Consider the following 72,089-nt stretch of genomic DNA (forward strand, 5'->3'; position numbering starts at 1 on the left):
CGCCACAGCGCCGGTCCCATAAACACATTTTTTTTAAGCTGAAAGTTTCATGGAGAAATAGAATGCAAAGGTAATGTGAGGATGAACATTCGATGCAATGGTTAACTTGCTGCTTGGGACACCCACATCCTGTATCTGAATCCATGGGATCCTGTCCTGGCTTTACTCTGGTTCCAGCCACCTGCTAATGCACACCCTGGGAGTCACCAAGTGATGGCCCCAGCATGATGAGTCTCTGCCAGTTGCATGGGAAATGCAGACTGAGTTCCAGTATCCTCACTTTGGCCTGGCCAACCCAGGATGTTATGGGTATTTGGGGAATGAACTACTGTATGGAAGATCTGTCTGTCTTTCAAATCAAATGAAAAGAAATAAATAAAAGTTAAAAGTATATATAATATGCATTCCCATGAACACTTTGAAGCTCTTTTGCATGTAAATTGGGAGAAATAAAAAAAAAATCAAAATGGATAAAATGGTATAACCTTAGCAAGTCTTGAAATGAAAAAGGAGTAAGAATTGAAATAATTTGTCTTATATAGAGGAATACTGCTATCATTTGTCAAAATACTCAAAATAGTTGTCACATTTTAAGTATTCATTTTTACTTTAATACAAATTAAAGTCATCTACTTTGCAATCTTTTTTGTGATAAGTACTGGCAGGAGTGTGATACCTAGCAAACAGTTTTGGAAAAATGAATACCTACAAGGTAAAAGTGATGTTTACACAATGAATAATAATAATAAAAAGGAACATTTCTGAAAGTAACACTTGTCATAAGGTTTGCAAATGGGTTGTCAGAAATGTTACCGTTTATTATCTTGTGTTTTTGTTATGGAGTGATAAATTTGTCACTTATGAATTCTTTCATATCTAAATACTTTTAAAACTTAGAGCTTTCTAACCCCTTCAAGGGACCGGCATTGTGGCGCAGCAGGTTAAGCCGCTGCCTGCAACGCCGGCATCCCATATGAGTACTGGTTCAAGTCCAGCCTACTCCACATCCTGTCCAGCTCCCTATTAATGCACCAGGAAAGCAGCAGAATATGGCCCTAGGAACTGGGCCCCTGCCACCCACATAGGGGACCCAGATGAACTTCCTGGCTACTGATTTTGGCCTGGTTCAGCCCTGGCTGTTGTGGCCACTTGGGAAGTGAACCAGCAGGTAGAAGATCTCTTTCTCTCTCTCTCTCTTTTAGTAAATAATTTTAAGAAAAAAAATCTTAAAATGAATAATTTCCATTTATTTTGAAAGCAATTGTTATATACCAACTTCTAACTAGTTTACCTAAACTGTTTTGATACCAGAGCAAATTTCAACAAAATATTTAAGTAATTAGTAAATATTTAAGTAATTAATGGGATCGGTTCTACATAATCTCTTCCAAAAAATATAAAATGGAAAAATATTTCCCAGCTCACTATTATCCTGTTGTGTGTGTGTGTTTTTTGTTTTTTTGTTTTTTGTTTTTTTTTTTTTTTACAGGCAGAGTTGACAGTGAGAGAGAGAGAGACAGAGAGAAAGGTCTTGCCATTTGCCATTGGTTCACCCTCCAATGGCTGCAGCAGCTGGTGTACCGCGCTGATCCGAAGCCAGGAGCCAGGTGCTTCTCCTGGTCTCCCATGTGGGTGCAGGGCCCAAGGACTTGGGCCATCCTCCACTGCATTCCCGGGCCACAGAAGAGAGCTGGCCTGGAAGAGGAGCAACCAGGACAGAATCCGGCGCCCCGACCGGGACTAGAACCTGGTGTGCCGGCGCCACAGGCGGAGGATTAGCCTATTGTGCCGCTGCACCGGACTACCCTGTTGTTAAGACCAGAAAAACATATTACAAAAAGAAAGAAAAGTGTACCAATATCTCTCATGCACAGAAATATATATAAAAGAACTTAAATAAAATATTAAGGAAATCCAACAATATATTTAAAATTATAAAATTTGCATTTATTCCATGGATGATCAACCTAACCTACCTTATTAACATGCTAAAAAAGTAGAATGTTATGATTCTATTCACTGATGCAGAAAAAGGATTTTCCAAAACCCAACACCCATTCGTGATTATAGACAAAGTACAAAACCTCCTAGCAACTTAGAAATAGAATTTTCTTCAACTTATAAAGAATACCCACAAAAAACTTATAGTTAACTTGATATTTAACCATGGAAGACTGAATGCTTTTCCCCTAATATTGTGAATAAGGTAAGCATATTCAAATCTTAAAATTCTTCATTAATACAGCACTGAACAGCCTAGCATTCAGTATTATCAGGCAAGAAAAGGAAATAAAAGTCATACAGATTGGAAAGGAAGAAATAAAACTATGCAGATAACATGATAAGGTATGTAGAAACTCCCTAAAATCATCTACCATTTCCCCCCTGGAACTGTTGACTTCAGTAAATTTACAAGATACAAGATCAACACACAAAGTAAGCCTATTCTATTTCAGCATCCTAGGAAAGAACAAGTGGCAGGTAATATGAAGAACACATTAATGGCCGGCGCCGTGGCTCAACAGGCTAATCCTCCACCTAGCGGCGCCAGCACACTGGGTTCTAGTCCCAGTCGGGGTGCCAGATTCTGTCCCAGTTGCCCCTCTTCCAGTCCAGCTCTCTGCTGTGGCCCGGGAGTGCAGTGGAGGATGGCCCAAGTGCTTGGGCCCTGCACCCCATGGGAGACCAGGAGAAGCACCTGGCTCCTGCCTTCGGATCAGAGCAGTGCGCTGGCCGCGGCGGCCATTGGAGGGTGAACCAACGGCAAAAGGAAGACCTTTCTCTCTCTCTCTCTCACTGTCCACTCTGCCTGTCAAAAAAAAAAAAAAAAAAAAAAAAAAAAAAAAAGAACACATTACTGTTTGTAATCACTAAAACCAAAATGTTATTTTGGCATCAGTCTAGTCAAACATGTATAGAACCTGTATACTAAAAAACCAAAATACTGATGAAAGCAACCAAACGTCTGAATAAATGGAGAGAGAGAGAGATGAAGGGAGGGAGGGAGAGAATGTACCATGTTCATAGTTTGGAAGGGGAATATCAATTCTCTTCAAGTTAGTCATGATCTTGGGGCAGATGTGGCGTAGTGGGTAAATCTGCTGTCTGTGATGCTGGCATCCCATAGGGGTGCCAGTTTGTATCCTGGCTGCTCTACTTCCAACCCAGCTCCAGCTCCCTGTTAGTGTTCTGGGCAAAACAGTGGAAGATATCCCAAATACTTGGGCCTCTGCCACCCACATGGGAGACTAAGATGAAGCTCTCGGCTTTGGCCTGGCCCAGCCCTGGCCATTGAGGCCATCTGGGGAGCGAACCATCAGATGGAACATCTCTCTCTGTGTCTCTCCTTCTCTATAATTGACTTTCAAATAAATAAATAAATATTTAAAAAATTAGTCACAATCTCAATATATTTCTTAACAATTCACGTAAACTTTATTTTTGTAGAGATATACAAGTTTATTACAAAATGTCCATGAAAGGGCAAAAGAATTAGAACACCAAAAATAATTCTGAAAAAGAATGAAATAGAGGAATCACTCTTACCTGATTTTCAGGTTGATAGTAACCATGGCAATGTGATATTGACAGAGGGACAGGAAAACTATATCAATGGAACAGAAGTCCCAGATACAGAGTGGGCATTTAGCCTATCAGTTAAGACACTCAATGTCCCGCATCAGAGTCTTCTTGCTAATACAGACCATGGAGGCAGCAGGATGGATGGCTCAAGTACTTAGACTACTGCTACCCTCTTGGAAGATCCCAGTTTGGTCATAGCCTTGTCTTGATGACTGTGGGAACTTGGAGAGTCACCCAGGAGACCGAAGATCTCTCTCTGCCTCCAAAATTAGTAAAATTTTGCTGTTGTTGTTGTTGCTGTTGCTTAAAGAAAACAAGCCCCAGAAATAGACCCATGAAGAATGGGCAACTGGTTTGGTGGCAAAGGTATAGAAGTAACTCAACTAAGATGATACTTTGAACAAATGGTGCTGGGGAAATGGGCATCCATAGGCAAAAAACTAAAGCTCACCTTGAAATTCCTTTTACATAAGAATTATCTCAGAGGAAAATGTTTAAGATCTAGGCTAGAAAAAGAGTTCTTAGACATGACACCAAAAGCACAATTCAGTAAATTGGGCTTCATCAAAATTAAAAAAATTTGTTCTGCAAAGACACTGCTAAGAGTTAAAAAAGACAAGCTAATACACAGGAAGGAAAATATTTACAGCCCACATATTTAACAAAGAACTCGTAATATAAGCAATAAAAAAAAAAAAGGGCCAACCTGATAAAAGATGTGAACAGGTATCTCACAAAAAAAAGGATGTACAGACTGCAAATGAGCACATGAAGGCATATTCAACATGTTGGCCATGGGGAAATGCAAATTATAACCATGGACAATATCAAATGCTGGCAAGAATGTCGAGAACCCGGTCTCTCATGCTTACTGCTGTGAATCTAAGATTAACTGAGGGAACTTACAAAGTTTGAAAAAAAAAAGGAAATTAAAGTTCATTTTGATGCAGCAAAAAATTGAAATCCACACTTTTTTTTTTTTTTCATGTTTTCATGAACTTGTGAATCTCCTACTGGGGTGTCCATAGCCACTGGACATGGGGTCATCAAGAAGTTCATGGAAAATGTATATTATTAAAAAAAGAATGCATGGATTTAAAATTTTTCTTGCCTCAAAATTAACCTGCTTTTTAACATATTTTTTCCAGAAATTTCTTAAAGTACCTTTGCGTTTCCTAGGGCTGCCAAAACAAAATACCAGACAGCATAAAACAAATTTATTTCATTCTACCTGAAATGAGCGGAGGCTGAAGTCCAAGATCAAGGTGCTGGCAGGTTTGGTCCTGAGGCCTCTCCTCGTGGCTTGCAGATGGCTGCTCTCTCACTGCCCCTTCACAAGGTCACCCTTGATGCAAGTGCAGCCCTGGTAGTCTGGCCTATGAGGACACCAGTCATATTGCAGTAGTTCCTACCTTCATGGATGTATTTTAACATATTCACACCCTAAAAGATCCTATCTCTAAAAAGGAGGGTACTTAACAAGCATAAGGAAAATTGAATTAAGTGGTGTTTATTTTGTTGCAAAAAATCTGAATCATGCATGAAGCAGCTTTAAAAAGTTCATAAAAACGCATAGTGAAGAAATTATGCATGTATTTCAAATTATTTACAGCAAAATAAATTTATCTTTCAATTCCTTTTTCCCACACTTTTTAGTCCCCTCCTATGGTTGTTACACTCAGACACTAGGAGTTACGACTTCAACATCAGTTTTGGGAGAACACAATTCAGTCCCTCAACAGTCACTTCAGATAATAGTTCAGCAATTTTTTGAGAGCAATAAAAACACTCACACACACACATACAAATGATTTCTAACACTTTTATTTTCCAGGAGTTTGTGTTCTCAGCTGATGAGAGGGCCTTTTTATCAGGGGTGCTGTGACTGTGTGCGAGGCACAGGAGCTGCCTGGAAGCCTTCACAAGTGACACGAGGAGACCACGGAGTGAAAGGATGACATCGTGCTAACAACAGCGTGGAGACTTCCAGTCTTCTGTATCACGTGCTTGCCTCCATTCTGCTCCACTTTCATTAGAACGCTGTAGCCCAGAGATGCAGGCAGGGACCTGCTAGCTCAGCTCCCTGCACCGTGTGACTGGCATGCACCACAGGCCCATTACCGCTTCCCACCCCTCCTCTGAGCATCTGGGTGATTCCGGAGCTGGCTCATCAGATGGGACGAAATGCTCTCATGTTACATTCTGGAAAAAAGTCAGTCACCAAGCTGGTACATTCTTACCACTGCTATGATACATTCTTACCACTGCTACTGACAATCACCTAAGTTTCAGAGGTTTTTATCAGCACCTGTCCCCTTTCTAGACTTTTTCTTCTAAACCATTTTATGCCATACTATAAAAAATTATTTTCAGTGAAAAAGTCTGTTGATGACTCCTTCTTTTCCACTGAAATCAGGTGCTAAGTACCAGAAGCTTCAAACTAAGATTGAAAGAACTACTAGTTAAAAATTTCAAAAACAAAACATTAGTCTTTTTAGATATATCCCTCCACTTTCAACAATTCTATCTCTGAAATAAACTCAAGAGCCTCTGGAAAGCATTACAAATGGGGCACCTGGAATAACCAAGAACCCAGCATCTCTTGGCAAGTGGTAGATACTCTGCTTTGAGTTGTGTGGTGCTACTTTCAATAGGTGCTGTGCCATCAAATAAGCATAACTCCTGGGCTTCAAAGCAACACTAAGCACAGGTAAGTGGTGGTCGTGGTACAGCAGCCTGGTAGCTAATCTCTAGTCAAGCTTCCACCAGGCAATCCCTACAACTGACCCTCCATATTCATGGGTTCTGCACTTGTGGATGCAACCAACTGCAGATCAAAAAAAAAAAAAAATTCCATCTGTACTGAACATGTATAGACCTTTATGGTTTTGTTCATTATTCCCTAAACAAAACAGTGTAAACTATACACACAATTACATTGTATTAGATAGTATACTTAATCTAGAGATGACCAGGGGGACATGCAAAGGTTATATGAAAATTCTAGGCTTCTTTATAAAAGGGCTTGAGCACTGTGGCAGGTCAAAGCCAGGAACTTCATCCAGGTCTCCCATGTGGGTAGCACGGGCCCAAATACCTGGGACATTTCCTGCTGCTTTTCCTAGGCCATTGGAACGGAGCTGGATTGGAAGTGGAGCAGCCAGGTCACGAATTGACGCAGATAGGGAATGCTGGTGTTGCAGGCTGTGGCTTTACCTGCTACACAACAGGGACTCCCCCCTCCCCCTTAACTCTGCATTCGCTTTCCATTTTTTGTTAACTTCTAGGAATAAAATAGCTATAACTCTGAAACAGATGTACGGAATTGAAAGCAAGCAAAGTGAACGAGTGAGTGAGCAAGCGAGCATGGGAGCTCCTGCACTACCGGTTTACTCACTAAATGCTGGTAATGGCCAGGGCTGAGCTAGAATGAATGGTCTCCCCTCTGGGTGGCAGGGACCCACCTGAGTTGCCTCCCAGTGTATGCATTAACAGGAAGCTGGAATTGGGAGCAGAGCTGGGACTTGAAGCTAGGCACTCTGATATGAGGGCATCCCAGTGATGGCTTAACCATTATGCCCAATGTCTGTACCTTAAAACACTCTGAAATAGGTTTGAAACACTCCATACTAAAATGTGCAGCAACAGAGAAGAAAGTGTTAGAAAAGGTAAAACTGGCTGGACGGCACAGCAGAATTTTAAAAACAGTGTATCAAATTTGTGTTTCTAAGTCATTAATAATTTAAACTCGTTCCCCTTTACCTAAATTTGATTAGTTTACAAATAATGCACATACATGTTAGTTCCCCTTTACCTAATTTGTTTGCAAATAATGCACATATCTCAACTGGATATAATATAAAAGTATCCTAATTATGCTAATTTCTGTTTACTTATTTTTATTTAAAGATTTATTTATTTGGAAGGCAGAATTACAGACAGAGGGAGAGGCAAAGAGAGAGATGTTTCATATGCTGGTTCACTCCCCAAATGGAAATGACGGTTGGGGCTGGGCCAGCTAGAAGCCAGGAGCCAGGGACGCCACCTGGGTATCCCACTTAAGTGGCAGTGGTTCAAGTATGTAGGCCATCTTCTTCAGCCTTCCCAGGCACATTAGCAGGGAGCTGGATTGGGAAGTAGAACAGCCAGGACTTGAATTGGCGTTCTGTTATGGGGAGTCAGCATTGCAGATGTCAACTTAACCTGCTGCACAGTGCTGGCCCCTAAACATTTTGTCTTTGATGGCTCCTATTACCACCTCACATTAAATTCCGTATTTATTTTCTGTAACATCTGCTCTTTGAACAAGTTCCTTCCTAGCCTCTACAATAGTGCATAGCACTCTATTTAAGGAACAAACCATCTGGGAAGTGCGGCAGGTCTGAGAAGCAAATGTATACAGCACTGACACATGAAGGTACTTAAAAGGCTTTTGGAAAATGGAATTGAAAGATATGTTTATGTTGGTATACAAAAATTTTGAAACCCATGGGGGCCAGGGCCGTGGCTCACTTGGTTAATCCTCCGCCTGCAGCACCGGCATCCCATATGGGCGCCGGTTCTAGTCCCGGTTGCTTTTCTTCCAGTCCAGCTCTCTGCTGTGGTCTGGGAGGGCAGTGAAGGATGGCCCAAGTACTTGGGCCCCTGCACCCACATGGGAGACCAGGAAGAAGCACCTGGCTCCTGGCTTCAGATCAGCACAGCACCGGCTGTAGCGGCCATTTGGGGAGTGAACCAATGGAAGGAAGACCTTTCTCTCTGTCTCTCTCTCACTGTCTATAACTCTACCTGTCAAATAAACCCTTGCATATAAAGGGTCCTCAAGAAGTTAATGAAAAATGTGTATTATGAAAAAAACTATGCACAGACTCCAAAAAAATTCTGCAAAAAAAAAAAAAAAAAAAAAGCCTTTCTTTTAGTTCCATTTTCCATGAGTTTTTGTGAAGCTGCCTCATGTATTTCTCAACTCCAGGGCACTTTAGGGGTGAAAGGAATTGTACTGCAGTTGGATCCAGCCCCTATTTGTTCTCTAAAAAATGTACACACAACACAGGAAATGCTTAGAAATCTTAGATTGGGGGACTGGCATTGAGGCGAGCAGGTTAAGCTGCCACCTACAAGGCCAGCATCCCATATGAGCGCTGGTTCCAGCCCCAGTTGCTCCACTCCCAATCCAGCTCCCTGCTAATGCACCTGGGAAAGCAGCAGATGGTGGTCCAAGTCCTTGGGCCCCTGCAGCCACAAGGGAGACTCAGAAGAAGCTCCTGGTTCCTTGCCATTGTGGCCATCTGGGGAGTCAATCAGAGGATGGAAGACCTCTTTCACTCTCTCTGTCCCTCTCTTTGTAACTCTGCCTTTCAAATAAATTAAAAAAAAAAAAAAAATCCCTTAGGTTTGAAGTTCAAGGATGCTAAAATCACTCCTAACTTCTTCATTAATCTTAAGGAAATTAGTAACACTGGGGCTGGTGCTGTGGTGCAGTGAATTAAGCTGCAGCTTATGAAGCCAGCATCTCATATGGGCGCCGGCTCATGTGCTGGCCGCTCCGCTCCACTGGGAAAGCGGCAGAAGATGGCCCAAATGCTTCTGCCCCTGTCACCCACTTTGAGAGACCCAGATGAGTGCTAGGCTTTGGCCTCAGTCTGGCCCAGCCCTGGCTGTCACAGCCATGTGGGAAGTACACCAGAGGATGGAAGATCTCTCTCTATATATATAATTCTGCCTTCCAAATTAATAAATCTTTTTTTTAAAAAAACAAAAACAAAAACACTGAATCTGAACTTTCAACCTAAATAGGCCATCAAGTCTACTCAACTCACACCTACTACCCAACACAGATACGAACTTGTTAATTCTTAGTTGTATACTTTTCCAAACACAGTTTTCTATTATCTCAAACTCACATATTCACATTTATTAAAAGGAATTCACCTTTAAATGTGGCTTTGAATACACCATTCAACAAGGTAAGTGAATGAAGTGGGGGAGAAAAGATAAAGTATGGTAGGATACAAAAATATGCTCTGGTTACACATTTTTTCCTTTGAAGGGTAAAAATTTTATTTTTGAGGAACATCTTACTGCACGTTTTTAAAAGAGTCACATAAGAAAGCAAAAATGTTATCCTCCCCTCATCCTAGAAATAAATAAGGGCATAAAATTTCTTTTTAAATCACGACACGTGGAAGATTAGCACCAGCATCCAAAATGAACAAAAAAGGAAAAAAAAGCATTTACTATATATTTCAGATTTCTTTGGTTGGGGGTTCTCCCCATGTGGTATATTTCTTCTTTCAATTCATATTACCAAAACAGTAAAAACCAGGAACAAAATAGAAACCTAGTGGTTGCTGAAACTGGGGAGGTTGCTCTCTTATCTGTTGTGCAGGTATTCCCAGGGTCTCAGCTTGCTGGGAACACTGGCTGACATCTTCCATCTGCAGTTGTTAGTTTCTTAAAAGAGTAAAATTGTAAACATTCAAATGTCCAAATCTTGGTTAGTTGTCCACTTTATTGCTTAGATGTTTCTTTGGTGTTGGTTTAAGGTCATGGTTTGCTTTTTGCTTCATTTTATTTTTAAATGGTCATTAATTCTTTAGGTCACCTGGAAAAAATTAAAATCAAACTTTTTCAATGACAAAGAGTTAAAAAATAGGAAATCAAGTTATCTGTTGTGCATGTAATACAATAATCAAAATTTCAAAAGCTTTAAGCAAAATGCATATACCTTGTACAGATCTGTAAACTATTTATTAGTGTAATGGTAACTGCTAAATTTTCAATAATGTTTACAAATCAGAAAAGCTGGTATATAAGAGCAAAAACTATAAAATTATATAAGAGGAAATTACCATAATGAGGCTTTGTCAAATATATACCACTGTAACATCAATAACTCTTCCTAATCAAATATTTTAATGGCTACAACATAAACCACAATTATTTAACTACTTCCCCAACACCAGACAGATTATATATAGGAGAAATTATTTTTCCCTTAAATTTTCATTTTTTTAGAAATAGTACCTAGAAATAATATTTAGAAATAACTGATTCAGATAATGACCATGGGAAGTTCAAGCTACTCAGTAAAAGGCTAGAACCACTTTTAAATGGTGTGACATATACCTCTAAGTCAGCTCCTACAAACTTGAATAGGGAGTTTATTTCTAGGATAAATTGTCCCTGCTTGTTACTCAACGATAAAATAAAATGTCATCAGCATAGCAAATGTCTAGGAAGTGAAAAGTTGATTTAAATGCCAAATCATTACAAACAAAAGCAAATGACATTAAAATGTATAATAATAATAATTGCAAAGCTTTATTTATGAAATTTTCACTTTTTTTTTTTTTTGAAAAATATCACAGAGATTACACAACCAACTATGGCATGAAAATACTCTACGACTTGGTGCATAACTGGGTTGGTCTTTCGAGATATATTTTGACCCACATAAATTAAATTTCCAAGATTTTAACAAGGCAGAAAATAGGGAGGAAGAAACAACAATGACAGAAACAGCAAGCGACCTCTATTCCCAAGGTTATCCTTTACCATGTCCTGTGCTAAGGACTTCCGACCTGCTACTTCACCAGATGCTTGCAACAACCCCAAGGTTAAGTGCAGTCAGCAATCCCACTACACCAGTAGCAGACACTGCTGAGGCAGTGGATAACCCAGAAAGGGAGAACATGTAATAGAGCCTGGCTCTTACACATTATATTGCCCATCTGCCACAGGATTAACCTAGGTTCTCACAGGAAAAACAAGCAGCACTCCACTGTATTTTTGAGATAAAAGTCTCCTCTGGGTTAACACCAGGGGCTACGGAAGTTTATCAAAGTAAGGTCAATCCCAGAGACATTTACCCAGCAAAACTGCTTTCCCCCCAGCATCTCAACGGATACAAGGGGTCAGCACAGAGATGATTCGCAGAACTAGTTAGATTAGGCCGTACCGCTGGCAATTTCAAGAAACCATCACGTCAAGAGCAGCCTGCCCCAAGCTCTTACCCTGGTGATGGTGAAGGTGCCTGGGGAGCCTGGTGTCACTCAGCACTGCTCTGCTCGGTCACTGGAGCAGGGTTCTCAGTTGGTGCTTCACCTGCCTTGGTCTGAAACACAAAATCAAGCCCCAAGTCAGAAATCAATTGATTCAGATGACCATGGAAAGTTCATGACCAAAGGTCTTTTTTTTTTTTTTTTTTTTTTAAAGAGTTATTTTGGGGTCGGCGCTGTGGCACAGTGGGTTAAGTGCCGGTTCTAGTCCCGGATGCTCCTCTTCTGATCCAGCTCTCTGCTATGGCCTGGGAAAACAGTGGAAGATGGCCCAAGTCCTTGGACCCCTGCGCACATGTGGGAGACCCAGAGGAAGTTCCTGACTCCTGGCTTCAGATCGGCACAGCTCCAGCCATTGCAGCCATCTGGGGAGTGAACCAGCGGATGGAAGACCTCTCTCTCTCTCTGTCTCTACCTCTCTCTGTAACTATCTTTCAAGTAAATAAAATAACTCTTTTTTTAAAAAAAGTTATTTTATTTATTTGAAAGTCAGAGTTAGAGAAAGAGAGAGAGAGGAGAGACAGAAATCTTCTATCCACTGGTTCACTCCTCCAAATGGCCACAATAGCCAGGGGGAGGCCAGGCCAAAGCCAGTAGCTTCCTCCAGGTCTTCCACATGGGTGCAGGGGTCCAAGGAATTGGGCCATCTTCCGCCATCTTCCATTGCTTTCCCAGGTTCATTATCAGGGAGCTGAATCGGAAGGGAGCAGCCGGGACTCGAACGGGCGCCCATATGGGATGCCGGCATCACAGATGCTGGCTTTACCAGCTGTGCCACGGCACCAGCCTGACCAAAGTTCTTACACGTGTGAATTTTCCTAACCATGAAGGAAAAAAATCACCACGCAAAACTTCAACTACTTTATGTACAAGTCAAAAAATTAGTAGCCCTGAAGAATGGCTTCCAAGTGGCAAATACATACTGCTATTCTCCATAAAGTCTGCGAGATACAACTGCTATCTGCCCATGCTTCAAGACCACTTTCTGTCTTTAAATGCTGGCATTTTAGCTGGAGAGCCCTAAATGTTTTAGCTCCAAATCCCCTTTAGTAAGGGTAATTCGTCTAGAGAGTGTTAATTTGCAGAATTCAAATTTTTGCTCTAAACAAGGTTATTCCAAATAGTTTGTGGAGGGGTGGGTGCTTATAAGCTACAAGTCTTCTGCGTCCAAGATCAACACTGGCTTTGGCACTCATCGTAGCTCCTGACTTAAGCTTCTTGCTAATGCAGACCCTGGGAAGCAGTGGTGATGGTTCAAGTACCTGGGTTCTTGACACCCACGTGGGAGACCTGAATTGATTTAAGGGATCCTGGCTTTGGCCCCTGACTGGTTCCAGTTGTTGTGGCCATTTAAAGAGTAAGCCAACAGATGTGAGCTCTTTATCTCTTTCTCTCTCAACAACAACAGCAACAACAACAAAACTTTAAAATATTTAAAAAGAACTGTATAAAATAATATTCTTTCAAGTTCATGGCAAAATGCAATTAAAAGATAAATTTATTTTGGTGCAAAAATATATTTTAAATTTATACAGAGTTTTCCCACAAACTTTTTAAAGACCCCTCAGTCATGGATCTTGAGCAAAATGAGGTTATTTGTTGTGTCAGGTTATCATGGAACATAGAGCACTCGATCCATGTGATCAAGGATGATCTGATACCATCCTCTCCCCACCCTCCCGAATGGCCAGACCTACCTCTTTGCCATCTTGTGAAGGAGCATTGGGAGGACGGGGGCGTCGTCGGTAGTTGTATGGACGCCGGTACCCACGGCGAGCAGACGGCTGGTTTGGACCATTGGCTGCTTGTTGATTCTCTTTGTCTTCAGCCTCTCCGACAGCTGGGGCGGGTCGCGGGCGAGGCGGTCCCCTGAAGCAGAGGACAAGTGAGTAGGATGGGGCTTTCTCAAGGAAATAGAGCTTGGTCTATTTTAAAGTCTAATGATCAGTAAGTATTGCTAGATTTATTCAAAGACCAAGGCAGCAAATGGAACAAAGGTTTGGTTAAAAACAAAACAAAAACTTGTTTTTTCACCAGTTGGCCTTTTCATATGAGCACTACTTGTAGTGAACAAACATACACTGAACACACGCTGTTACTATCAGGCACTCTGACAGGCACCAAGGAAAAGAAAAGTGGTTTTGTATCTGCCCTCTGTGGCCACTCTAGGGAAGACTGGGTATTAAACATGAGAAAAAAATATTACTGTATGTCACAGTCTATTCACATTAAATTTTTAACTGCACTGTTAATTCTGTGAATTAGCATTATTGCAAAAAAAAATATACATATGGTAAGTATTTGATCAAACCATATGGCAGCAATGGTTTATAGTTCAAAATACGTCAACTATGATTTTCCAAGATCACATAGCTAAGAATTGACAGAGCTGGGATACACATATACACTACTACTATCTCCTTTTTTTCATTAGAACATTTCTATGAGGTCTCTTTTCTTTTCTTTTTTTTTTACAGGCAGAGTAGACAGTGAGAGAGAGAGAAAGGTCTTCCTTTACGGTTGGTTCACCCTCCAATGGCCGCTGCGGCCGGTGCACCGTGCTGATCCGAAGCCAGGAGCCAGGTGCTTCTCCTGGTCTCCCATGGGGTGCAGGGCCTAAGGACTTGGGCCATCCTCCACTGCACTCCCAGGCCACAGCAGAGAGCTGGACTGGAAGAGGGGCAACTGGGACAGAGTCTGGCACCCTGACCAGGTCTAGAACCCGGTGTGCCGGCGCCGCAGGCGGAGGATTAGCCTATTGAGCCGTGGCGCTGGCTACGAGGTCTCATTTACCTTATCTGTAGTAATCAATCATTAGAGATTACACCTAATAGCCTTTCCTAATTTAACCTGTTTATTCTCCTTTCATAAAGCCATATCCACAAATCTGAAGGCAGTATAAACGTCATCCCGAAGTTCTACTTTCTCCATTTATTTAAAGGATAAGGTAAAGAACAGTCAAGACTTATCATATACAAAGCTTCAAAAAGATCTTAGCAAGTCTACCTTAATTCAGTCATCACAAGGGATGAAGCACAAATGCATAGTGATGCTTCACTAATGTTAGCATCAACAGTAGTAACAATATCTACTACTTAGTGAGGCTCACTATAGCAGCTATCATTAGTCTTCCTAGATGCATTTAGTACATTTTACAACTATGGGCAGCTACAGTGTATTTCTTAAATGTGTCCAGTTGGCACATCTGGTGACTGCAGCTTAGCGAACCAGTAGTTATCCCAAGGACATATGAGAATACTTTAAAAAGAATATGGAAAAAGGGAATTACAAGATAAATTGATTGAAAACACTCATGTGGGATCTGTCCTTAATGTGTTATCTAATGTGCAGTGATGCTATAACTAGTACTGAAACAGTATTTTTACACTTTGTGTTTCTGCGTGGGTACAAACTGATGTGATCTTTACTAATTATATACTGAATCGATCTTCTGTATATAAAGATAATTGAAAATGAAAAAAAAAAAAAACAAAAAAACCCTGGTGTTAAATTGGAAATGGCATAGAAAATTAATTAATTAAAAAAAAATATTATGTAGGATCTCTGTCTTTAATGTGCTGTACACTCTTATTTAATGCTATAACTAGTACTCCAACAGTATTTTTTTTTTCACTATGTGTTGCTATATGGCGGCAAACTGTTGAAATCGTTACCTAATATATACTAAACTGATCTTTTGTATATAAAGAGAATTGAAAATGAATCATGATGTGATTGGAAGGGGAGAGGGAGCGGGAAAGGGGAGGGTTGCGGGTGGGAGGGAAGTTTTGGGAGGGGGAAGCCATTGTAACCCATAAGCTGTACTTTGGAAATTTATATTCATTAAATAAAAGTTTAATTTAAAAAAAAAAACTATGTATATAGTTTTTTCATAATATGTATTTTTCATGAAATTTTTGAAGACTTTTTGAAGACTCCTTGTACACCACTAAATTACAGAGTGGTGATTTAATTATGTGCAATTTGCTCTATAGCCTGGTTAAACTCCTGCGTTGGTCTGCCTCAGTTATGAAAATAGTCAGTATCCCAGTACCCTCTGACAATCCAATTTTTTCCTCCATTTGTACCATTACTACCATTGGAACGCCCATCAGCTACTTTCTACTTATCTCATGTAATAAAAATTCAGTATTAATTTAAATTGCATGAAAGTTAATAGAACTCAAACAGTTTGCTTTAGGGATACCTAAGCAGTCTGGTTGTTATTTAGGGGGCAATGTGACATACACTGAAGAGTGCTCCAAATCTCTGAAATCTCTGGCACGCAGTCAAAGCAGCCACATCTTAGGATGACTTTATAAATCCCCAGCAGACCCACTGTGCACTCCTCCACGCTAGCATCACTCACAAGTCTTGCACTGGTCCTCAGCGAGGGGAAATTGTGCCATACCTGCGGTATCTCGGGCGGTATGTGGGATTTCGATGAACCGGTCCTGGAAGTTGTGCTCCCTCCGGGATGCCATCCTTCATCTCTCCGATCTCACCAGCCTGCAGGGGGCAAGGAGGGCTGGAAGTAAGTGCCAGGCACAGGGTGTAGGAGATATCACATTTGAGCAATGAGACCTGGTCAGTCATTTCAAACCCAAACCCATTGAACCCTCCAAGAGGGATCCCTTCAATACCACTGCCAATTTCTACAAGGATTCTCTCACACCTCACAACGGCGTAGCATCCAAATCTTAACCGCATTGTCCCCTCTGACTTCTTCCCTTTAGTTTTCCCCTGTTATCTGCATATGTTAAGTATAATATTTCAAGAAAACAGAGTCTATCTTCTTGATGATAAATTTATTTTAAGCTATAAATTAACACTGTATGACTTCAAGGGAAAGAAAGAACAATTGAAAAACACTAAGAGTCAGAGTTTGGTATGGCAGTTAAAATGCCACTTGGGATGCCTGCACTCCGTATCACAGTGCCTAGGTTTGAGTTCCTGTTCTGTTTTTTGGGGTCCAGCTTCCTGCTAATGTGCACTTCGGGAGGCAGCTGGTGATGGCTCAAGTAGTTGGGTCTCTGCCACCCAAATGGGAGACCCAGACTGAGCTTCTGGCTCTTGGCTTCAGCCTGGCCAATCACTAGGTGCTGTTGACCATTTGGGAAGAGAACCATCAAGATGGGAGATATCTCTCTCTCTCTCTCTCTCTCTCTCTCTCTCTCTTAAATAATAATTTTAAAAACTCTATAATTCTTTACAGTCATATCTCAATTTTCTGTCCTTTTCCCAAAACCCAAATCCTTTCTTCCTCCTCAGAGCCAAATACTATCTTCTATATTTCACTAAAACAGAAACAAGTTGGGGCCAGTCTTGTGGCCCTAGCGGGTTAAGCCGCTTGCTGCCTGTGATGCCCACATTCCAGAGGGGCACTGGTTCGGGTCCTGGCTGTTCCATTTGTGAGCCAGCGCCCTGCTAATGGCTTGCAAAAGCAGTGGAGGATGACACAAGTGCTTAGGCTCCTGCTGGGCACATGGGAGACTCAGACAAAGCTCCTGGCTTTCGCCTGGCCCAGCCCAGGCCATTGTGGTCGTTTGGGGAGTGAATCAGCAGATGGAAGATCCAGCAGATGGAAGATCTCTTTCTCTCCCTCTCTTCCACTTTCTACAACTCTGCATTTCAGATAAATACATCTTAAAAAAATGCAAAAAAGGGCGCCGTGGCTCAACAGGCTAATCCCCTGCCTTGCGGTGCCGGCACACTGGGTTCTAATCCCGGTCGGGGCACCGGATTCTGTCCTGGTTGCCCCTCTTCCAGGCCAGCTCTCTGCTGTGGCCAGGGAGTGCAGTGGAGGATGGCCCAAGTCTTTGGGCCCTGCACCCCATGGGAGACCAGGAGAAGCACCTGGCTCCTGCCATCGGATCAGCGCGGTGCGCTGACCGCAGCACGCCAGCCGCGGCGGCCATTGGAGGGTGAACCAACGGCAAAGGAAGACCTTTCTCTCTGTCTCTCTCTCTCACTGTCCACTCTGCCTCTCCAAAAAAAAAAAAAAAAAAAAAAAGCACAAGAATTTCCATAATCCCTATCAACCTACCTGCAACTGCATTAATTTTTCTTCTTCCCCATTGCACTAGGTATGTGGTCCATGCTCATATCCAGAACCAGGGATTAATTCTCAGGACCTTTTCAGCACACTCAGTTCCCCCTCCCTTCTCTCCCTCAGTATAAATCTGTCGTTCCTCCTCTACTGCATCATTTCCATCCAAGCACATAAACATGCAGAAATGGCACCCATCTTTCTCAACTTCTCATTATGAAACAGGCACAGACTTACAGGAAAGTTGGAAGCACTGAATGCAATCCTCAGACCCCATTCAAGCTTCACCCTTCATCCCAGTAATATCCCTTAATGGCAAAAAGACTCATTGGGAGCATGCGTTGAATTTAGTAATACCTCTTGTGGTCTGGAACAGTTCTTCAGTCTTCACTTGGCTTTCGTGACCCTGACATGTAAGATTACAAGCCAGTAATTTGGCAAACTATCCTTCAATTTAGGCCCTTTGGTGCTTCCTGGTGATTATATTTGGTAGGGAAGTCACAGACGTGACCCTGCAGGCTTCTCAGTGCATCCTGTTAGGCGGGGCCATCACTACCGATATTCGCTTTGCTAAGAGGTTAAGGTGCCCTCTGCCAGGGTCCTCCACTTTAGCTCCTTTCCTTCTTTGTAACTGATGAGAACTTTGTGAGGAAGTTATTTTCAAGGTCTGTAAATTTCCTGTTCCTTGCTAAATTTTTTAGTATGTCCATTTATTTATTTATGTCTGTATGGGCTCATGGTTTTCTATTTTATTCAATGAGTTATAATCTGTTGCTATCATTACTGGCCAATGGGAACCTCTGTGAGCTGGCTCAGGTCCTTCTGACATGTCTCCAACATTCTTGGAGTACTTCCCTTGCCTTCTGGAACAATAAGATGTTCCAAACTTGTATTGTACTTTCTCTGTCCCCAGCTCTGAAATCAGCCATTTCTACACAGGAGCTTCTTTTATTTGGAAAATGGCATTTAGAAACAAAAAACTGGGGGCCAGGTACATTTCATACTATTAAGGTATGTGTATGTCTACACATGTATATAAATATGCTTGTATATACCTACCATTCCCTCCATTCAGTACAAAACTAATACATATGTATCTACATACGTGTGTGAGTATACATAGCAAAAATGATGTGTTTAGTCTGAGCAGAGCCACTCAGTGATTGTGGAGGTAACTGGTCAAGTAAGGGGTGAAGGAGGATGGGGGAGACTCACCACTGGGAAAAACAAACCAAACCCTTGCCCTGACTGCGCTCCTCCCTCCAGCTACTACCTGACTTCTTTGAGCTGCTTTCTGGATGCATATACCTCTCTTCCCTGCCAAGACCACTGCCAGATGCCTCCTGAAAGGATGCGTAAGATTGCCTCTTCCCTACCCTGCCATCCTCCACATTCATTCTAATCAAATTTTTGTCTTTATCATCACCAACCTCCAAGTCGCCAAGCCCGGTGATCAATGCTCAGCCTAACTCCCTCTATTCATCCAGAGTACTTAACATATTTCCTTCCCGTGATGCATTCTTCCTGGCTGCTCCTCCTCAATGCCCTTTGCCAGACAATCCACATCTTCCTAATCTTTCATTGTTGCAATGCCCAATCATAAGATCATAAGTTATTACACATAATTATTATTATTGGATTACTTTTTCACCCACATTCATCTTCTAGTTAATCCCACCTCCTGTTCTGACTTTAAATACGTTTTGGGACGCCCAAGTCACACCTCCAATCCACTTGTGCGTTCCACATCCTCCGCCATCCATGCCTTTTCCTGATACCTGCATGACTGGCCCCTCGACTTCATTTCGTTCTCAAAGATCACTTACGGAGCCTCAGAGACTTTGTCAACCCCCATATCTAAAACAAGCCACTCCCTACCTCGTATTCTTCTTTCTGCTTTATTTCAGTTTCTGCCTACTTGACAATGAATTTTCTATATGGGGAACAGACCTCCAGAAATTTTCATTTCTCTCTACAAACCCAATCTTTCTTCAATCTTCTCACATTTCTTTTTAAAAAGCAGAGCTACAATGTACTCCTCAGACCACACATTTGCTCCATTATCAACTGGTGTCATTTGGGTTTAAAACATCCCCTGAACCTCACCACTGAACTCTCACCATCCATCCACTGCTGGTACTCTATAATCTGTAATGATAGAGATTCTATGTATTATTATAACCTATAATCTAGCCCACCATCATCTATCCACTGAGAAACTATGGCGACTGTTGGCCCCCGTGGTCTAGTCCCCACAGGACAGTCAGGTCATTACTCTGCTACACGTCTCTCTTCAGATCCCTTTACCAGCCTATGTACTAGAATAGGGCAACAGTTCCTACCATGGTCTACCCAGCAGTCCTCACTTCCCCTAAGATCTCACCCTTGTCTTCCCTTCCTCCCTCCCCTTCTTTCAAACATGTGAGCTTCTCCTAGGTTTCCTGAACAAGCTAAACAGCTCTGTCCTCAGAAACTTTGATTCACAAAAAACGTCAGGCAGAAAGAGCAATTGCCTTCTGTAAAGGATGAGAGTCTACTAGAACAACAAAGGAGAAGTGAGTGGGCAGACACAAGGACTTTAAATCTTTTTCTAACACTTCCTACCCAAGCAGCCTTAGGTGAGAGTTGTTCATTATGAAAAACACTCCTATCTCTTGATGTGCAACAAAAACCACGGCCCATTTCCCAAGTCTGTGGGAAGGACTGAACAGGTGGATTTAAAACACCTGCCACTCAGTAGATGCCAAACACCCTTGCTCTCTTCTACCATAAAACTCTTTCTTCAAAGACTATAAATAGTTGGTGTTAGCTCAGTGACTGCTTCTATTTGACTTTCAAATATGAAAGAACTATTATCTTTAAAAACATTTCATCTGATAATCTTGAAATAGCTTAGTTACATGCAATGAAGTTTTAGGAATTTTTACATGCTGCTGTTGGTTTTCTAACACAGACTTCTGAGACACTGAACACCCAAATATTTATTATGGGATGCATTAAAAAGTTTCTGAAAAAAATTGATGAGGAGATCTGAGATGATTTTTACTTCAAATATGGAATGGGGAATGGGCAAAGAACTAGATGCAGTTGCCACTGAGAATATGCACACATGGTAAAAATCAGTTTTCAACTAATTCTGTAGCTGGTGCTCCACATGACACTAAAGAATCACTTTGCTCTGAACCTTCAACTCTGAAAGTCAAATAAAAGGTTTTTTTTTTTTTTTTTTTAAGTTACAAAAAAGTTGTACTCTCAGCAAATACAATACACACATACATGCACACACGATCTAAGAAGAATAATCGATTCAGGAAGGCACTACTAAAGCGCTAAAAATAAATGCATGTTACAATCTCCCTGACTTTTCCTGCCCTCATTTCCTAGAAGCTCAGGGTACTGCTTTAATGAAACCTACCGTGCCTCACGGACCCACTGTCTCCATATATGTATGCTTACTTGCTATTTTTAGCACATTTGTCAGGGGCAGCTGTTGAAGAGTAGAAGGGGGAAAAAAAAAAAACAGGAAGCAATGTAGAAAGAACACAGTCATGCAGGATGGGATATGAGAAGGCAGCAAAGCACAGACTGAACACGATGTTCAGGCAAAACATGTTGGGGCTGGGGGAGGGTGCGTGTGGGGAACCTGACCAAGGACAGCAAGGAGGAAAAGGCTGCAGCTGGCGATGACCTGGCCCTAGTTTCCAAGTTCCTTGGGAACTGCAAGGTTTGTGCAGAAGGCTCACGTGGCACACAATGAATCCACAGTAGCTCTACTGAGAAATGCTTCACAGTTAAAAAGGGAGAATCAACATTCTCCACTCTCTTTTAGGCTTTCTTAAAAAACTCTCACCTACATCCAGTCCTTCATAAATTTTACTCACGTTTCAGGCTTTATGCCAAATCCTTTGCATTGAAAAGTCATAACCCTAGGGAGCAGGCAAGTAATACCCCCATGGGATGGAGGAACAGCTCTCTCTAAAATTTGCTTTTTCACAACCTCACCGATAATAAATAGCAGAGGCAGATGGCTAATCCAGGCCTGGTCCCACTCGGCGTCCAAGCCTTCCCACGTGCTTATCTGTCTCCCTATCTTATTCTACTCTTCTGTAAACTTGAACGTTCGCCCTACCCGCTAGGGTCCCCTACTATCAGCCTGGCTCGCCTGCTTGTGCCTTTAGAAATGTTACAGGGGTGACTGCTCTGAAAAAGCAGATCGCAGGCCTGTCGGCTTGGCCACAAGCAAGGTTTTGTTTCCGGCAGCCGGTGTTGGAGAAGGAGGAGGAGGAAGAGGAGGCAGAGAAGGATGGAAGGGTGAGGACTGCCGAAGACAAGTCCCAGGTGCAATTTTACCTGCATTCTGTTGGGATGGGGAAAGACCCGTGAGCGGCGGTCAAAGGTCTGTCCCACGTGGTAAGGCGGGAACCGCCGCTGCCGGTACTGAGGGCGGTACTGGGGGCGGCGCAGCTGATTCCGGGCCCCAGAGAACTGCCCGTCAGTGGCAGGGGGCTCAAATCCTTCACTGCTGCCGCTCCCTTCCTCCTCCTCCTCCCCAGCGTACTAGCGAAGCAAAGAAACAGAGATTCAGAAGAGGTTGCGGCAGGCAAAAGAACCAAAGACTACCATTTAGGATGCGTGTCACCAAAAAAACAAAACAAAACAAAAACCTCCTCAAAGCAACAATCCTATGACACAGACAAAAATGCATTTAACCCAGGTTATCATTTGATTACCTGGGATAAACTACATTAAGACTCAAGTAGATTCGTGCAGATAAAATATCAAGAAGCAGAAAGGCAAGAGCAACCAAGCTATAATGAATTAAACAGTCTCCTAATGAGACTTGGTGAGTCTCAGTTGACTAACTACCCAAAGGATATGCACAAGGCTCGTAACATTTAACTCCTCCAAATGTGTGTCTACCAACATTTATTATCCACTGGGGCACAGGCAGGGCACTGCCAAAAAATAAAACATATATACATATGTGTTTTATGTTATCATCAAGTCAGCGAAGCCAGTATATTCTCATAATGCTAAGATGCTGCCTTGTCTCTGCTTGTTCCCTTATGAGCATATGGTAGAGGCTTTCAGGGGCCAGAGACTATGGTCTCCCAGTAGATGAATGCAGAAGCAGATAGGAGAACCCAGCTATCTGCTATCACACCATACAGCAAAGACATCTGCAAAAATGCAAACAGTGATACCACTCATCTCATTCAGCTTAGTTGTTTCATTAAAAACACTTTTTATGTTAACATATAAGGAGTTATTATAAATCAAATAATTTTAAAAACTAATTTTGGAAGCAATAAATACTGATACACACAAATAAAAACTTAAGACATTTCAATAAAATATAAGCATATCCATCAGTAAATAGGTCCAAAAACCAAAAAGTTTGGGAACCATGAACCTATGGCACGACTCTCCTTAAAGGTTCAGGAATTAAGTTTTGATTGTACTTTAATAAATAGTACAAAGTCTTAACAATGGCAGCATCTAAACCTTATCATCAAAGGAAATCACTGCCTCATTTTGCATTTTTTCCTGTATTTACACCTTTACAGCACATGTTACCATTTGATATTTTAAAAAGTTAACCAACCAAACGTCCCTCAGAGAATATGATTTCAAACTTCACTTTAAGGGGGAAATGCAAAACCAAAGACAGTCATTATGGGGAGTAACTGTTGTTGTCAAAGGCAAATTAAAAACAATCACAATAATACCCCTTTTCTTTGTGGGAGAGGAAGTTATTTAAACATTTTTCTCCAGAACAAGTCCCTATGCACAGCTCAGTTCAAAAACAGGAAAAACCTCAACTCTAACTACAGAAAAATCAAGCTGTTTTTTTCATAAAACCTTTATCAAGACATGATCATAATCACATAAATCTATTTGCATAGTAAAGGTTAACCAAAACATTAAGTGTGAGAGTAGATAAACTTCTATTTTGGGGTGTTTTTCTGTATCTCTGAAGGTTATACAGCCCTGTCTCTGATGAAGAATTGTATACAACGCTAGTCATGGTGCCAGCAGGGCAAAATATTTATTCAGAAGATACTCTCAATATGCTGTCAGAACCCAGATATTACTACAAAAAAAAAAAAAAAAAACAAAAAAAAACAAACAAACAAACAAAAAAAACAAACCTTCACTAACATATACCTGGCAAGTTTTGAAATTTTTACTTCTAAATATCTTTTATGGGCAGGACTTCAGAATTTTCAGCTTTCAAGGAAAAATTTCAACTTCCTGCATCAGTTTTATTTCTGAGTTTAGCTAGAGCTCTGTGAATCTGATGAACTCAAAAGAATTACCATGGGGGCCAGCAATTGAGGCGCAGAGGGTAAAGCCACTGCCTTCTGTGCTGGAATCCCATATAGACACCAGGTTCGAATCCCTGTTGCTCCACTTCCGATCCAGCTCCCTGCTAATGCGCCTGGAAAGTCAGCAGAAGATGGCACAAGTCCTTGGGCCCCTGTACCCATGTGGAAGAGCTAGATGGAGTTCCAGGCTCCTGGTGTTGGCCTGGCTCAGCTCTGGCCACTGTGGCCATTTGGGTAGTGGAAGAACTCCGTCTGCCTCTGCCTCTTCTTCTCTGTAACTCTGACTTTCAAATAAATAAATAAATCTTTTAAAAAGCATCACTAAATAAAACTACCATGGAGTGGACTGCAACAGCAGCTCACTCCTACCCCTACCCCTTCCACAGCTCACTATTACCCTGAGGAGTGTATCGCCAATTTGGGCAGGGTATGACTAAAATGGGATTAAGAGGAAAAGCATTCAAGTAAGCAGAAAAACAAAACAAAACAAAACAAAAAAAAACTATCAAAACTTAAAAAAAGGGTAAGTAATTCTCAGCCTGCAGGTAACTTTGCTCTGCTGAGATTTTCCAGAAGTTCTTCTTTGAAGGATCTGAGCACGACCCTGTGCTCATGAGTTTCACTGTATGGTGCAAATTCCTGGTTTTAATTCTAGAAATGTCAAATATTGATTCAAATCTAACAAGATCCTCATGAGCACGTGGACTGGGTTCAAATACTTCTTTAAACTGAGCCTCCCAAGAAAGGGCCAAACTTGCTTCTGAGCTTCTTCACCTGCAGTGGGACTGGACCAAGGTTCTGAAACTCCACAGAATCACTGTTTCTTCACTCTGAAATAAAGGGGAAATGCTACCCTACACAAAATACCTACCTAACTGAGGTAAGTCATTGAATACTTCTGCAGCCTGCAGTTTTGCTGCTGTTGTTTTTGACTATTCACAAGCTATTCATACTGTTTCCTGACAACCAAACATGGACTTTCTCACAGGTCAACAGTGTTGGTGCCAAGCAGTGGACGACACTTTTAAGTTGATGATGGTCACCCACTCCGCTCTGCCAGTCAGTGCCACATGACGACATTCTGGCCAAAAGGAGGATCCCAGTGCAGAGAGAGCCTCTATGGCAACGTTGGCTCTCTCTACATGAATCTTCCTGTTCCAACATAATTCAATGCCTCTAACTGGCAGTCAAATACACCATCACTGATACAACATCTGGATGGCAAATTTCCAATGAGACCAGTGTTTATGGATAAATTCTGGACATCAACAGTGTCTCTACTGAAAACTTTCCAGTCTCTAAGACAGGGCATTTATTTGCTCCAAACACATATGCTTAATTTTTAGACAGCAGACATTTTTCTATCACTGATGAGGAACAGGGACAACAACGTACACTCCGGGGCGGTCCACGGCGTCTGCCGTAGTAGCCACGTCTATACCGGCGCCGATCAGCTGCGTAACGACTCCCTTCTACAGGGACTCCATCTGGGCCGGTCACATTGGCTGCTTCTGCACCCTGGGAAAAAGAAACAAACACGGACGGCTTCAAAATTAAAAAGAAGCAAACACACACACACAGAGCTAGCCTTGGGCTAGAGCAGAAGACTGGCAGGACCTAGTACGGATTCCTGCTGTAATCTCAAAAACAGACCCGAGTTTTAACAAAGGGAAGATGCCTGCTGTTGTCCTGGTTTGAATGTATGTGGCTTGCTTGCTCACACAGCTTAAGCTTTGCTGTCTTGTCAGGATACGCCAAATTCAACAGCAGTAGGTATCTCTTTAAAGAAACAGTGGATCTAACACAATTGTAAAAATAGAAGTGATTTGAGATCAGTATTCCTCAATGAAAGCAAATCGAGACACTGTTATCTTCCTAGGATACTTTGAAACTTATGTAGCCCCGAGAGGTACAAGGTGCATCCCTATGCGTGGACCCACTCATGTCCAGCACTGAGTTTTTGGGAGTGACACTTCTGCTGTACTACTAGCAATAGAAAGATTCCTTGGTTTAGTGACACAGTCTTTATACCTCTGTAGATCTCCAATAATTTCCTTGAAACAGACTTAGGGTTCTTATTTTCATGTGGGTAAGTGGGTAGAATAATGCTTCAATATATACACATATCACAAATCAATCTGTAAAAGGCTCTCCCTCCAGGGAACAACACAGCTTCTGCTCACCTTCTCTCCTTCCACCACATCAAACTCCACGGTCTCGCCGTCACCTACACTGCGCAGGTACTTCCGTGGGTTGTTCTTCTTGATGGCAGTCTGTTGAGGACAGAAAATTGTACTTCATGCGTATTTCAATACATCACCCACAGACTTCATTCAAGTTATTAGAATGAGCTTGAAGAAACTGACCTACTGTTGCTTTTACAAATTATCATTCTCTCACTGACTTAGATCTCCCAAATGATAAAACAAACAGAAACGCTATAAAAATCACATTCCACATGACGTTTTTAAAGAGAGAGTGCCCATCTGCTGGTTCAGTCCCCAAATGGAGGCAATGGCCAAGGTGGGGCCAGGATCCAGAAACTCGATCTGAGCTTCCCACATGGGTGGCAGGAACCCAATCATCTGAGCCATCACTGCTGCCTCCCAGGGTCTGCATTAGCAGGGAGCTGGAGTCAGGAGAGGGATCTGGCCGTGGAACCCAGGCAGTCTGGTATGGGATGCAGGTGTCTTGATCATTAGAACAGTTGTCTGCCACACACATGTCTTCATTGATTCACGTTATTCTTCAAAACACATCCTGCTTGGTGCCAGTGCTGTGGCATAGCAGGTTAATGCCCTGGCCTGAAGTGCCGGCATTCCATATGGGCATCGGTTCTAGTCCCAACTGCTCTACTTCCAATCCAGCTCTCTGCTATGACCTGGGAAAGCAATAGAAGATGGCCCAAGTCCTTGGGCCCCTGCACCCACGTGGGAGACCTGGAAGAAGCTCCTGGCTCCTGGCTTCGGATCAGCGCAGCTCCAGCTGTTGAGCCAATTGGGGAGAGAACCATCGGATGGAAGACCTCTCTCTCTCTCTCTCTCTCTCTCTCTGCCTCTCCTCTGTCTATGTAGCTCCGACTTTCAAATAAATAAATAAATCTTAAAAAAAAAAAAAAAAAGACAACAAAACACATCCTACTAAGTGGATTACACAGAATCGTGGGTAGTTACCACACACTTCTGTTACATCTCGATCACTTCATAATGTCCTGGATTTATTAGATGCCTCAAATCTTTCTGCATTTCAGGCTCAGATTGTAGTTTCATCAGAAGGGAGAGAAATGCCGTCAGGAGATTTTTACACACGCACAACAAACATACATGTTAGGTTCAGAGGTTTGAGTGAACAAGAGAAACCGTCAGCTGCTAACTTCAAAAGACACTTTTTAAAAAGAAGCGTGATGATAAAGAATACAAAAACAGAATTAAAAAAAAAAAAAAAAAGCCAAGAGATGGGGCCGGCGCTGTGGCACAGTGGGTTAATGCCCTGGCCTGAAGTGTTGGCATCCCATATGGACACCGGTTCAAGAGCCGGCTGCTGTACTTCTGATCCATCTCTCTGCTATGGCCTGGGAAAGCAGTAGAAGATGGCCTATGTCCTTGAGTCCCTGCACCCATGTGGGAGACCCGGAAGAAGCTCCTGGCTCCTGGCTTTGGATCGGCACAACTCCAATTGTTGTGGTCATCTGGGAAGTGAACCATCGGGTGGAAGACTTCTCTCTCCTTCTGCCTATCCTCTCTCTGTGTAACTCTGACTTTCAAATAAATAAATAAATCTTTTTTTTTTTTTTTAAAGCCAAGGCAATAAATATTTCTGACAGAATGAGCAAAATTATCTTAGGAACCAAAACATGTTAGTGACAATCTGGCCTCTCCCTCTCATTCTCATTTAATGGATGAAAAAAACCACAAAGCTGACACTTAGGTGACTGCTCTGAGAGAACACAAAGAATCTGGGGATGAGGAGGGAGAAGAGGGGGATTTATATCCCTAGACTGGATGCATATATTTAGTCAACATTCCCCCTGCAAACCAGCCAGCTGTCAATGAATCCCTGCCTGTTTCCTTGCTAATGCTTCAACATCTGCTTATGAACGGGCCTCTCCCTTTTTCAATCGGTGGAAGAGAAAGAATAATTCTTGCAACAAGTTTCCATTTCTTTGGCTGGTACACTCCAAATGGCTAAAGGGGCTCTGAGTTTCTGTGGAACTAGGTCAACCTTATTTTATAAAGCGATTAGGCATGTGTAATCCAGCCCTTCCTCTACTCTGAGTAGGAGGGAGGAAGGAAAAAAAAAAAGAGAGAAACAACAAACAGTGAGCCAATGGAGCGGAGACCTCACCCAAGGAGGAAAAAAAAAGGCAGTTCAGGACAGGATATATGCGCACGCAGCTCCAACACTCAGCTATTCCAAAAACAGCCCCTCCCTGCCGGCTCCTTCTCTTTTTTCCTGTTAAACTGGGCAGGCCTCAACACATTGAGGTGACTCACCACTGGGCCTCATGGGGGCTGGAATCAGGTCATATATACACAGGCTAATCACAGCTCAGCCACCAGTACAGAAACTTGGGAGGTCCTTCACACTAGCAGCCCCTCAACACAGTCCTCACCCCAGGAGGTCTATTCACCTCCAGGTGTGAGAAGCAAGGCTTCCTTCCAGCGTGCTGGGACTTTCAAAGCTGCTGTATCTGAACAAAAGGATCTGCTCAAATTATGTAGGTACCACTGACTGAGGTCAGCCCAGCCCATCAGAAATAGAAAGGCTGTGGTTTCTACCACAACTGAAGAGTATCTTTTTAGATGTCACTATCTCCAGAACCCACACCCCAACCCAAGCCGACACACAGGAGCCTAAAGACAGGAAGTGAAACCACAGAAAACTTAGGTGCTTGACAGGGAACATGGCAGGCACACATGCTGGCATCAGGCTCTGCCGCTACACCTTCCTTGTTAGCTGCTGTGGTGTGATCACACACAGGGGGCACCTGGAATACCTGGTGGAAAATGGACTCTCATGTTTATTCTGGGGCTCCAAATTTTGAAATCTATGCACAAAGGGGTCTTCAGCAAGTGCATGGAAAAATGTGTTGTGAATGAATGATGCACGGATTTCAAAAGTTGGAGCACCAAGGTAAATTTATCTGTAATCACATCGTCCACAAACTTTTTTGAAGTACCCACCTATTTCAGATAATTCACTGAAAACCAAATATACAGAAAGAACAGAACTGACAGGCGTTCTTTCTCCTTAGCCTATTTTGTAAATCAAGCCCAGGATAAATAATAAAAGTGGCATCCTCAGCTGATAATGTTAACAAAGACTGAGGCACCTGCACAGAAAAACTCACGTTTTCCAAAAATGTATTTTCTTTATTTCCATTTTCTGTATTTTCTTCCAATCTAAGGGGATGTGGGTCTACCCGGGCATGTGCTAATCAGACCTCATTTTTACAGGAGTGAGGACTGTTCTGGCAGGCGGAAGTCTTCTCAACCCCTGGTTGCACACACCTGAACCACTATCTTCTCTTGTGCGTTAGAGCTGTTCTGACAGAGGGGTCATAACCAATACCCAGCCAGGCAAAAGACAGAGGAGGAACCGCACTGTCAGTAGAACAGGGTGCCAGCATGGAAACAGAATTTTCTTTCCTTTTTTCTTTCAGTTTTTTTGCTAAGGATTCAATGGCTGTAAAAAATTAGGAAGTGGTCAACCGAATATTACTTCATTCAACTGCAAAAATAAAACTGTCTGAGAACAGGTGACACAATGGACAGGAGAGTTTATGTGCCAACCTAAAAATATGGGATTGAGCTCACAACAAAACAAACCTCAGAAGCAGCTGACAGCACAGTAGCAACTGACAAGACTTACTTCTGGGAAAGGAACCACAGACTACAGACACCCCTCCTCACACAGGCCATGTCAACATTTACAGTCCCTCTTACCTGATGTACAAAAACATCTTCTTTGGTGTCATTTCTGTGGGGAGACAAAACACTCACAATTAAAGGTACCAGGTGTGTGGAGAGCCTGGGATAGGAATGTAGATGCCAAGATCCCAAAAGCACAACATAACATTTTTGTTTATCCTCTCAACTCAGTTCAGGCTCCTACAATGGATCCTTCCCAAGAAGGTCAAACTCCACCAGACACCCCCCTCCTTCCCCATTACCCCAGCGCTCAGATCCAAACACACAGACTGGACACACAGAAAACATCCCCTTCCTCTCCTCTCTTTCTAAGCCACGTGGTCTGTAATCAGAGCCCTACATTTTCCTCCCAGCAAAAGCAAAGCAAGACAGTGAAAAGGACAGGGCACAGCTGGGAGCTAGGCTCCCCTTACACTGAAACTTAAAACAGCTCCCTCCTGCCACCCCACCCTAACCCTCCCACCCCTACTCCACCAAAACAGATGAGGAAGGAGGGGAAGGGGGAGCAAAGCAAACAAGGCTACCATGTGAAAACATCCCCATCCGAGACACCTGGCAGCCTGCAGTTGCTGTGCTCATTCCTATAGGGCTCAAAGCAAACACTACAGTTTTCTACACAGGACTTGGACCAGACCCGCGTTACAGATCCAGCCCCATTACTCACTAAGTTGTGTGACCTCAGCAAAGTGGCTTAACCAGTCTAAGACTCCATTTCTCCAACTGCAAAGTCACTGACAGGGGCTCACTTAATCCTGAGCCTGTCCCACTCCTGATTCTCTCTCTCTCTCTTTCTTCCTTTGAATGACCAGATTTTATGAAACTGGTTAATAGCATTCTAGGAGTGCATTTTAATTAAACATTTAACAACCAGCAGCTGAGAAATGAGAATATTTACAGTGCTTAGAAATCTTAAAATTTATATAAGCCATTAATCAAGCACGTAAGAAATTTATGACTCCTGGCATTGCGACGTAAGTCTAAAGTTAAAACACACAGAGACACATACACACGTACCGATTTATAAATCCGTATCCATTCCTGACGTTGAACCATTTGACGGTGCCAAGGACTTTGGTGGCTAAAACAGGATTAAGCAGATAAATTAGTATCTGACCTACAAGGAGATAAAGCTCATTATCACTAAGGTCTTGATAACAACATTAAACAAAGCGGAGACTGTACCTAAGGAAACCACTGCAAGTTTAATCCCAAAATATATCAAGAAAAGAAAACAGAGCGAGATGTCATAAGGAAACGCTTTTCAGAAAACTTTATTCCTTCTTAAACTTTTAAGTCATAAGATAAGAAACAGTCATAAGTTTATACATTCTGTAGTAATTGAAAGGGGAAACCACTGCTGAATGCTCCCAGTGTCAACCCAGAAAAGTTTTATTAGTGTAAGAAGGGCCACAAGGAGAGAGTGTAGGTAGATGAAGGACTTTAACACATCACTTTCACACTTTGAAATATTAGGCAAACTTTAATGAGCAACACAGTAGCACCTTGTTAATAGGCAATCTACAAAGACAAAAAGTAACTTGTCTAGTTGCCAGATGGGGGCCTCAATCCAGTGGTGTATTTGCCACTCTGAGACATGATGTAACAGGTCTTGTCAAGCCACAGGGACGAACTGGGGCCTCTGCGTCACTGTTCACCCCACTCTGCAGTTGGTGGGAATCAAATTGAGCATTTTCCACACAGTCCTCCTCTTTAAATTTGGGTATTGGCTCCACTCTCTGACAGGAGCAGGGCCACGTCTTACAATGCCAGATTTCAAAAGAATTCCTTGGGGGAGGGGGAGGAGGGAATCTAAACACATTGTAACTTCCAAGTAAACTTCCAAGTAACCTGTACTTTGTAGATCTCTGTTTATATCAACTATTTCAAATACTAACCTTGGACTCAAACGTGAATTTCAAATTCAGTACCTTTAGGAACATACCTCTGTCTAAATTGGGCAAATTCATAAAGAAATTATTAAGACTCAATGAAACAGGAAATGTGACAACAGATTACCTTGGGGGGAAAGTTTAGCAGAGAACAGAAATGACAATTAACATTAATCTCTGCTGTCTCTCTATGAAATACACAGTTTATCATTTCCATAGCTTTGGTTTTCAAATTCAAAACTAAAATAGTAATTAGACTTGCTCTACTGTGGGCAGGGCTAGCCCTGACTTTTGCTAAACTGATAGACTTGGGAAGTATTTTACTTCTCTTCATTTAAAAACTTCTTTATGCCTTCAAGCACAGCCATTTGTCCACGTTGACCAAGCACTGTCTAATTCTTAATTCCAAACAAGATCTCTGCAGTGGAACTTTCAAACCACCCAGAGCCTTAAGTTAGAGGCCCTTCTGATCAGAGCCAGCAGGGCAGAGGAGGGAAAAGAAGGCTGATGTTTTAGATGCAAATGACAACAGACAAGGGGTACTTTTAAAAATAATTCACATGCTTTTAATGACCTAGAAACATATAAAAATAGAAACTGTTTTTAATGCGTAGCACTGTTTGGAAGAGCCACCTTGCCAGGAAAGGCAGCACTAGGAGCAGGGAGGAGGAGAGACCAGGAGTGATTCTCAAGTCCAGCTGCAATCCCAGCTGATGGCTAGCTTTATTCCCCACTGCACTTGAAGGAAAATTCCTAATTCCGCAAATACATCCAAGAAGTCCTGCGGCCAATGCATTCGCACTTGTTGCTTTAAAACCACAAACCCCTTTCCCATACACAAATGGGGAAAGTGGGGACAGAGGCAAACCACAAAGTTTCTATAATGTTCATCAGAAGTCAAGTTCTAGTTCCCTTAAGTATTTTCCTTGGCCTGTGTGCTACACGCTGACGCTCAGGCCTATCTGCAAGAAAAAAAAAAAAAAAAACACTGGAATGAGAGTCTCCCAGAGCAGATATCCATTTCAGCAGCACTGTGAGCACATTTTAGGCATCCATGTGGTCTGTCTGGCAAAGGGCAGGAGATGGCAGAACACACCGGCTGGAGATGAACCTCCTTGAGGTGTCATGTAGGAGGCTGCCCCTCCTTTTAGAGTTGGAGGCCGTGGTGGGAAGATGAAAGACATCCGACTCATCGCCAGAGACCTGGCAGAGGCTTAACAGCAGTTGGTGATTGAGCAAATTGACCTGCGCTTTGCTTTATCTGTTTCCTTCATCTCAAGATGATACCACCGGCTTTCCCTATCTCAGAAGGCTGCAAGGATCCAGTGGAAAACTTCAAAATGTTCCTTTGTTCAGAAATGAGGTGTCATTCAAAATGCACCCTGACACCGCTCTGGCTAACACAAGGTTACCTCTCAGACGGTTTGCACAGGAAGTGTTCCAAGAAACACTTGCTGGAAACAAGATCACAACACAATATTCGCTAGATTTAAGCGGCCGGTAGGCCTGCCAAGAAAGGGCTACCTTGCTTCTTAACAGACACAGGTTCCCGTTAGCAGCTTTGGCTGGGAGCGAGGCGAAGCCTTGGATAAACAAGAACAGGGCCTCTCAGTGGGGAATATTGGCTCGTTTCACGCTTTTTTTTTTTTTTCCACATCATTCCCTCAACTTTCTTGCTAACAGAGTAAGCAGGGCTCAGGGAGGTCAGACAAACACGTCTCCCACCCCCCCACCCCACCCCCCAGAAAACCACTGCAAACTTCTCAGACATATCCTGCATCCTGGTTCCCAAGAGTCAAGGATGCCAGCACACACCCTCGGGGACGCGCAAGCACGCACCACCCGCTGGCTTTGCACTTGCCTCTTCTGAGGCCTCCCCTCAACCACTGCCAGAGTAAGAGGAGCGCGCCCACGTCCAGGACAAAACCAACTGCCACCACGCAAACCCTCAACCGGCCCCGGCCCCCAAATCCTCATACCTCCTCTTCCCGCTGCCCTCCCGGAGCCACAAGGCCCAAGGCGGCCGCGTCTCCATCGGTACGTCCCAACTTCTGAGCAATTTTTTTTTTCCCAGCTGCTTCACCACGTGCGTCCCCAAGAGGGCACGGCCAGGCTCGGCGCAGCAGGGCGCACAGCGCGGGGGAGGCGGCCGCAGGGCCGGGACCAGAGCTTCCCGGGCGGGATTGCAACACGTCCACGCCGGCATGCGGCCGGCAGCAGCATGGCGCCTTTCCCAAGCCCAAGAGCAAGGGCGCCGGGGACGGACACCTGAGCCTGCTCGGCCAGAGGCCCGGCCACCTCTCCCTCCCAGTCTCCATCTCTCTCCTTACTCCTGGCATGGGGAATCCTTCCGCTCACCCAGATCCAAAGCCGGGACTCCAAAGTCCCGGGCCCACGTGTCCGTCTCTGCCCTACATCCACATCCATCCCTACCCCGCGCCCCCTCTCCCAAACCCTGGCACTCCCCCACCTACTTACGGCGCCTGCCTGGGTGGCACAAGTCACGACTCCAACTCGCCCGCCCCAGGACCAGCGGGGAGGCGCGCGGGGGGCCAGGGGCGCGCAGGGCGCAGCGCGCTCACCTGGCAGCGCCCCTCGGCGGGAGGCGGCGCGCCTGGCACTGGGGGATCCGAGCCCCTCCGGCTGGCGGGGCGGGGAGGAGAGCCCTGGGCCCCGTGGGAAATGCAGCCGAGCTGCCCACACGCGCCCGTCCGCCTCGCAGCAGCCCTTGCCACGCCGGGCCTGACTCACCGAGAACTTTTTTCTCCGCGTCCTCGCCGCCGGCGGTGGCTGAAGAGGCGGGGGCCGCGGTGCCCGTGGCTGCGGGGGCCGCGTCCCCGCCGGGGTTTCCTGCGACCAGGGCGGCGGGCGCTGGCGCCGCGGCCTGGGGCGCGCCGCTGCCCGCCGGGCTCTTGGGCGCGGGGTCCTGGGGGGCCGCGGCGGCCGCCTCCGCCGGAGCCTGCGGGAGGTTGGTGGTGGTGGTGGTAGTGGTGGTGGTGGTGGTGGTGGTGGTGGTGGCCTCGCCCGCCTCGCTCATGCCGCCTGCTCTGCTCTCTGCGGGCACCTCGGTGGCGGTTGGGCGGCGGTTAGCGCGGCTGGTGGTCGCGGCGGCCGGGCTCGCTCTGGGAGGCCGGTGCGGATCTCGTGGCGCGGCGGCGGCCGGGCTGGGGTCTCGCGGCGGAGGCGGCTCGAGCTCTCGGGCTGCGCGCTCGCTCTTGGGCTCCTCGCTCGATCTTACTGCCCCAAAAATGGCCCCGCACAAGTTTTTCTAGGCGGCGCACGGGCCGGCGAGGGAAGGGCGGGCCGGGCAGGAGGGTGGGGAACTTGGCTCGGGACTGGGGACCGGGCCTCATTAGCATTTAAAGGCGCCTGGCGCCCGGGCCGCTCCCCAGCCCGCTCGCGGCCGGAACGCGCGGCCCAGGCAGCCGCGGAGCGGAGCGCAGGGTGCGCTGGGGTCCCGGTCGCTTGGCGAGGAGCCGGCGACCGCGGTTCCTGCCTGGGAGCCGGGGCAGAGAGGCTTCCCCCGACCTCGACACATCTCGAGCCTGGAGATTGTGCACAGGCGATCCTGGGCGAGCGAATTACGCCGCGCTCTGCTCTCGAAAGCAATTGTTTTCCACTCCTTTACGTGGATTCCTTCGATGCCATTCGGCTCCAGAAATGATTCCTGGTCGAGCATTAAGAACGGAAATAGGGGCGGGCGTCTGGCCCAGCTGCGGTGGAGTCGCGGCTTGACGCCCCCGCATCCCACGTGGGAGTTCCCGGGTTCCAGTCCCAGCTCCGCTTTGCGCACCCTGAGCAGATGTTGGCTCAAGTGCTTGGGCCCCCGCCTCCCACTCTGACGGAGTTCCTGGCTCCTGGCTTCAGTCTGGCCCAGTCCTGGCTGCTGTGGGCATATGGAGAACCAGCAGATGGAAGATCTTTGTATGTGTTTCCTCCCTCTGCCTTTCAAATAAATAGATTTTAAAAAAAGAAAGAAAGAAAGAAAAGAACTATAATAAATCTTTAGACTGCGTGGCAATTTACTCCTGAAGGGCAACCTAGGGATAATTTCATCCACAATCCACAGGCGGAGTCGAAGTCCAAACCACAGAGAATTAAGCTAAATAAAGAATATACAGCAGTTTAATGAGCTAATATGTGTTTAATAATGCAGCGGAGAAAATTGCAACGAATCCGCCTCGTACCTTCCACTCCAGCGGCACCTGCCAGCTGGCGAAAGCTTAAGCGACAGCGACGGTAACTTTCAGGAGCAGAGTTTCAGGGCGGCAGATCCCCCGGTACCCGCGGTTCTCTGCGTGGAGGGCCCGCGTGGCTGCACAGCCGCCAAAGGCGCTGTGGTCCGCACCCAGGGCGGTGTGGAATACAAGACTCTTCTGCCGCTAGGGTCCAGACAGGCTAAGGATGAATTCTGGACCAGCTGTTCAGTGCCCCAGAGGGTTGATGGATGTTGCTCAAAGTGAAGCGAAAAGTAGATACGATTATCAAATTCAATCCAGTGTCTGATTCCACCCCCTCTTCCAATATTTATCGATTTGTTCCTGAGCATGACCTGTTATGCGACTGTTTGCTCCAGTTAAGTGGGTAGCCGTCCAGTGTATTTCATGGTTGTGTCCACTTGTCAGCACAATACCTAGCCTAGTGCTTGACCTCAGCCAATGTTTACAAAATGACAACAAACAGAAAAAGAACAAATTCTTCCAGACTCAAATACTTATCTATACATTCATTATCAGTTTATTGGGAAACTGTCCTGCCTTTTGCTTTCTTATTCCATCCCTGAAAAATATAAATTAAGAAAACAAATTCTTAGAATAAATAGCAAAATATGGAATTCGGGACTTTTCCATGTATTTTGTCTATATTTCTAAAATCACAAACTTCTAAATGGTAGATTCATATTTTAGACTGACTTCAGTGTGAACCATATTAGGTCCACATGACCGCATAAAAAATTCTGGGGGTCAGAGGCCAGTATTGTGGTGCAGCAGCTAGGCCAGCCTGCTTGTGACCCTGGCATCCCATGAGTGCCGATTCAGTCCCTGCAGTTCTGCTTCCCATCTGGCTCCCTGCTAATGACCTGGGAAAGCAGCAGAAGGTGGCCCAAGTGCTTGGGCCTCTGCACCCATGTGGGAGACCTTCATGGAGTTCCTGGCTCCTGGCTTTGGCCTGCGCAGACCTGACCATTTTGGCCATCTGAGGAATGAACTAGCACACAGAAGACCTTGTTCTCTGTCTTCCTTTCTCTCCATCACTCTGCTTTTCACTCTGCCTTAATTATTCAAAGGAATAATTAAAAAAAACCTGCTAGTTTAATTTTAAGCATGATTAATTTATTATTAAATTTTAAGGATTATAGTCTCAATGAAAATTCAGTGGTAAGAATGATTTATTCTGGTACACCCTGGCCATTGACTTTCTTATTTAACAAAATGATTATCATTTCTAGTCACCAGTCAGAATTGGATTGCAAGGAAAATAAATGAGAGGGGTTGAAATCTTCAAACTGGTTCAATAATCAAGTCTTTTTTTTTTTTTTAAACATATCCACTCTTGGAAATAATTCATAACTAACAGGTGTGGTCTCTGACCTCTGGAAGACCCAAAACTCATTACAGCTACACTCTGGGACTTCCTAGAATTTGTGCTGGACTGACTCCCAAAACTACTCGTCATTTTCATCCAGAAAAAAAAGCAGTAAACAACTGGGAATTCTTGGTATTATGCTAAATAAATCAAGACAGAATTAGAACAAACACAATCTATGTTATTTTAATAATCATAATTAGGACAGTATTTGAAAACAGATGGACATCCATTCATCCATTCATTTCAACCCACTGCTTCATGCACTCGCTCACATGTTTGCTAAGCACACATTATATGCTTCACTTGGTACCCAGTCTTGATCAATATGACACTTGATCTAATATAGCTTTTTTTAAATTTGTGGAAGTTTATTGTTTATTTATTTGAAAGGCAGGCAGGCAGAGATCTCCCACTTGCTGGTTCACTCTCCAAATGTCTGCAACAGCTAAGTTGAGTCCAGGCAGAAGCCAGGAGCCTGGGATTCAATCAGGTTCTTCCACATGGGGGCAGAGACCCAACTACCTGACCCTTCACTCCTGCCTCCCAGACTGCACATTATTAGGAGGCTGAAACAGGAACTGGTGCCCAGACTTGAACCTAGGCACTTTGATGTGAGTATCCCAAATGGCATTTTAACTACCACACCAAATGCCTGCCTCTGTAAGTTTTTTGATGTAATGTTAAATACTCTTTTTCACGATCATAATTTCTATTGTAAGAAATCAAGTGGAGCAAAAACACCAAGAATCATAATTAATTGCCGACAGCAATCATTTTTAAGCAGTGTCTGACTCATGAAAACAAAAGCCACTGTATTTTAGCATGAGGGAAGTAGAGCTGCAACTGTTGGAAGGGCAGTGTTGGGGAACGCCAAGAAGGCTCTGCTGAAGTTCTAATAGTCCAGCCCTCTGGTGTTCTGGAGAATCCTGAAGACAGCAGAATCGTCAGACCTCTGGGAAGCTCTCAGTCATGCAGGGCAAGATTCAGGTCATGTGATGCTTCATGCTAGCACAGTTTAGAGAGCCTTCTTAAAAATAAATCAATAAAATTATGAATACAAAATTGCAAAGGCCACTCCAGAGACTTAGAAAGAGTTTGTGCAAGATAGGAGCCCTGAATTTTAAACTTCGTTTCCCTGAACTTTAAACTTCATTTGCTTCACAGCCAGTCCACTCCTGCACCTGCTGTCTCAATGGCAACACAGATACAGGAACCCTTCTAGATGTTTATCTGGAAGCAGCTTTGAACCTCCATCTGCCCATACATCTTGCTGAAACTGACTCTGGAAAACAGCCTCCTACCTTTTCTGCTTTGTAAATCTTGAGCAAATGCCTCTCATTCATAGATTCCCAAACTGGAGAGGAGATTGGGGGAAATGTAGTTTCTGCCCTTGAAGAGGCTAAGATGGTGCTGAGTTGACAAGAGGCTATCCAGGGTATCACCCTAAGGAAGTAAATGCAATTAATTGAATAAGAAGATTAAGGAGACTTTAAGCCATTTGAGAGCTTAAAGTACAAAAGCATGGAAGCAAATCTGAAACTGGGAAGTTGTGAAGGGCTTATCTAAACTTGGTCGATGCTAACACAACACAGAAGGAAAATTGTCAATTTGGCATGAAAAAGTAGAATGAGAGCAGAGGTTGATTAAGATACCTCCAGTGGTGTCCTGCAGAGGGGGGTCCTTGCTTCTCAGTCAGTTTGTTATTCACTACTGATGCATTCAGCACTTTTAGTCATCATTCCCATTGGGTGCTGAGGAAGTCATGCAAAACAGGAATGGCCCCTCTATGCAAGGAACCTATGGTCTAGACCAGCACTGTGATAGTTGAAATTGTAATTTGAGCTCCAAATGTGAGCCACATATGGAATTAAAAATTTCTAGTAGCCACAGTAAAAAACTACAAAGAAACAGGTGGCAATTTTAATACTGTTAAGCTAACAATGTAGCCAAATAAATATGTATAATTTCCACATTTAATCAAGATAAATATTATCAGTGATATATTTTATTTTATTTAAAAATCTATTTATTTACTTGGAAGAGTTACACAGAGAGAGGAGAGGCAGAGAGAAAGAGGTCTTCCGTTCGCTGGTTCACTCCCCAATTGGCTGCAACGACTGGAGCTGTGCCGATCCAAAGCCAGAAGCCAGGAGCCTCTTCCAGGTCTAGCCAGCAGGTGCAGGGGCCCAAGGACTTGGGCCATCTTCTATTGCTTTCCCAGGCCATATCAGAGAGCTGGATCGGAAGTGGAGCAGCAGGGACTTGAACTGGTGCCCATATGGGATGCCGGCACTGGAGGCAGCAGCTTTACCTGCTACACCACAGCACTGGCCCCATCAGTGATATATTTTATAATCCTTTTTTTATGATGTCTTCAAACTCTGATATACATATATATATACATATACATATATATACATATATATGTATATATATACACACTTTATACTTATAGTACATTTAAATTTGGACTCAACACATTGAAAGTGCCCAATGTAGCTGATGGCTACCACACTAAGTAGCAAAAACCTTCCAGACAACTCTCAGAAGTTAGCACAGGTGCTTCTCAGGAACATTTGTGGAATGCTCTACAGAAAAGTCCTGGACTTGCAATCTGTACTATACAACAGTCTGTGGTGACCCAAAGACAGTTCTATCTGGGATGGGCATTTGGTGCAGTGGTTAAGATGCTGCTTGGGATACCTATATCCCATATAGGAGTGTTTGGGTTCATGACCTCACTCCACACCCAATTCCTGCTGTCTGATAATGCACACTCTGTATGACAGCAGATGGTGGCTCAAGGAGTTGGGTCCCTGCCACCCATTTGGGAGACTTGGATTGAGCTCCCTGCTCCTGGCTTTGACCTGGTCCAGCCCTAGCTGTTACAGACATTTGAGGAGTGAACCAGCAGATTAAAGATCTCTCTCTCTGTCTCTTTCTGCCTTTCAAATAAAGTAAATAAATACTTTTAAAATATTTATTTATTTATTTATTTACTTGAAAATCAGAGTTACACAGAGAGAGAAGGAGAGGCAGAGACAGAGAGGTTTTCCATCTGCTGGTTCACTCCCCAATTGGGTGCAATGGCTGGAGCTAAGCCTATCTGAAGCCAGGAGCCAGTAGCTTCTTCCAGGTCTCCCATGCAGGTGCAGGGGCCCAAGGACCTTGGCCATCTTCCACTGCTTTCCCAGGCCACAGCGGAGAGCCAGATCGGAACTGGAGCAGTTGGGAGTTGAACTGGTGCCCATATGGGATGCTAGCACTGCAGGTGGTGGCTCCACCCACTACACCACAGCGCCAGCCCCCAATAAATACATTTTAAGTTTCCTTTGTGACATAGAATATTAGAAGAATTTATATAAATCATAATTCCATAATTCTGAGTAATTGTATGATGATGTCACTGATGCTCTAGGGTATGAAAACAAAGTTAATTTTCAGTATTCAATTCATGTTATTATTCCTTTGCAGCATGCTCTCCCCTTTAATATTCATTGGCCCACCAAAGTACACACACACTATGGGCTTCTTCTCTTTCATTGAGGGTGAGGGTTGGCTGTGACTTAACTCTTCCCTATAGGAAGCTGGATCTAATGCTCAGAAAATATTATACCTTTTGCAGCCAGTGTTGTGGCACGGTGGGTTAGGCCACTGCCTGCAATGCCAGCATTCTGTATCAGAGTGTAGGTGCAAGTCCCACATGCTCTACTTCCCACACAGCTCTCAGTTAATGCACCTGGGAAAGCAGCAGGAGATGGCCCAAGTGCTTGGGCTCCTGCCACCTATGTGGAAGACCCAGATGGAGTTCTGGGCTCCTGGCTTTGGCCTGACCCAGCACTGGCTTTTGGAACCATTTGGGTATTGAATCAGTGGATGGAAGATCTTTCCTCATCTCTCTTTTTAGTTCTTTCAAATAAATACTTTTAATGAAGAGAAAATATATACCTCTAGACTTAAGATCACTAATAAAAAAAAAGTGTAAAAAGCAGGTGAAAAAAATCCTGATTATGGGGTAAATGTTGTGGCATAGAGATTAAGCCCCTACGTGGAATGCCTGCCTCCATATTTGAATACCAGGGTTTGAGTCTTGTCTGTGTTTCCAATCCACTTCCTGTTTATGTTCACCCCCAGAGGCAGTAGGTGAAGATTTAAGGCAACTGGAGACTTGACTGGAGCTCCTAACTCCTAACTTTGATCTGGCCCAGTGCTGACCACTGTGGCCATTTGGGGAGTGAACCAGCAGATGGAGGAACTTGCTCTGTCTCTGTCTCTTCCTTTTTCTCTAACTCTGCCTTCCAAATAAAGTAAATACATCTTAAAAATATATATTGTATATGCTGGCGCCGTGGCTTAACAGGCTAATCCTCCGCCTTGCGGCATCGGCACACTGGGTTCTAGTCCCTGTCGGGGCGCCGGATTCTATCCCGGTTGCCCCTCTTCCAGGCCAGCTCTCTGCTATGGCCCAGGAAGGCAGTGGAGGATGGCCCAAGTCCTTGGGCCCTGCACCCGCATGGGAGACCAGGAGAAGCACCTGGCTCCTGCCTTCGGATCAGCGCGATGCACCGGCCGCAGTGGCCATTGGAGGGTGAACCAACGGCAAAAAGGAAGACCTTTCTCTCTGTCTCTCTCTCTCACTATCCACTCTGCCTGTCAAAAAAAATATATATATGTATATGTATATATATATATTGTATAGAATTTGCTTCAGGCTATGCGTATAAGATACACCAATGAAGTATAAATGGATTTTGAATTTAGATCGGATCATGTCCCCAAAGAATCTATCTCATTATTTATGTGCAAGTGTTCCAAAAAATGTTCAAGAAAAATTCCGAAATTCAAAACATTTCTGGCCCCAAGCATTTCAGATAAGGGGCATTCAACTTGTGTTCTTGGTGGCAAAGCTAGAGCCACAGCCTGTTTCCTTACACTGAATCCAGTGCGCTTTCCATCTTATCACTGTGCTTGGAAAACATCCCCACACGCTAGCACTGAGCCTAGTGGTGTTTCGCATCTCCTGTTTGACTAAGTACTGAGTAATTGAGTCCTGGTAAAATGTTTGAGCCATACAGAGAAATCTGTAAACACTCTGAACTCACCTCAGAAACAGAGCAAGGCCTGCTGGCTGCTGAAGATGTGCAGATCTTTCCAATTAGGACCTCTGGAGAGGAAACCAAACAGCTGTGTGCAATTTTATTGAGAGCATTTTGGAACTCACTTTCTGAAACAATGAACAAAGCCATTCTCTTCTTCCTGGAAAAAAAAACAACACCACTTTCTTTTGCCTCTTTCTGCATATATTTTTATCCTGTTTCAATCTTCTTTCTTTATTGTTTTAATCTTCTATGTCACATCCTTTTATGTCCTGACTTGTTTAGTAATTAAATTTCATGTAATATCTAACCTAGATTCTTGCCTAAAAGGAACAGTGTCTTATACTTTTGGAAGATATGCTAATTCTGAGAAATTTACCTCTATCAAGGAACAGAGACAAAGAAAACATTCAATGTAGCTCTTCTTCAGTTTCTGAGCTTCAAAATTCTTTTCCTTCTTATTGCATCGAACTCTTCCTCCAATAAAATTTCCCATTTGGGGTCTATTGGTAGCCCTAATCGCTTACTGCAATAATCTCTTTAACATTCCATTTTTTTTTTCCAATGTGGGGGTAGTTATCTGTTTACTTGCATTTTGTTGATTCCCTAACATGGCAACTTTGGAGTAGAAATTGTGAATGAGAAAATTTGGCCAGTATTTGGGACCAGTGTTGTGATACATCAGGTTAAGCTGCACTTGGATGACTGCATCCTACGTTGAAGGGCCAGTTCCAGTCCTGGCTACTCTGTTACCAATCCTGTTTCCCACAAATGTGCCTGGGAAGGCAGTAGATGATGGCCCGAGTTCTTGAGTCCCTGCCACCCACATGGGTGACCTGGATGGAATTCCAGGCTCCTGGTTTCAGCCTGGCCTAGTCCTGGCTATTGTGGGCTTTTGGGGAGTGAACCAGCAGATGAAAATTCTCTCTTTCTGTCCCTCTCCCTCTTTCTCTCTCCTTGGCACTCTGCCTTTCAAATAAATAAATATATAAATCTTAAAAAAAAAAGAAAATTTGGGAGGGTAAGGAATAAACTGGCTCCTCATAAAACTAGGATTAGCCAAAACACCATCAAAGTTTGACTTCCATATGATCATGTTATAATGTTATACACACAGAGAAACAGACATACACACACAAATTACCACATAATAACAGTATTTGCTGGTGTGCAAATGAACATATATTTATTTGGATGTTATGGGCTATCTATAAGCAAGGAGAATAATGCCTGCCTCTTCCAAGGTTTTGTATTTCCAGAAATCATACTGTACTGTAAGCAATGCATTTCAAGTTCTCTTTTTTGTATTCTGCCTTTGCAGGGATCCCTGGTATCCATCTCCATTGGTGTTTTCATAAGTATAAGATTACTGGGAGCAGGTTTGAGAAGAAATAAGTATTATGATGGGACACCTGATTGTGTTAGTTTGTTCAGGCTGCTGTAACAAAAATGCCAGACTGGATAATTTACAAAGCACGGAAAAGTATTGCTCACAGCTCTGGAGTCTGGGAAGTCCAAGATCAAGGTGCAACATCTTACTCTCAAGCCAGTGTTTTCTCCTCTTCAGCCTTCTATGACATTTAGACTAAAAATAAATAAACAGTAAGAGTGATTTTGTTGATGCAGATGGAGCAATTTTAGAGTTGTTCAAGTTAAAAGCCAGCGTTTCAGAATTTAAAGCTATACTATTTGGGGCTGGTATTGTGGCACAAAGGGTTAAGCCACTGCCTGTGATGCCAGCAAGCCATAGGAATACCTGTTTATGTCCTAGCTGCTATGTTTCTGATCCAGTGCCCTGCTAATGAGCCTGGAAAGGTAGTGGAAGATGGCAAAAGTGCTTGGCTCCCTGCCACCCATGTGGGAGACCAGGGTGGAGTTCCTGGCTCCTGTTTTGAGCCTGGTTCAATCCTGGCTGTTGTGGCCATTTGGGGAGTGAACCAGCAGTTGGAAAATCCCTCTCTCTCTCTCTCTGTGTGTGTGTGTGTGTGTGTGTCCCACTCTATATATAACTTTGCCTTTCAAATAATAAATAAAAATTTTTAAAGATTTATCTATTATTTGAAAGACAGAGCTACAGAGAGAGAGAGAGAGAGAGAGAGAGAGAGCCAGAGAGAGCCAGAGAGTGAGCCTGAGAGAGCCAGAGATCTTTCATCCACTAGTTCACTTCTCAAATGACTGCAACAGCCAGGACTGGGCCGATCTGAAGCCAGGAGCCAGGAGCTTCTTCTGTGTTTCCCATATGTGCTTATTTTTGTGTACTTGGGCCAACTTCTTCTGCTTTCCCAGGTGCATTAGCAGGGAGCTGGATCAGAAGTGGAGCAGCCAGGACTTGAACTGCTGTCCATATGGGGTGCAGATGCCGCAAGCAGTAGCTTCACCTGCTACGCCACAGCCCTGGCCCCAATAAATAAACCTTTAGAATAAAATTTTAAAATATAAAAAGCCTAAAATGATGTGGGATAAATGTGCAGGAAGCTAGTTTAGGACAGCTGATCAGGAAGTCACAAGCTCCCATGTGTAATTTTATTCTACTACTTGTCAATCATAATGCCCCCTTTCCCAGGATGCACTGGCTTCATCCAGGTGCCGTGCAAATATGGAGACTGAGCTCTGCATGGAGCTAGTGAAGGTGCCATGTAACTCCCAGGTGGCCTCATGCCTGGAGAGGCAACACCTTGACCTCATAAAGGTGATGAACAATGGGGAGTGGGAATCTCTTTGCTGCTGCAGACCCTGGCTGGAGGGGCCAGTAGGTGTTCTATCTTCCCTCCCCAACCTCTTCTCACTCACTGCCCACTCATAATGGGTATTCCTCTGTGTGTGTATTCACTCTCTCACCTTTCAAATACATTTCATCACTTTGTGCACCTTATTTGTGTCAGCAATTAGAATGCTTATCTTTGTGCAGGAAAAATAACCTGGATTAGAAAATTAGTAGCCTTTCACCCAGATCAATACCACTGTATGAATATTCAAGGTGATTTGCAAAGAAAATAAAAATACTAGGAGTTGTGAAATATCAAAGGAGAAAACTTAAATTCAGCTATGTTAATTTGTAAGGGAAGATTATAATAAGAATAGGAATAGGAGAGGGAGGAAGAAGTGTGGGAGCGTGGATGGGAGAACAGGTAAGGTGGGAAGAATCACCATGTTTCTAAATTTGTATTTATGAAATGCATGAAGTTTATATACCTTAAATAAAAAGTTTCTGGGTAAAAAAAGAAAAGAGACAGCATAAGAATGAAATAAAATGGTTTTGTTTTCTTCTGAGGGAGTTGCTTTGATGGTGGCGGGTTGAAGAGTTTTGGGATATGTCTTATTATTATTTTATTATTTTAAAGTGTATTACTGTTGTACGTATTATTTATTTTGTCACTCTAAAAATAAAGTCAACTATGCTAAAAACCCAGGAAAAGGACAATATTAAGAAGAATGTTAGGGACTGGTGCTGTGGCATAGTATGCAGCAGTGCTGGCATCCCATGTGGACGCCGGTTATGTCCTGGCTGCCCTACTTCTAATCCAGTTCTCTGCTATGGCCTAGGAAAGCAGTAGAAGATGGCCCAAGTTCTTGGGCCCCTGTACCCATGTGGGAGGCCCAGAAGAAGTTCCTGGCTCCTGGCTTCATCAACGCAGCTCTGGCCATTGAGGTCATCTGGGAAGTGAACCAACGGATGGAAGACCTCTCTCTCTGCATCTGCTCTGTAACTCTGCATTTCAAATAAATAAATAAATCTATTTTTTTTAAAAAGAAGCATGTTATAATGAGGTCATAGGTTATATTGTTTGGCTATAGCCATCCATTATATTGTATCTCAGTTTCATGAGTTTCCACTCAGATTCAAGGTTTACTACTTACAACTACTGTGAAATGAAACAGTTTCCTAGGGCTAAAATAGAGAACTTCACATTTTTCTTTTACAGGCAGAGTTAGACAGAGAGAGAGAGAGAGACAGAGAGAGAGAGACAGAGAGAAAGGTCTTCCTTCTGTTGGTTCACTCCACAAATGGCTGCTACGGCAGGCGTGCTGCTGCCAGCATGCCACTGAAGCCAGGAGCCAGGTGCGTCCTCCTGGTCTCCCATGTGGGTGCAGGGCCCAAGGACCTGGGCCATCCTCCACTGCCTTCCTGGGCCACAGCAGAGAGCTGGCCTGGAAGAGGAGCAACCAGGGCAGAATCCGGCGCCCCAACTGGGACTAGAACCCAGGGTGCTGGTGCCGCAGGCGGAGGATTAGCCTAGTGAACCGCAATGGCTGAGAACTTCACATTTAAAGAGACTTCTTAGGCATCAGGGTCTAAGAAAACAGGAGAATGCCATTTTATTTGCATTGCATAGATGTATAACAATGCCATGTAGGCATGTCATTGTCTTCATTGCAGATAACAGACCACAAGTTAAATTATATTAAAAAGGATCCATCTCAGTTTAGCAGTATCAGAGTGTGTGAGGAGGAGCAAGTCAATCCTGTGACAAAATGACTTTGTGGTGTCCTTTTGAGGTGCCCACAATCTTTGTGGGAGGAGGATTGGCTGATGGTTGGATGCAGTCTTGATGTCCTGGGAGAAGCCCTTAGAGATGTGCTTAGTTGGTATTTTGCCACCCAGATTTCACAGGAGTGAAGAGTTATGCATCACTCTGCTCTTCTTTATGACTTAGGAAATAAGATGCATCATGATGGCTCAACAGGTATGACTGGGCACACCTGAGTCTTGGGTATCTGATCTCAATGCATTCTGGTCCCTCAAGATCAGTTGGTACTTTCATGGTCTCTCTTATGACCGAAATTCTTCAGCAAGCTTTGCCTGCCTCTGGAAATAGGACACGGTACTGCTTGAGACAGACGTCCTTCCAGAAAATGCTGGATTCAGATTGCTGATGTCTTTTGCTCCAGGTGGAGGGTAAGTTTTGTGATTAGAGGATCCCTCTTGTCACGCTCTGCCCCCAGATACATGCATTTCCTCTGTAGAAACTTACTCTTCTTGCCGTTGACCTTTTCTGTTGGCCATTTTTGTAATTTCATTCGTCCTCAATTCTCAGTCCAGGTTTTTTTTGGAGCCTGTCAGATTCTCAGGCCTGTGTCTCATGAGGATGGCACAATTACTTGAATATAATAGGAGACATACTTTGCTGATACCCACCATGGTCTAGGTGCTAAACAGGGGCCTTATTTTTTATCATTTCTAATCCTCACACTGACTTTGCAAAGTTGCTATCATTTTCCTAACTTTACAGATGAGAAAAGCAAAATTGAGAATGCTTATGTGACTTGCCTGAGGCATAAATCTAGTAGATTACAGAAGACAGATTCAAATTCAAATCTTTTGTTTTCAGGACATTTTATTTATTTATTTTTAATAATATAAAGAGAACAGATTTCTTGTATTTCATAGATACAATTCATTTTTTTTAAAAAATATTTATTTATTTTGAAAGAGTTACAGAGAGAGAAGGAGAGACACACACAGATATCTTCCATCCACTGTTCACTTCCCAAATGGCCACAATGGCCAGTGCTGTGCCAGGCCAAAACCAGGAGCCAAGAGTTTTATCCAGATCTCCCATGTAGATGGCAGGGACCCCAAACACTTGGGCCATCTTCCTCTGCTTTTCACAGGCCATTAGCAGGGAGCAGGATTGGAAGTGGAGCAGCTGGGATGTGGACCATATGGGATGCCAGCATCGCAGGAGGCATTTTCCCTGCTACACCACAGTGCCAGCCCATCATAGATATAATTCTAGGAAGAAAACAGCACTTCCCTCCCTCCTTCACTCCCTCAATCTCCCCTCCTTCCTTCCTTTCTTTCTTTTTTCCTGTAATTTTTGCAATAACATACTTTCTATTTACTTTACAACCACAGACGTAATGCACTACTAAACATAATGTTCAACAAGTACAAAGTAGGAAGACCACTGTTCCATAGGAATATAGACAAGGGCTATGAACTTTAATCAAATCCCCAGATGTCGGTTTCATTCTTACACATTGCTTTATTTTGTATTCTATATGAATTACCACACAGTCTTTTGGGGACTGGCTTATTTCTCTAAGCATATTGGTCTTCCAGTTGCACAAACTCAAGTATTTCCGGGGCCATCAACTCTGCGCTGACACATCCTCTGACTATTATTGTCTGTAGAGATGATGTTGTCTATCAGCTCTAGAAAGCACAGCAATCGGCCGGTGCCGTGGCTTAACAGGCTAATCCTCCGCCTTGCGGTGCTGGCACACCGGGTTCTAGTCCCGGTTGGGGTGCCGGATTCTATCCCGGTTGCCCCTCTTCCAGGCCAGCTCTCTGTTATGGCCCCGGAAGGCAGTGGAGGATGGCCCAAGTCCTTGGGCCCTGCACCCGCATGGGAGACCAGGAGAAGCACCTGGCTCCTGGCTTCGGATCAGTGCGATGCGCTGGCCGCAGCGGCCATTGGAGGGTGAACCAACGGCAAAAAGGAAGACCTTTCTCTCTGTCTCTCTCTCTCTCTCTCACTATCCACTCTGCCTGTTAAAAAATTAAAAAAAAAAAAAAAAAAGCACAGCAATCAAGCAATCGTCCTTAGAAGCAGGCTTGATTGAGAATCGGAGATGAAGCATGGTACTTATCTGACCTCTCACCTCTGCTCATTTTTATCCACCTCTGAGGCTCAGACACAAGAAAACAGAGAGAAGAGAAGAAAGGGCATGTGTGGCATGAGGTAAGTGACAATGTATGGCAGTGTTTATCTTTTATATACATTTTTTTCCCTTTTCTATCTTCCATGCTGGAACTAACCTCAATTCCCCTTACTGCTGTGCTACTCCACCTCCATGTCACTTTCCCATCTGATTTATGTAAATTACACTGCGTGCTATTTGTGTTGTGGTAGAAGAATTGAAGAGAATTATAACTAACTGGGTTTGTTTCTGGGATTTTTCTTTTTCCTTATTCCAGACAGAAAGCCAAGATTTTGGCAGTTAGTGGACTGCAGGGCTCAAACAGAAGCTGCTTTAAGAAGAAATCTAAACACATGGGAGAAATTATGCTATGGTGTGTACTGTGGAAAGGGAAAGAGCTGTGTCTTTGGAAGGAGACCAAGCGAAAGCAGAGCACAAGGCAAGGAGATGCTCCTTCCTGGGAAAGGGAGAACAGGTTACTGTGGGTACTGGGGCTGGGGCCTGCTTCCCCTGGGGCCTCCCGGAAGGGCTGTTGATGTGGGTGCTGGCTTCATGATGGGCATGTTTAGGTAGCAGCCTGTTCCTCAGGGATCCTAATGCTGTTCCATTAAAGAGTCTCATGAGGGGCCAGCGTCATGGTGCCATGGTTAAGCCACTGCCTGCGATGCAAGCATCCTATCAGAGCACTGCTCTGCTTCTAATCCAGCTCCCTGCTAAGGCACCTGGGAAGGCAGCAGACCACAGGCCAAGTGCTTGGGTCTCTGGCATAGGAGACCCCAGTGGAGTTCCAGGCTCCTGGCTTTGGCCTTAGCTGTTGCAGCCATTTGGGAAATGAACCAGCGAGTGGAAGATTCTCTCTCTAACTCTGCCTTTCAAATAAATATATAAATCTTAAAAAAAAAAAAAAGAATTACAGCGTTAGGAATGTCCAATGTCCTCTCTCTCAAGGTCCTGTTATTACTTCCTACTGCCCTGAGGGTGCTTCAGGAAACCATTCTCTTTCTCAAACTCTTTGTTTTTTCATTTGATTAAAACAGCAACAACAACAACAACAAAACAGAGGGATGTGTGTGCGGCTTATTGTAAAACGTTTAAGCAGTAGTGTTTGTAAAGGGTTTAAATCTCCCATCAAGGCTTTCCCTGCACATCCCACTCTCCAGAATTTGTTTTGTGGGTGGTCAGCCTAGTGATTGGGATGCCCTTGTCCTACATCTGGAGTGCCTGGGGTCCACATCCAGCTCCATTCCAGCTTCCTGCCCATCTAGACCCTGGGAGGCAGCAGTGATGGCTGAAATAACTGCACTCCTGGCATCCACATAGGAAACCTGGATTGACTTCCTGGCTCCGGGGTTCACCCTGGCCCAGCCGCATCCTAGACAGGGACCCTACCAAGCCAAAGCTGTTGCAGGTATTTGGGGAGTGAATCAGGTAATGAAACTTTTCTCTGTTTCTGCCTATCAGATAAATAAATAATTTTGTTAAAAATGTTTGTTTTATGCAATGACATACCGCAATGAATTACAGACTGTGATATAATAGGAGTTAATGAATCCTACTTATAAAAAGAATAAACAAATGGAGATAAGGGAGAGTCTTGCTTAACAACAAAATCCTGAATGCTGACTGGTGAATGTGGAAGGTGGACTGCACTGCAAATCAGCATTTTGCAACCACCATGGTACAGATTGGATCAGATAGATCATCAGTGGATGCAAAATCAAGGGGGAAATTTTGATGAGCAGCATGATAGTTCCATGGACTTCAGTGATTATTCTTTGCAAGAGAAAAATTAGTAGTTATACGGTAGAGATTTGAACAACTTGATTAGGCCATCAAAATTAGCCCCACCACAGAGGGATAGATGGACATCTCATGTGTTAGTATGGGGCATCCTGTGAAGACACAGCACCACCATCTAGGTGGCATTCAAGGTGCAAATGCAAAACTTACATCTATTAATGGCGCACTGTCAAACAAATCCAAGGAGCGAGCCTTCACTAGGAAATCAAGTGGGCTGACAGCTTGATCTTTAGTTTCCCAGCCCTCAGATCTGTAAGGAATAAAGTCATGCTGTTCAAAGCATTCAGTTTATGATATTTTGTTATGACAAGCTGAGCTAAGACAATAGGATGCTCCATATAGCACCATAGCCTCAGATGGGAAAGGGTGGATTGACAGGGAGTTCCACAGTCTTGATGGAGATAGAGCTTTATAAAATACTGCATGTGAATGCCATCACAGTAAAGACAAGCTCTTGTTATTATTTATTTGAAGGATACAATTCCTAGAGCAATATACAATGTATCTGGAGCAATTACATAATCAAATGAACAATAAAACAAAAACTTGGAACACCTACCAAAACCTAAATACTCACTTGGCTCAGAAGTTTATCTACTACATCAGTTAACTTGGCCTCAAAAGTAGGAAGATGAAAAAAAATGCAAAATTCCCAGAGCCCGACTTGGCGTGCTCCTTCTCATCATTCTTCCTCTCTTTCAGCTCCTGGTCTACCTTTCAGCAATGCCTGAATTGTTTTTCTCATGATGTGTTATATACATGGAGAAGGCTGTCACCAATGAGAAAATGAGAAATATTTGCACCAAAAGCTTCCACTACTACAAAATATAAGTCCCCCTAGGCTGGCTTTATCACATAGAAATTCACACATTTTGGCTAGGGTAGTTTTGAAAAATAGATTTCATATTTCACATAAAATTCCACTGATTGGTACCATGGTTGCCTGGAGTGCCTCCTTAAGGATCTGAGGGCATATCTCAGCCAGCTGTGATGAGACCTTTGATGGATTAATACTGTCTGACTTGGCTACACTAGATATGATTGGAGGCATCCCTATGTCAGACCTGCCATTCACAGGTAAGTATGTTGCCCTATCTAGAAACCCCCTTTTTATCCCTATGCTATTTGATCTCCATGCATTTTTACAGACTATCATCTCATTCTGCATGACTGAGAGCTTTCATTTTTTAAAAAATATTTATTTTATTTATTTGAAAGGCAGAGCTACAGAGAGAGAGAGAGAGAGAGAGAGAGAGAGAGAGAGGTCTTCCATCTACTGGTTCACTCCCCAAATGGCTACAATGGCTGGAAGTGAGGAGATCTGGATCCAGGAGCCAGGAGTTTCTCCTGGATCTCCCACATAGGTGCAGGGGCCCAAGCACTTGGGCCATGATCTGCTGCTTTCCCAGGCCATAGCAGAGAGCTGGATTGGAAGTGGAGCAGCTGGGGCTCGAACCAGCACCAGTATGGAATGCTGACATTGCAGGCCGGGGCTTTAACCCACTGCACCACAGTGCCAACCCCGAACTTTCATTAATACTTCAAGACAGTATTCTATTTTAAACTTCCTTGCAAAGCCTTCCCTGCTTTTTCAAACTTCTTCCTGCAGCACTAGTAATGAGCCTCTGAAATTCCAGTTCTTGGCTTTCCTTGCTGTACAGTCTCTCTAGAACCGGCTGAGTGCCTGACTTCAAATAGACAAGAAATGATGAGTGCCAAGGACTGTCACAATCTGGAGGCGGAAGGGAAAGACAGGTGGTATTTAATATCAGAAGTGTGCTATGGGACTGATGCTGTGCAGGTTAAACCACTGCTTTGGAAACCTACATCCCATATTGGAGTGCCAGTTCGAGTCTTGGCTGCTCTGCTTCCAATCCAGCTTCCTGCTATTGCAGGAAGGCAGCAGATGATGGCTCCAGTACTTGGGCCCCTGCCACCCCCATGGGAAGACCTGGATGGAGTTCCTGGCTCCTGGTTTCATCCCAGCAGGCCTGGCTGCTGAAGACATCTGGGGAGTCAACCAGCATATAGATCTCTCTCTCTCTCTCTCTCTCTCTCTCTATTCATCAATTTGTCTTTCAAATAAATAAATAAATCTTAAAACATAGAGAGAACTTCTTAGTTCTTTCCCAGGCCATAGCAGAGAGCTGGAACAGAAGTAGAGCAACTGGGACTCAAACCAGCGTCCAAATGGGATACTGGCAGTGCAAGCAGTGGCTTTACCTGCTATCCCAGAGCACCTGCCCCAGAAAGAGTCTTTTTAAGTAAAAGTTAAGAATGATTGAGCTTAATGAGGAAGGTGTGTCAAAAGCTGAGAAAGACCAAAATTTAAGCCTCTTGTGCTGAACAGTTGGCCAAATTAGGAATATGAAGGAAAAATTCTTGAAGGAAATTAAAAACATTACTTCAGAGAACACACAGTGGTGAGAAAATGAAATAGCATAATGCTAACAAGGTGAAAGATTTAGAGATATAGCTACAAGATCAAACCAGCCACATAACATTCCCTTAAGCTAAGCCTACTAGTCCAGAGGAAAGCTCCTAACTCTTCAGCTTTATTAAGGTTGGGCAAGGCCAGGAAGCTGCAGAAGAAGTTTAAATTTAGTGCAGATTGGTTCATTAGGTTTAAGGAAAGAAGCCATCCCATTAACATAAAAGTGCAAGTGCTGATACACAAGTTGCAGCAAGTTATCTAGAAAAGCTAGCTAAGATCACTAATGAAGATGCTCCTCTAAGCACTAGATATTCAACAAGAAGACAGCCTTAAATTGGAAGAAAATGTCACCTGTGACTGTCATGGTAAGAGAGGAAAAGTCGATGATGGGTCTCAAAGTTTCAAAGAATAGTCAGGTTCTCTTATTAGAGGCTAATGCAGCTGTTGACTTTAAATTGAAGCCATTGCTCATTTACCATTCCAAGAATATGAGGAACCCAAAGACCATTTTGCCTGTGCTCTATAAATAGAACACTAAGACCTTGATGACAGCATATCTGATGACAACATGGTTTACTAAATATTTAAAACCCACTGTTGAGACCTACTGCTCAGAAAAGGTATTCCTTTCAAATTATCACTACTCATTGACACTGCTCCTGGTTTTCCAGGAGCTCCAATGGAGATGCACATGATTACCATTGTTTTCATGACTGCTGTCAATGTCCATTCTGCCTCCCATGCATCAAGGCATAATTTTGACGTTTCATGTCTTATTATTCAAAAAAATACATCTCATTGTGTAAATGCTGCTGAAGACAGTGGTTCCTTTCAAGGAACTGGGCAAAATGAATTGCATGCCTTCTGGAAAGGATTCACCATTCTGGGTGCCATTAAGAACATTTGTGATTCATAGGAAGAGGTAAAAATATCAACCCTCAAGGATGACTTTGAAGGGTTAAATACGTCAGTGGAAGAAGTAACTGCAGATGTTTGGAAATAGCAAGAGTTAGCATTAGAAGTGGAGCCTGAAGATGGCACTGCATTGCTGAAGTCTCATATAAAGCTTCAATGGCCTCCTGCGGCACCGGCATCCCATATGGGTGTCGGATTGTGTCCTGGCTGCTCTTCTCCTGATCTAACTCTCTGCTTATGGTCTGGGAAAGCAGTGGAAGATGGCCCAAGTGCTGGGGCCCATGAGCCCATGTGGACAGCCTGGAGGAAGCTCCTGGATCCTGACTTCAGATCAGCCCAGCTCTGGCCATTGTGGCCATTTGGGGAGTGAACCAGTGGATTGAAGACCTCTCTCTCCCTCCCTCTCTCTCTCTGTAACTCCACCTCTCAAATAAAATAAATAAACATATTTTAAAAAAAACTTTAATGAACAAGGAGCTGCTTTTTTTTTGGATTAGCCAAAAGGTAGTTTCTGGAGATGTAATTGCTCCTGGTGAAGATACTGAAATGACAACAGAGGGTTTGTGTGCACTTGGTAAAGCAGCAGCAGGGTTTGATAGGACTGAATCCAAGTTTGAAAGAAGTTCTACTGCGGAGATAATGCTATTGAATAGCTTCACGTGCTAAAGAGAAATCTATAATGAAAGGAACAGTCAGCCAGTGCAGCAAGATTCACTGTTTTCTTATTTTAGAAAATTGCTACAGTCACTTCAACCTTCAGCAACATCCTTCCTGACCACTCAGCATCTATGAGCACAGAGGCAGCAGAAAGATCATGGCATATTAAAAACTTAGATGATTGTTAGTGGTTTTTAGCAATAAAGCCTTTTTTAACTTGATTCATTTTGTATTTACTTTAAAGGAAGAAGGAGAGAGAGAGAGGAACAGAGATATCTCTCATCCACCAGTTCACTCTCCAAATAACTGCTACAGCTAGGGCTTGAGCTAGCCCAAAGCCAGAACTCAGTTGAGTCTCCCTCAGGAGTGGCAGGGACCCAAGTACTTGATCCATCACTTGCTGCCTCCTGGGATGCACATTATCAGAAAACTGGCATTGGAAGTGGAGCTGGGACCCCAACCCAGACAGTCTGACACTGGGTGTGGGCATCCTAAATGCATATTAATTGCTGCACCAAACACCTGCCTCGGTAAAATAGCTTTAAGTTAAGGTCTGTACATTTTTTTAGACATAATGTGATTGCACACTTAATAGTCCACACTATAGTATAAATGTAATTATTATGTGCATTGGAAAAATAAAAAATTTATGTGACTCACTTTGTTATGCTATTTGCTTTATTGTGGTAGTCTGGAGCTGAATACAAAATATATCCAATGTATGCTTCTTCTGAACTTGACTCCAGCCTTTGAGCTTTCATTCACCTCTGAGATCACAGGGTATGTCATTTGTAAGTGCATCTCTATTTTTAATGCTCCCAAGCGCCATCATCCTCACTTCTAATTTGGATAAAATGCAATCCTTTGAAGTAGGCCATTGAGACATTTTGCTGTTTATTTGTTTGTTTATTGATTTATTTTATTTATTTGAAAGGCAGAATTACAGAGAGAGGTAGGGACAGAAAGGGGTCCTCCATTTGCTGGTTCACTCCCCAGATGGCTGCAATGGCCAGAGCTGCACCGATCCGAAGCCAGGAACCAGTATCTTCTTCAGGGTCTCCCATGTGGGTGCAGGGGCCCAAGGACTTGGGCCATCTTCTACTACTTTCCCAGGCCACAGCAGAAATCTGGATTGGAAGAAGAGCAGCCGGGACTAGATCAGGTGCCCGTATGGGATGCTAGAGCTTTAGGCCAGGGCTTTAACGCACTGTACCACAGTGCTGGCCCTTTTGTGGTTTTTGATGTGTTTGGTTGTGTTTGGTGTAACTCTCTATGAGTCTACAAAATGTCAATTGCAAATAGATTCTCCATCCTGAGCTTAGTGCAGGAATTCTCAAAGTATAAACCCAGACCAGCAGCCTCAGAATCATCTGGGATTTGTTAGAAATGCAAATTATTGGAACCTAGTGAATCAGGTCTAATGAATCAGAAACTGAAAGTGGAGGGAGATTTTGGGTAGGCAGCAATCTGTGTTGTAACAAGCCCTCCAGGAAATTCTAAGTACATTGTAGATTGAGAATCACAGATGTAGAGTTTAAGCAGCATGTGATTTAGCTTTTGATAGAAGTTTACACTTGCAGTGCATGGGTCACTTTTACTTCTCTTTTGCTAAAGAATAAAGATATTGGTTGCAGACAATCTGAGGATGCATTTACTTTTTTTTTTTTTTTTTTTTTTCATTTGAGATGGAGAGAGAAGGAAAGGGAGAGGAAGAGGGATAGGGGAAGAGAGAGCGAGAGAAAGAGAAACAGACAGGGACCTCCTACCTGCTGGCTCACTTCTCAAATGTCCACAATGGCTGAGACTGGGTCCCCTTTGAAGCTGGGGCCCAGCAACACAATCCAGTTCTCTCACAGGGTGGCAGGAACCCAACTGCTTGATCCACCACTGCCTCTTTCCGGAGTTTGCATTGGTGGGAAATTGGAGCCAGAAACTAAGGCTCGGGATCAGACCCAGGAACTTTGGTATAGAACACACATTCCTTAACCACTAGGTTAAACACCCACGACCCTTTTACTTTTTTTAATCTACTGACCTGGTTCTAATTAGTATATCGATATTCTTGATAGATTTTCCTCATTGCTTAGAGACCATGTTCATTTGAAATGGAAAGGTATTTCAGACTCCACTTTTAATAGGAAGTTTTTCTTTATCTCAAATTTAAATTAATCTGTGATTTTATGTGCATTTCTGCTTGATCTTTCATCTACGAACAATTTTTTTTGAAGATTTTATTTTTTGAAAGGCAGAGTTACAGAGCAGGAGAGACAGTGAGAAAGTGAGATCCTTCGTCTGCCGATTCACTCCCCAAATGGCCACAACAGTCTGGGTTGGGCCAGGCTGAAGCCAGGAGGCAGGATCTCCATCTGAGTCTCCCAAATGGGTAGCAGGGGTTCAAGCACCTTGGCCATCCTCTGCTTTCCTTCCAAGCACATTAGCAATGAGTTGGATGGGAAGTGGAGCAGCTGAGACTTGAATGGGCATTCTGACATGGGATAGCAGCTTCACCAGCAGTGGCCTAACCAGTGCTGGCCCTGGGTCCGACTCGTTAGTCCTAGAACTTAAGTGTGAGAGTTTAAGAACTGTGGGGTCCAGAAAAGAAGAGAAAGCCAATGATTAGAAAGAGGCAGTAGTCTAGACATCCCAAGAAAATCATGGGCTAGAGAACATGGAGAGAGAGGGAAAAAGTATGAGCTGGGTATCTTTTATCCAACATGTTTGATACCTTCTACAAGGGTTTTGGATTTTGCAATACTTGCATACTCAGAATGAGTATCTTGTGGAAGAGATCTAAGTCTAAACACAAAGCTCATTTAGCCTTCATACACTCCTTACACCTGTGGCATGAAGATAACTTTATATAATATATATTTTAATTATGACTGTTTTGACTACAAGCTGTCAAAAGAGTTAAGATGTGAAATTTTCTATTTGTGGTGTCACATTAGCTCTCAAAATGCTGTGGATTTTGGAGTATTTTAAATTTTAAACATTTTATCAGGGATGCTCAGTGGTAAGAGCAATGGCTGCCAGTTCCTAATGGTTTTCAGACTCTTGATTCTAATCTGAATCACCTAAACAAACAGCTTGTCTTTGGGTTCTTTGAAATACTGCATAACTATCCTGGGAAACCATCCTTTTCCCTCTGTTCACTCAATTTGAATAAAATTCTACTATCTCTAACTCAAAATACCTCGATTAAGATTACAGCCAATGAAGAAATGTTCATGGTTCAGGTAAATAGCTGGAAGGAAAGGTGAGTGACTCTGAAGCAAACTCTGATGGTTGTAGCTATCAAATGATCAATTAATAGTAGCTGTGGGCCAGCGCCACGGCTCAATAGGCTAATCCTCCGCCTGAGGCACTGGCACCCCGGGTTCTAGTCTTGGTCGGGGCGCCGGATTCTGTCCCGGTTGCTCCTCTTCCAGTCCAGCTCTCTGCTGTGGCCCGGGAGTGCAGTGCAGGATGGCCCAAGTCCTTGGACCCTGCACCCGCATGGGAGACCAGGAGGAAGTACCTGGCTCCTGGCTTCGGATCAGCACGGTGCGCTGGCCGCAGTGTGCCGGCCACAGCGTGCCAGCCACAGTGGCCATTGGAGGATGAACCAATGGTAAAGGAAGACCTTTCTCTCTGTCTCTCTCACTGTCCACTCTGCCTGTCCAAAAAAAAAAAAAAAAAAAAGTAGCTGTGAAAGTTTTTCATATTGTCTTGTGCTGAAAATGAATCAAGTATTCTGTTTATATATATATACACATATATATACATATATATATGTGTATATATATATATATATATAAAGATTTAGTTATTTGAAAGACAGAGGTACAGTGAGAGGCAGAGACAGAGAGAAAGGTCTTCCACCCACTGGTTCACTCCCCAGATGGCCACAACCGCCGGAGCTACGCTGATCCAAAGCCAGGAGCCAGGAGCTTCTTCCAGGTCTCCCACATGGGTGTAGGGGCTCAAGGACTTGGGCCATCTTTCACTGCTTTCCCAGGCCACAGCAGAGAGATGGACTGGAAGAGGAGCAGCTTGGACTCCAACCAGCACCCATATGGGATGCTGGCCCTTCAGGCCAGGGCATTAACTCACTGAGCCACAGTGCTGGCCCCTGAATCAGGTATTTTGAACTCCTTCAGTGCCCCCCCCCCCCCAAATAAATAAATAACTAAAATAGCTAAAGTATCCTTTCTGTGTAAAGCAGAGGATGGTTAGCAAGGAAGGCCACTTTGTGTGAGTCCAGTGGGTTTTCTTCAGATTTTCCACCTTGCTGTGGTAGTAAAAGGACCACGGATATTGATCCTAGATTAAAATCCAAGTTCTGGCCACGTTAGTACCTACCTCCAAGTCCTTAAACATTGACTTGAGGGGCTGGCACTGTGGTGCAGTAGCCTAAGCCTCTGTCTGAGGTGCTGGCATTCCATATGGGCAGAGGTTCCTGTCCAGCTGCTCCTCTTCCCATCCAGCTCCCTGATGACGGCCTAGGGAAGCAGTGGAAGATGGCCCAAGTGCTTGGGCCCCTGCACCCACTTGGGAGGCCCAGAGGAGGCTCCTGGCTACGCCCAGCTCTGGCCATTATGGCCATCTGGAGAGTGAACCAGTGGATGGAAGACCTTTCTCTCTGTTTCTCCCTCTCTCTGTTTGTAACTCTACCTCTCAAATAAATAAAATATTTTTTTTTAAAAGAAATTGTCTTGATTTCTCTATTCATAGTTTCCTCTGTGAAGAGAGGATGAAAACGAAATTGTCTGTAAGCTGAGGATTGCCAAGGCCTAGATCATAGCTGGTTCTCCTATTTGTCATCACTCTCATGTTTTGCGTGGGGCCTGTGTTCTACTAGCTCTTGCGACCTCAGTGACATCATACAAACAGGGGAAGAGATGCTGAGAAACACTGTTTCTTAGAATTCCAACTCCGAGTTTATTTTTAGTTCAGAGTGTTTGCCACCCTGTGGGTCTACTGGGTAATCACCACTCCTGAAATAAACTCGTTGGTTGTGTGAGCGCCCTCTTGTGAGCACTCAAAAAATGAGCGCAGTTCCTCCTTCCTGTGGTTTGGAAAGCTGAATGTAATGTGGCATGCATAAGTGAAATCATTCATTCCTTCTTCTCTGTGCACCTCCCTTCTCAGTTTTCAAACATGAATGTTGACTCCCAGATGACTTGAATTACAAGGCTGGACAGTAGTAAATTACGGAAGAGTATTTAATGAATCCTGACTTCTAATCAAGCATATTTCTCTCTTACAAAACTGGATCACAGATGCTTGTCTTCATAGTTGGCTGATGGTTACTTTTTCACTATGTAGTTTACAAAGGGTTATTGACTGATTAATTAATGACTGGATTCAAGCACTGTATTTACCTGTGATCCTGGCCTTTTCTAGCACATTTCCTGAGTGTTGTCACTTTTCTTCATTTAGAGGCATTTTTTTAATCATCATTTTTGAAAAAAAAAATTATCTATTTGAAAGGCAGAGGATGAGGGAAGGGGCAGAGAGGAGAGAGAGAGAGACTGAGAGAGAGAGAGAGAGAGAGAGAGATCTCCCATCTGCTGATTCACTCCAACAGCCAGAGCTGGGCCAGGCTAAAGCCAGGAACTGGGAACCGAATAAGTGGCAAGGACCCAAGTATTTGAGCTGTCACCACTGCCTTCCAAGGTAGGCAAAAGCAGGAAACTAGAATTGGGAGTAGATCCAAGACTCAAACTGGGGCATTCCGATATTGGACACAGGGGTCTCAAGTGCTATCTTAACTGCTGTGCCAAATACCGGCCTTTCTGTCAATCTTGCTGGTAGAAATACTGGGTGAGAGACCAAGGGCCTGTCCCTAATCTCTGAGGACTCCTTGTGAATTTCCACCTGTGTGTTCCCCTCATTTCTCGAATTATTCCTCCAGTTCTCTGAAACTGTGCAAGTCTTAGGCCCCAAGACCCAATATTAGCCCTGCCACTGTGGCTCTTGTTCCTTTTTGGGGGCTCATATTGCTGGTGTACACTATGGTTATTTTAATGTGTATATTGCTATTTCTAGATTAGGATCTCTTTGAAAGCAAGGCTATGTCTTAATTCTATTGCTAAATGCACTTGAGTTTACCACATAGGTTAGGTTAATACAGATTTCTCCATTCATTGCAGGCATCTCTGCTTTCTTTTCCCCTTTCTGTCAAGTTTCCAAGTAAGCAGAAAGGAACCTCTTGGTCTATTTTAGGTAGCAGCAGGATCACTGCTGTGTGTTTCTATTTGCGACAGATTAATCTGTTTCCTTGTGCATGTGTGTGCATGAGAGAGCATGTGCATGCTTGGTTCCCCCATAGCTGTCTGAGAGGATTTTATGTATGGATATTCTTTGGAATCTGTACTGAAGTTGCTTTCATCTACAGAAGGTTTTCTTTTTGCTTCTCCAAGGAGATAATGTCCCCTGTCTCCAATTTCTAAGGTTGAAACCTATGGTGACTGTTCCTTTTCTTGAGAAGGAAAATTTTTTTGTTTGTCTTAAATTGTGTGTTTGCAGTTCACGGTCGCAGTGAGAGTGTAGCTTTCTGGTATTCCAGTGCCTGTGTGCTGGAGAGGTTTGTATTAATTAGAATCCAATTTGACCTATGTTCTTAGTACAACTTGAGTGGCTATGTGGCTTTGTGACTGTCTTTTCACCATATGGTTACAAAAATGGAAGTTCAAGAATGCCCTGGACTGGGAGATACCAGTAGAGCAGGCCCAATTACTTCAGGCTTTATTTTCTTTCCTGGATTTTTGATTTCACTTTATTTTGTTAAATCTGAGTGTTTCCTTTGAGTTTTTTAAAATCAGTTCAGCCACACATTTAAAATATTTCTACACTAGTTAGAACCTCAGTTCTTTGAATTGAGATGATTATTCTGGATGCACACAACAATCACCATTTAAATTTTCAGATTAATTTTAATCTGTTTGTAAATTTCATGGAACAATTCTGTTCTATGGAGTTTAGATTGGAATGTCACTGAACTTATAGAATAATTTAGGGAGAGTTAATATCTTTATGGTATTTACTTTTCTCATTTGCTAACAGGACTTATCATTCCACTTATTTATAATCTTCATTAGGTCCTTCAGCAGTGTTTGATTTTCCTTTAAAGTTCTTAGATTGGGATTCTGTAAACAGATTTTTAAACTTCCATTTTCGTGGGTTACTGCTGAATAAATAGATAATGTTTAACACAGTACTCCCTCTGTGCCAGGTATTACTTTAAGCCCTTTAGAAACCTTTCAGCTATTGAACTTGTTTATTAATTTAAACCATGATTTGATTTACCTTGAATTTTTAATGAAGGTAATTGAATCATCTATGGTTATTTCTTGCTTTCTTTCCAATATCAATATTTGTGCTTTCTTTTTTTTTTTTTTTTAATTTTTGACAGGCAGAGTGGACAGTGAGAGAGAGACAGAGAGAAAGGTCTTCCTTTTGCCGTTGGTTCACCCTCTTTTTAAATTTTTCTAATTATGTTTTTATTTGATTCCTCCCCTAGTGAAATTGTTGTTCTCTGTGTGATTTTTCACTTGATTGTTATTTTCTGTTACATTTGACAATTCCTCTTTCCCTCTTGCCAATGCTGGAGTGGATATAGTTGGAATCTCTAAGTACAGAATCTTCCAGTGTAGGAATGAAGATTTTTCCCATTCCTTTTGAGTATTGCCAACCACCTGGAACACTGTATTGCTTCTGTGACCCACTTATTCATATTTATTCATACCGGCTTCTCCAGGCTGACAGTAGAGGCAGGATTGCTCACTGCCTCTGTGTGTGTGTGTGTGTGAGAGAGAGAGTGTGTGAGAGAGAGAGAGAGAGAGAGAGAGAGAGAGAGAGAAATAGAGAGAAAGAGAGGGAGAAGGGGAGTGAGAGGGAAAGAATGTTGTGTTTGCACAGGGGGTGTGGAAACAGGGCCAACCGGCCTGACTGTTTTCCATTCCATCTCTAAGCAGTCACTTAATGATTGTCCTTGGCTGCTTTCTCCTCTTTATTATTCTTAATTATGCGTTAGAAGAGTCTTAAGAACTAATTTCACTCATATCAGTCATCTCACATGACTTCTCTCTTTAGACTAAGCTTTCCTTCCTGCATTCAATCCTGTCAGATTTCTATCTTTTACACACTTATAAACCTTTATCGTTTTTAAAAAATTACATTCTTTTTTTTTCCCCAGCAGCATGGTTAAGAATTTATTCTTTGTGTTAAAATTCATTTTCAGTAATTTATTGTGAAATTTGTTGGGTTTGGCTATTCTGCTATATTGATATAATCCTTTTAAAATTTATTTTTTATTTTCATTTTATCCAGGAGGCAGCCACACACACACACACACACACACGGTGAGAAAGAGAGAGAGAGAGAGAGAGAGAGAGAGAGAGAAATCACTCCACACATGCCTTTGATAGCTGGCAAAGCCAATAGTCTGGAACTCAACCTGGGTCTCTCATATGGATGGTAGAGACCCAGATACATGAAGCATTACCTGATGCCTCCTATGGTGCACATTAGCAGGGAACTAGAATCAAAAGTGGAGTGGGGTGTTAACCCAGGCAGTCTGATATGGGATGCAGGTATCCCAAGCAGTGTGTTAATTGCTGTGCTAAATGCCAGCCACTGATGTAACCTTTAATAATATCTATTTGTTACTTGTTTTCTTTACATCTAGCTGCTTCTTATTGGCTAAACTGTAAGTAAAACATATATTTATGACAATAACAGCAATATTTATCTCCATCAATCTCTGATAAATATGTAGGTTAGATAAATATTGAATTGAAAAGTGAATAATTATCATAGGCTACAAACATAATTTTGCAGTTCTCAAAAACATTTATAAATTACGTCACCAGATTCTCTCCACAAACTTTAGACAATGATTGTGAAATGACTATCATTGAGATTGAGAGAAATAGATCCATGAAACAACTGGAGTTCACACTACTAGCATGCAACATAGGAAGACTCAGTCCCCAGAGCAGCATGGCTATTAAAAGCACAAAATGTGCAGCCAGTCAGGGCTCAGATTTCACTCCAATCACCAACCTCTTGTCTCACTTTTGCAAATTATTTGATTTTCCCAGCTCTTAGTTTCTCAACTGCAAAATGTAAAATTGTAATGCTACCCTCAAAATAGTCTTTTTTTAAAAGATTTATTTATTTGAAAGGCAGAGTGACAGGGAGAGAGGGAGAGATAGGAGAGATCTTCTGTCTGCTGGTTCACTTCTCAAATAGCTGCAACAGTAGAGGCTGGGCCAGCTGGAGCCAGGAGCCTGGAGCTCCATCCGGGTCTCCCATGAAGATGCTTGATCCCTCATTTGCTGATTCCCAGGCCTGTTAGCAAGGATTGGAAGCAGTGTAGGTGGGGCTTGAATCCCAACTCAGATATGAGTTACTGGTATCCCAAGGGGCACCACAACACCTGCCTCTCAAAATACTGTAGGAAAGATTAAATTGGAAGATCTTAGACTTGTTTCAATTACATAATATGCACTCAAAATATAGTAGTCTCTAAAATTTCTGCTATTAATTTGAACTCATATGTAGCATCTTTTACTACATTATATCATAATATGTTATGATTCATTTTAGCATTCCTTTTGGATTTAGGGATAAGATCAGAAAAAATAGAACTCTCCAAAGTTCAAATATATATAAATACACACACATGCTTACATGAGTATATAAAATAAAATGAGTATATAAAATATTGTTTAATCATTCACAGTGGCTGCTCAACCTGGTGCTTCTAGATTCTAGGCAATAGAAAATGTGTCAGGAAAATAGTGTTGAACAAGACAGATGCTCCTGCCTTCCGTGGAACTTACATACCAAAATAGGAGACAGATGTTACAAAAAAATGATCATACCACAACAAAATCATTATAGGTATACTAAGAGTCTTAAGGTAAGAAATCATTTGTCAGTGCTCAAAAGACTTAGAAATATTCAAGTTCAATCATTATGGCTGGATTATTTTCTCCCAGAAAAGTATTCCTGGAAAAACAATTGTTTTTTAAATTGTTGGAAAATGTGGTGGCAGAATATTCACAACTTCTGTTAGAAAAGTTGGAAACTTAGAACTCCTTTGTTTTCATTTTTCCTATTCAAGTGAGGGAAATGAGGAATATGACAGGTGGCATAGTTCAGGTATTTGGAGATGTGAATGCGATTGTGAAAAGAACAGGTCTTCCATTGTTGCTGATGCTGTTACAAGATTCTGGGGTTGACAAGGTGGCTAAAACAGAGCAAGTATGCTTAGATGGATTTATGGATTGTGAGTAGTATGTTAGGAAAGTAAAAGTTAAAAACTTACTACCTATTGATTAGAGATTGCTGAATACAATTGTAGTGTAGTGGATAAAGACACCACCTATGACGCTGGCATTCCATATGGATACCATTTTGTGTCCCGGCTGCTCCACTTCTGAGCTGGCTCCCTGATAATGGCTTGGGAAAGACAGCGGAGGATGGCCCAAGTATTTGGGCCCCTGAACCCACGTGGAAGAAACCCTGGATGAAACTCCTGAGTTCTGGGCTTGGCCCAACCCTGGACATTGTGTCCATCTGGGAAGTGAATCAGTTGATGGAACATCTATGTCTCTCTGTGACTCTGACTTTCAAATAAATTCATAAATCTTTAGAAATAAAAAAATATTATATAAAATTATCCATATATATAATAATCTCTTTACATATCCTAAGCATTCTTCTAGGCATTTGGGGCACATTAGTGAGCAAAACATAATAATCTCTTACCCCAAGGTACTTCAAATCACTGAATAGAAAATGCTCTTTTCCACTCACCCTGTCTTTGTGGCTGAAAGTAATGGTGGGGCAGGAACCTGCTTCTGATGATTAAACTGAGGGCAGAGTAAGGATATCTGAGCTCAGTTGCTTCTTCCAATGATGCTGGCCATCCTGAAGTAGCTTCAGTTTACCCTTATCAAGCAACTACACTTGCAGGTTCACTTGCAGCCAAGCATTTTGTTCAAGAAGAGTAACTAACTATCCCCAGCATTAAAAGTCATTTTTATTTCTAGGAAGACTCTTCAGGGCATGAGGAGAGGTGGGGGAACTTTTAGAGTACTGTTAATGGAGTAACGGGAGTTGAAGATAGCTGATGCTACACAGAGAAGTGAATGATTGGTGAAGTATTCTAAGAAGACAGAGTGAGATTTGGGGAATTTGGATGCTATTTAAACTGTCATCAGGATCCTGCCACTCTGATTTTTTCCTCATGGTTCCTGTATAAAAAGCTTATATGAAAAGAAGAGAGATAAAAGAAAAGTGAGATTCAGTGGAGTTACATCTAATATAAACTTAAGAATCAAAGTCAGAATAAAGGGTAAAAACAAATCGTATGTTGATAGCATTACCCATGATAATTCCATGATTTCCCAAAGTTCAAGAACTTGGCAATTGTTTTATATAGTATTTCCTTTAACCCTTTGTTAGTCTTTATTTTTTGTTCCCATAGTTAATCCTATGATTTTTTTTTTTTCTCAAGAACGTTGACAAGTCTATCACTGTTCAGATATCTGGCCATGCGAATCATGCATTTCTTTTCTTCCGTCTTTTTCCTTCTGGCTCCGTCTTTGAAAATATGTTCAATTGATTGTATATTTTACCTTGGTTTTGCATATCTGTATGCAAAACTGGCCCTTTTTAGATTGGGTATACTTAATAAAACTAATGATATATATTGGATTTGTAAAGATTTATTTATTTATTTTGGAAGTCAAAGTTACAGAGTGAGGGAGAGACAGAGAGAGAGAGAGAGAGAGAGAGAGAGAGAGATCTTCCATCTGCTGGTTCACTCTACAGACAGCTGCAATGGCCAGCAGTGGGCCAGGCTGAAACCAGGTGTCAGGAGCCAGGCGCGTCATCCAGGTATCTCACCTGGGCCCAAATACTTGGGATATCTTCCACTGCTTTCTGAGGCCATCATCAGTGAGCTGGATTTTAAGTAGAGCAGATGAGACACAAACGAGTACCCATATGGGATTGCAGGTGGTGGCTTTCGTGTTACATCATGAAGCTGGCCCCCAATTTTTTTTTTTTTAATTTAAGAGAGAGAGAGAGGGAGAGAGAGAAGGGCCCCAACTGCTGGTTCACTCCCCAAATGCATGCAATTGTCTGGACAGAGCCAGCTCAAGGCCAGAAGCTGGGAGTTCAATCCGGGTCTCCCTTATGGGCAGTAGGAGTTGAATTACTTGAGCTATCTCCACCATCTCCCTCAGTTTATATTAGAAGGAAGTTGGAGTCAGGAGCATGAGCCAGGCATTGAAGCCTGACACTCTGATATGGAATCTAAGTCCTAATTCAGTAAAACACTCATCCCTGTATACAACTTTCAGTAAGTTAAATGTGTTTATGGAAAGCTGCAACTATAACATTTGAAATTATCTGGGTATTCACTGGATAATGCAAAGCTGTTTGGCATAAACCAGATTGCAGGTACAAAGACCTAAGAGAGGCTTCTGACTCAATTTTTCTCCCTAGAAGACTGAGCACAAGACAGGACATTTGCTTGTTTATTGATCTGGGAATGACAGTAAGAGAGGGGAATGTTCTCAATGGAGCAAACCCAGCTACAATATACTCCAGGAAACAGATTAACAAGAAAGTGAGCTGCACATAGACCTTGAAAGTGTAAGCCTACCCCTAAAATAGAGTCTAGTTCATATTCTGATATTGGCTCTGAACAAACAGGTGAGTGAATCTTCCCCTTTTGAGAGGGAGCCAAAGGGAATGGAGACAGAGATTTGAAATATGAAATGAAAGGGCAAGAGTGTATGAATAAGGGCTAGCATTGTACTATAACAGGCTGTTACAACCCATAATGCCTGCATCCATTATGGGCACTGGATCGAGTCTTGGCTGCTTTACTTCCAGTGCAGCTCCCTGCTAATGCACCTGGGAAAGCAGCAGAGATGACCCAAATACCTGACTCCCTACATCCCACATGGGAGACTTGGAAAAAAAATCCTGGTTGATGGTTTTGTCTTGGCCTAGCCCTGACCATGGTGACCATTTGGGGAGTTGACCAGTAGATGGAAGAACTCTCTCTTTCCAACTCTCCCTTTCTCTTTGTATCTTTGCCTTTCAAAAAAAAAATCTTTAAAAAAGTGTATAAATAAAGATGAATATACTTTTTACCCCACGAGCACTATAACCCATTGTTGTAGTTATACCACAAATCCAAATTTTATCATAAAAATACTATCAAAGGCAAAATGATTCCTATTACCAATTTTCCAAAGAAAAATTACCATGCTTTGTAAATTTAAATCCTAAAAAATATCATAAAATTCCAAAATACTTCATCCTGCAATGCCACCCCCCTTCATTCCCATGTACATCCATCCCAGGAACACCCCAGGTCATTCAGATACCTGGAAAGATTCCATTTTCCTTTTGTTGTAGCTAAGTTTGAGCTATCTTTTATTTAAGTAATGATAGGTCTTTTGTCTCCAAAGTTGAAAAATATTCCCTTGTTTCCACCCACGTTCTCTTACACATCTCATTTTCCAAAGAATGAAAAGGATAATTGCACACGAGGGAATATTACAATAAGATCTCTCTATTTAGGTTTAGAAAACTTGCCTTGAGCAATAACATTTGATGATAAAAAAACAGTCTTCCCTCATTACTATTGCCAATCCCGGAGGTAGGAAAATGGAAGAAAGAAAAACAACAAAAAAAGAAAGGAAAAATGCCATTTACAACTTAGACTATCAGTCAATTTCTACTAGATATCCATCTTTCACAAATCGTGAACTTAAAAACTCAACTGGAAGGAGTAGCTTATTTAAGAAGTTAATAGTGAATCTGTGATATATTTATTTTATATATATATATATACACATATATAACACCAACAGAAGGAAGACCTTTCTCTCTGTCTCTCCTTCTCCCTGTCTGTAACTCTACCTCTCAAATAAATAAATAAAATCTTTAAAAAATATTTAACAAACATTGTGTACAGTTAAGAAATTCATTCCACTTTCTTTCTGGACCTCATTATCCTAGCACTGCAATATTAAATGGAATCTGTGTTCTTTTGCAGTGTTATTTGAGTAGGGCACCTTTATTTGTAATAGGTATGTCCAAGAAAATAGGCCTTTATTCAAAGTCTTCCTCCCCATTTTCTCTGTCTTTCCCCTTGCAGGAGCCATCAAACTTTAGGCCTGTGTTATAGTCTCTGTAATTCTTACTCTCTGTAGTTAATGTCCTCCCTCACTCCAGGTCTATTGAGGTATTGCCAAACAAAAATTGTATATGTTTACAAATATAATGTATATGTTTACAATTATTTTCTGTTTTATCATTTTTTATATTATTTATTGTTTAGTTTTATTTGAAACCAAGAGTTTGTTTTGATTTAAAGTAAAGGCAATCTTGGCATACATTAGAAATACGAGAATCTTCAAAAAAAAGCTCACTGTAATGGTGCACCATGAAAAAAACTACATGGATTTCAGCATTTTTTTTGCATCAAAATAAACTATATTTTAATTACAGCTTCCCTGAGGTTTTTGAAGTACAGTCATACAGTGAAACCAAGGATGACAGTTACTAAAATTTCTACGTGAGAGCTAAAGGTATGCAATTTTCCAGAATGCAAATGATCCATTTTAACTTACCTCCCCATTACATTAAGTAATTTGTCTCAACTCATAAACTAGTAAATGATGGTTCTGGGATTTGACCTAAGAATAAATCTGCAGTAACTTCAGATTTTATTTATAAGTTGTAAAGGTTGGAGAAATCAAGTGACCCTCATCCCAGAAATATCTCTAAACAGGCACTTCCCACTCAGTACATCACATCCACGATTACAGGATATGATTACTTTCCTGTTTACTGGGATACTTGGAGTCCATGTTCTTGCTGGACATGCTATACCATGTCATATGAAATTCCAAATATGAAAGGAGGGTATCCATCATGGCACATCTAGAAGTACACAGTGATCTAATTTCCATAGTTTCTGAGCTGTAGAACTCTTGAGATTAAGGTTATATCTTTGTTATTTTTACCTTTGTCCTTTTCCTTAAGAATTAATCAGTTACTGTATATAGTAAATTTTAAAGTTGCCTGTCTTTCCAAGTAAATCCTAATAATTCACAGAACCAAATCTCCCAACTTTTTCTCCTCCATGTAGCGGCTTTTACTGATAACATAGCAATTGCACTATATCTAAGTATAAAATGGATTTTTAAAAAAGATTTATTTATTTATCTGAAAGTCAGAGTTACACAGAGAGAGGAGAGGTGGGGAGGGGGAGGTCTTCCATCCAATGGTTCACTACCCAGATGGCTGCAACGGCCGGAGCTGCGCTGATCCGAAGCCAGGAGCCAAGAGCTTCTTCCGGGTCTCCCACGAGGGTGCAGGGGCCCAGGGACTTGGGCCATCTTCTGTTGCTTTCCCAGGCCACAGCAGAGAGCTGGATCGGAAGAGGAGCAGCCAGGACTAGAACCGACGCCCTTATGGGATGCCAATGCTTCAGGCCAGGGCATTAACCCACTGTGCCACTGCGCTGGCTCCTAAAATGGATTAAAAAAAATGTTGGATTTTCCCTCATTGAGATTCTAGCATGGCAGAATGTATTAACATTTGTGGACTTAATACATTAGTACTGTCCAACATAGCCTAAATTGATCATGAAAATTGATCCTTGAAATGGGCATTGTGGGAGTTGGTGCTGTGGCCTAGAGAGTTAAGCTGCCACCTGCAGTGCCAGCATCTCACATGGGTATCAGTTCGATGCTGATCAGTGCAGCTTTGGCCATTGCGGTCAACTGGGGAGTGAACCAGTGGATGGAAGACCTCTCTCTTTCTGTCTCTCCTTCTCTCTCTATGTGATTCTGACTTTCAAATAAATAAATAAACCTTTTTTTTTTTAAAAGAAATGGGCAACATGGTACAGTGCGTTAAGCTATCCATTGGGATGCTTTCATACCAAATCAAAGTGCAAATTCAGTTCCTGGCTCCTATGCTTTCTATTCATCTTTCTGCTAATGCCTCCTGGGAGGCAGCAGAAGATAGCTCCAGTACCTGAGTCCCTGCTCCCCATGCAACAGACCCAGATAGAGTTCCAGGTTCCTGGCTTCAGCCTGCCCAGCCTTTGCTGTTGTGGATGTTTGGGGAGTGAACAAGCAGGTGGAAGTGCGCTCTCTCTCTCTCTCTCTCTGTCTCTTCCCTTACTATTCTGCCTTTCATGTAGATGAAAGTAAATAAGCCTAAAAAAATTTCAAGCCTGCATCACACTATATTGATGTGGCCCTTAGGGGATTTCTACAGATATCTTAGAGCCTGATTCAAATATCTACTTCATTCTTTTGAGATTTTTCACTATTCCAATCAGTAACAGTTACTGAGCATTTACATGTGGCATGCATTGTGCTAAGTACTATGTGAACTTACCTATTCAATTCCTTTTAAAAAAATTTTTTTTATTTTTATTTTTTTATTTTTAACTTTTATTTAATGAATATAAATTTCCAGTGTACAGCTTATGGATTACAATGGCTTCCCCCTCCCATAACTTCCCTCCCACCCGCAACCCTCCCCTCTCCCACTCCCTCTCCCCTTCCATTCACATCAAGATTCATTTTCAATTCTCTTTATATGCAGAAGATCAATTTAGTATAAAGATTGCAACAGTTTGCACCCACATAGAAACACAAAGTGAAACATACTGTTTGAGTACTAGTTATAGCATTAAATCAAAATGTACAGCACATTAAGGACAGAGATCCCACATGAGGAGCAAGTGCACAGTGGCTCCTGTTGTTGACCCAACAAATTGACACTCTAGTTTATGGCGCCAGTAACCACCCTAGGCTGTCATCATGAGTTGCCTAGGCTATGGAAGCCTTCCAAGTTTGCCGACTCTGATCATATTTAGACAAGGTCATAAAAGACAGAGTGAGGATAGTAACCAATGATCCTAAGAGTGGCATTTACCAGGTTTGAACAATTATACAGCATTAAGTGGGGAAGAGGACCATCAGTACACACAGGTTGGGAGTAGAGCCATTGGTGGTAGAGTAGAGGTTATGATTACGAAGGAATGAGGCCCAAGTGTGCTAGACAGGGTCTAG

At 42.9% G+C, this 72,089-nt stretch overlaps 1 protein-coding gene across 2 annotated transcripts; it reads right to left on the reverse strand.

The window, feature by feature from the left end:
- Nucleotides 1-9,616: 9,616 nt before the first annotated feature.
- Nucleotides 9,617-35,082, reverse strand: YBX3 (Y-box binding protein 3). Of its 2 annotated transcripts, XM_062194828.1 has the most exons (10): nt 34,591-35,082; nt 30,965-31,028; nt 29,966-29,999; nt 26,204-26,293; nt 25,416-25,538; nt 22,042-22,248; nt 16,054-16,151; nt 13,340-13,511; nt 11,598-11,698; nt 9,617-10,186 (listed from the first exon to the last, which is right to left on the reverse strand). In XM_062194828.1, exons 1-9 carry the CDS (start codon nt 34,874-34,876, stop codon nt 11,633-11,635), a joined length of 1,140 nt encoding a protein of 379 aa, XP_062050812.1. In that variant the 5' UTR covers nt 34,877-35,082; the 3' UTR covers nt 9,617-10,186; nt 11,598-11,632. The 2 variants fall into 2 exon arrangements, with proteins under 2 accessions (XP_062050812.1, XP_062050813.1); XM_062194829.1 differs by lacking the exon at nt 22,042-22,248 and having other exon boundaries at nt 34,591-35,079.
- Between the last annotated feature and the right edge of the window lie 37,007 nt (nt 35,083-72,089).

The sequence above is a fragment of the Lepus europaeus genome, chromosome 6 (genome assembly GCF_033115175.1).
Source record: "Lepus europaeus isolate LE1 chromosome 6, mLepTim1.pri, whole genome shotgun sequence".
Lineage (NCBI taxonomy): Eukaryota > Metazoa > Chordata > Mammalia > Lagomorpha > Leporidae > Lepus > Lepus europaeus.

Bases quoted from the DNA above. Each gene is read 5' to 3' on its own strand.
- YBX3 (XM_062194828.1), bottom strand. From the start codon at position 34,876: ATGAGCGAGGCGGGCGAGGCCACCACCACCACCACCACCACCACCACC. The intron at 30,000-30,964 runs GTACGTGTGTAT...GTCTCCCCACAG, and splicing joins GGATACGGATTTATAAATCG to AAATGACACCAAAGAAGATG. The intron at 16,152-22,041 runs GTAAAATTGCAC...TGCCCCCTGCAG, and splicing joins CCCATCCCAACAGAATGCAG to GCTGGTGAGATCGGAGAGAT.